Raw genomic sequence first — 72089 nt, forward strand, 5'->3', positions numbered from 1 at the left:
GGACTCGAACCTGGATCTCCCCAATCCCAAGGTAAATCTTAACTATTGTATCAGTGTGTGTGCAGATGTGCATGGTGCAATAGACTTGTTTGTTTCTGAAAACTTTATTCATTCAGTTGCTAAAAAGTTACTGAGACATTTTTAAACACCATTCAAAATTGCATTGCACAACGGGATTTGTTCTGTAGCAGAAAACTTCATTATCATGTAATACTTTTTATTTCAGTCCTCAAATTAGAAGTGGGTAGCTGTCCTTCCAACCAGTTGTTGCTTTTGAAGACTGTGCAAGACCAGAACTGAAGAGGTTCAGGGCTAAGAGATGTAATTAAACCACCCTAACTTTTTCCTTATAATTTAATCCCTGTTTCATATCTTAGTGGATACCTTTTAAATTGCAATCACTCAATATTTTTAACATGAACTTATGTCCTGCTTTGGAATCAATTCACAGTGTAGTGTAAGAACAGAAGCACTTCTGTATGCCATATGAATATTGGCTATCTAATTCAGTATTGTCTATGAATGTTTTCCCTGACCTGAAGCCCAACAGATGTGCTCACCCATGCTTATTGGGAATTATGGGAATCCCACAAAGTACATCAGATTGGAGAAGCCTAGTCTATGATAACTAGTTGTGGATCTCCAGAATTTAAGGAAGATTCATTCCTAGTGCTACCTGGAGATATTTGGGGAGGGAGGGAGATACTAAAAGCCTCCTTCTCCCCTTTCCTGTGCAGTGATTAAACATCTAAAGAAGTATTTTTAACAGAGATGTTTAAAAATGCCACTATCATCCAATTCCAACTTTGCTACCTATATCTCAAGATCACACTTTAGCTTACAGGAAGACACTGCTTTTTAGTTGAGTCAGATCATAGGATGATAAAAATACTATCTATTTCAGGAGGGAGAAATTCTTATAAGCCCCTGCAGTCCATCAACTGCATTGAATAGATATGTAGTCTATCGGTATTTGAAGGGCCACGTGTTTCCTGATGTTGGCTTTACTGAACTGGCAGTGATTACCCAGGATCTCAGGAAGACTTTTCCTCATCCAACATTCCTGCAAAGAGGGATGCAAAGGACTGAACAAGTGAACTTTTTCATGAAGTTCATATGCTATGCCAATAAATAAATTTTATTCTTTGTGTGACCCATCAAGCAGCTAAACATCTGAAGATGTTACCTAGCTGGGTAACAAAACGTCTGCAAGAAAACAACCAAGCTCAGAGAACCCCAAGGACTCCATAGCTAAACATCTGCTCTGACATATCATGTAGCTTTCTATGTATCTAAAGTAATTTCTATCTATAAATTTCTTATTTTAAATCAGAGTTGCTGTCAGGTCAATTGATTAATACATGGCAAGTGCTTAAAGAGTCAGCACTGCACAAACTGTTACTATAGCAAATGAGCAGAAGAAACAATGGACAATTGGTCAAAGAGTGTGCCATGAACTATCTGTTATTTGACTGTGATCAAACAGTATCAAGAATTCCAAAAATCAAGGAATTCCATCATGGGCAAGATCTTTCTTTCTTTTGTATTATATCAATAAAAGCTTTTTTTTTTTAAAGAAATACAATAGTTCCATAGCCAGTGATTCAGTGATGTCACTGGAATGGTGGGCCTTGATAGATTTATGTGACTTCAAGAGAAAGTAGGCATGTTAAGCCTTTGTGTTTTAACCTTCAAAAAAAAGCTAATAAAAGGAAATAACCACACCACTGAAAATTGGTGTCAAACTACTGAATTTCACTATATGCATCTCATGGGCCATAGATTGCCTCCTCCTCCATTAGATCATGGTATCATCTGATAATACTCCTCCTGGTGATTGAAGTCTATACTGATGTACTTTAGGTGCAGATATCACCTTCTCAGAATTCTCCCTAAGTGTTTTTTCTCCCTCAGCTCTCTCCTTCTCACATTATGCAAAGTGAGCTTGACTCCCCAGTTATGCAAAGTGTTTATGAAGATTCCCAGTCATCCAGGTGGAATTGTCTGGAGGTTGAGTCCAGTTCTCCAATGTAGAGCTCTGAACACTCCTCACTGCACTGGATTGCATATATTACATTGCTCTTCTCATGTTTTGGTGTTCAGTCTTTGGGGTGTACAAGCCTCTATCTCAGTGTGTTAGTGGGTTTGAAAAACACAGCCACCCTGGAAGACTTTTAATGGGGTCCCCTCTAACCAACTTTTCAGACTGAAGAAGCTGCTTGGACAAGTAGCGAAATGTCTCTAACCAAAAAGAAAAGAAGTCCAGTTGCCATGGCTCAACCTCCAGCCAGTTATGCAAAGTGATTTTGTTTATGCTTCTTAAAACAATAAGGAGAATTCAGTTGGTGAGTTTCCAATCATAATCTCCCTGAGTTTTTCTACTGCTGCTTCTGGAAATAGCAGCGTAACAATTAGCAGCAGAGGAGCCATCCACGAGAAAGCAGCCCATGAGCACGTTGCACTGATCCAGGTGTATCGATCACCTCGGTGCTGTTTATATGCATAGATAAGGGCATGTTCTATTTCAACTATTATCTTCCAACCCAGAGGAGAGCTAGATGCATTATGAGAGAATATGCATTATGTATGCTGTAAAATCAACTTCTGACAAAAGTGACAACTGTTTCTTCCACAGTATAGGATTGATTCAATAGTAAGAAGGGAGCAGAGATGATTAGATGGCGGCATTTAAGTGGCCTTGGTTGATTTCAATAAGTTAAGTGGGATGGCCCTGGTTAGTACTTGGATAAGAGACCACCAGGAAATTCCAAAGCTGTAAAGCAAACAAATATTCTTGAAGTCAGCAATGGCAAACCATGTCTGTATCATTGCCAAGTAAAAAGACTTTACCATTACATTTGTGGTGCAGCTAAATCCTGGCCTTCTTCTACATGCCCCACTTAAGATGACCGTTTTATGTGACTTCAGTAGTAACTGTAAAGCCCACAACAAAGATTTCCTTGTCCCTTCTGCTACACTGATGCCATCCCATGCTTTCCAAACCTTCCAGTTTCTTGATAAATTATCTTTGTTTTGGAAACTGACGCGCACGCACACAAAGCGTGCTAACACCATCTCATTTTAAGTTCATTTAAACAGTAATACCAGCCTCATGACTATAAGGATGAAATGGAATTTGCTTCTGCTAACTGTATGCTTGGGCATACTGTATGTATCTTTTTGTAGAAGGAGAGGATGAACACAGAGTAAACACCATTAAATGGATGTACTCAAAATCCTACCCTTTCTATAAATAAACTTTTAAAATAAACAGTAGGAAAGTAAATATGTCAATCCCCACAGGTTCCTGGCATTGTTAGGTACTAATGTCCGATTTGTCTGCCAGCTCCTTCATTTGCCCCTTTTCCAAGGGTAGGATCCTCCAGGGGCCAAGATCCTGCGATTTAACCCACAGGCTCAACTCAAGAAGGGTCCAAAGCAAGCCTCCAAGGGGCATCTGCCCTAGAGAGTGGCTGGGAGGGCTGTTCCTAACTGGGAGGCAGTGGCTCTTCAGCCCCTTCAGGCTGGGCAGGCGGGTTTCAACTTTTGCTGTTTACTGCTCTGCTGTTACGAATTTAGTTGGCTCTCCTAACTGAGCAGGTCTTTTCAAAAAGGAATAATTAAACGTTTCCTTAAGGTTTACTGTGTGAGATAACGGAACATTATTTATTTACTTTGGGGATTATTGGGTTTCCTTTTGGAGGGGAAAGGTCACCATACAATATCACGCTATTCTCTGTATAAAGTTCTCTTAACGTGGAGAGTAGAAAGGATGGCCTTGACAGAGAGAGGGAGGATCCGTTACCACGGCAACAAGATGATCAACGCCGCTTAAGCCCAAAGGAGGAGGGAGGGTTACAAAAACATCTCAGAAGGCACCCCCCTAATTCACACGAATATAAATGAGGGAGGAGGGAAAGCACATTCCGATTTGCAAGATTCTGTTACCACAGCCAGTCTTAATAAAAATAGTTTGAGGCCTACATGGAGTCTGTTTTTTCTGTCTGGTCCAGCTCGTAGGGCTGATGCTTAAACAATGTCCATGCAAATCCACCTGTGAGATAAAAGCTGAGGGTCAAATTAGACTATGACAACCAAAGACTATGCTGGATCACAAAAATCCAGTGACTGAGTTGGGAGAATGCCATTCCCAGGCAAAGGCAAAAGTGAGTTACACGTTCACCTCCATCTGTAATGTCAATCCCCTTGTGTTCTTCTGACATCTCCTCATTGCACATGATCTTCTGTAAGGAAATCCAACTTGTAAGCATCTGTTCAGGGCATGCAGTCATGTTTTCTGGTCGGCTAGAGGTCTTTATAATTCCTTGCCCATTGCAGATGCCAAAGGAAGGAGATCTGAACCCTGGCCTCCTGCGTTTCCACAGCGGTGTCCTGTGAAAATGGGCTTTTAAACAACCTTAGAATTCCACCCAGGCACCCACCCACCCAGTACCATCCTACATGTGATATGGAACGTAAGAGTTTTATTTGCTCCAACTGCTGGGAGAAGAGAGTGAGCAACAGGAAGAGAGGATGAGTTGTCAGAGGGAAGGGACGGGTGCCAGAACATTGGAGGCAGGCCAGTTTGCCAGGCTGTGACTTGAGTAGCCTAAGCGGGATTCAAAATGGAAAGCAAACACTTTGCCAGAGCCTGTATTTTGCTGAATTATTAGAGTGCTGCAATTCTTTTTTAAATAACCTGTAGACTGGCTCTTGTACAGACTCAGTTCCCTGAGGACTATAACTGAGGACTGGTAGCGCCTTTGCCAACTAACACATTTTATTAAAAGGAGAAAGATTTTGTGAACTGCAGCTCACTTCATCATCAGACAAAAGCTTTTGCCTTTTAATAAAAAAGCATTCATTGGAAAAAGTATGACCAGACCCCTTCTGATTTTTTACCACTGTAGACTAACACAGATCTCCTACCATGTTGTGAAGACAGAGAATTTAGTACTTCTAAAAAAAGAAAAGAAACAACTCTCATATATTGTAGCACAAGTGGAAGTGGTAAAATAGAGATAGATTCCCTGTCCCTACCTGCAGTATAAATAATATTTAGCATTTGAATAGCACTTCCAAACCGGTTCAAAGGGCATTGGAGGCATTCTTCTTACAACAAACCTGTAAATCAAGTCATTGTTATAGTTCCCCAAGTAACAGATTGCTGGGTACGGGGCTGAGCCTGTCAGTTGCCTAGTGAGTTTATTGGCAGAGGCAAATGGGGAACCGGGGACTTCCTGATTCATAGTTCAGTTTATTCATCACCATATCACTGTGCATCAGGACTCAAATCAAAATTCAGTGGTCTTCCCCAATACCACCAATATGGCTTTCAGGTTGCTCTGGGAAAAGACAGCAGGAAGTTGGGGATTTTTTTTTTTTCATTGCAGCTCTACCTCAGCCTCTGCGGAAGAAAGCTTCTCCAGCACTTTCATTCACACCAGGCTTTCACTGTTGCAGGAGGAGGAGGCAGAGGGAAGCCTTTTTTTTTTTTAAAAAAAACCTTTTCATTAGGGCTTGTCCTTGCTGGAGGCAATGGAGTGTTGGTGGTGTGAGACACTCCTCTAACGTCAGTGAGTCATCTCCCTCCCGACTGATGTCAGAGAGGCCTCTGTGCTTCACCAGGATTGGCTGTGCCTGGCTCATAGGGATTGGCTCAGTGAAAAGGTGAATGTGCAAAGAAGCAGCTGTGGAGGGGTGTGTGTGTGTGCATGTATGTGTGCAGTTAGAGTGTCTGCAGCAGGCACAGACAGTTGGGCTTGGCTGGAGCAGAGGTGTTTTGCTTTGTTCAGAAATCAATGAAAAGAAGATAGCAACGGGGCTGGCTGTTTCTGAGAGGTCCCCCGGACTGCTTATCCCAGAAGAATCAGAGCGGAAGGGAGGAGGAGGAAGAGGAGGAGGAGGAGGAGAAAAGGAGGCTTTGAAATTTGCTTTCTTGTTCCTGGAGTGCAAATAAGCTTGGGACACCGGAGCCTGCTATGCCAACTGAACTCTCCCACATGGTGAGAATGCATGCCATCTCTGACTGCTCCTCCTCGTTGACAGCACGGCTTCTCCACAAGGGTCCAGAGTACCTTCGCAAGCAGATGGAGGCAGGCAACCCTAGTAGGAAGAGTGCGGTGGAAAGGTTGGCAGCAGATAAGGCCAAGTACGTGAAAAGCCAGCAAGTCATTGGCAGGAAGCAGGTACCGGCCATCACCCTCAGCTCAACTTCTGAGAGCAGCAGTGAGAGTTGCTCGGTGGAAAGCAAGCACCTGGAGCACTTGGGTGAGGAGAAAGACACCACAGCCAAAGTTCCCAGGGCCACAGAGCTCAGCCTGGCAGCCCTGCCAGGTGGTCCTCCCATTGTGAGGCGCAACAGTGCTAAAAGGCAGATCAGGCCAGATTCTTTGGTGATCTATCGTCAGAAATGTGAATTTGTCAGAGGTCAAAGCCAGGAGAATACTCGTGGGAATTTGGTCCGGAGGTTGTTCCAGGGGTCCTTCAAGGAAAAGCAACTAGTTTCTGAGGTGTCCAAAGTTGTTCTCAAGGCAGAAACAATTCCTGAAGTGGAAGGGACTGTCTTGAGCAAAGACACAAGCCGTGGCTATGTTCTAGAAGGACAGAATCCATCCACAAAGGCAAACCCAGTGCCCATTCTAGCCAGCAGATGCAAAAATGCCCTAAATGTGACTTCTGCACCTTATGATGTAAAGGAGATGAGACGGAAAGGTCTTCAAAGATCCCAATCAGATATCAGTTCCCGATATTCAAAATCTTTCTCTGAATTTGACTCTTTTTTTAAGAACTGTGGCCTTGAACCTGAAGTAATAGAAGATCTAGGCCAAGAGAATTTTTCTGTGGCTTCAGACAACTTCTCATTCCATATCCACAGCATCAGCGGGGCGACATCTGAAAGTGATTTCACGAGGCACAGTGGTGAAGATGGACTCCTGGAAGAAGAGCTCACAGAACAGGCGCCTAGTGGCACCTCTGTGATTGAACGCAATGCTCGGATTATCAAGTGGCTGTACATGTGCAAGAAAGCCAGAGAGGCAAATATGATGATGCAGGACTTTGCATAAAGACTGCTCACTTCATAGAGACACCCAGGTCAGTGTAACACTAATGCATGTGCAAAGTGTAACCGCACACGTTTGATGTTATCATGCATAGCTATGAATATATAGAATAAGGTTCTCTCCTCTTTACCTCTCCAGCACCCTAGGATAAGGGTTGGGGAAACATGCAATTTGTCTTTAATATGTAAAGAATGGTGGGCATAACATATGGTGCCAGTTCTTCTAATTGTTGCATTTGGGCCTTCCATAATTTTATAATGCTAAAGGTCTCCAGAAAGTTACATCTGGTTGTTGTTTCTTATTATGAAGGATCCCACTGTTTGAGCTGACCTTTAGAAAGTCATGGACTTTGCTAAGGAGAAGTGAGAACCACCAAAGAAAGTTAAAGCCAATATTTACACATCACGTCTGCCCTCTGATTGGCAAATAGCTTATTTACAGCAGGTTGGGCTATGTTAACAAAAAGCCTAGCTATTTGCTCAAGCCTTAATGTTATCTAATTAAGCTCAACTGGCACAAACTTTGATCCTTTGTAGCATGGGAGCTGTCAGCTTTGTCATCCCTCTACTTTCCTTTTTCTAATCTGTCCCCCTTTAAGCTATGGTGAAGGAATTTGTGGGCCTCTCTTTTTTCTTCCCCACTTCATTTCATTCAATATAATGAGTGATAAGCCTTCCTCTCGCGTCACAACATAACAGGCTGTGCAGCTATTTCCTGGCATTTCTCATTTTCCAATCTGTTGAGGAGTGGGATATCTCTTGCTGCTTCACTGCATTTATCGTTTTACACCTCAATGGGCTGGTTGGACAACACAGCTGAACCTGCGCGGAAAAGAGGTCTTGAACATTGGGGCAGCAAACGTGCTTCAGGGTTGTTGCTTCAGCTTGTGCCCCAATAAATCTGGAAGGAATGGTTCCCAATCAGATAGGGAATGGATGGCACGATACAGTGCAGTCCTGGGCACCCTTTTCTGGGAAATAGGATACAGCCATTCAGTGGGATTTACTTCTAAGCAAATTTAGTTAGCATTGGGACTTTGCAATGGCTTTGTAACTGGACATTTTAACAAGAACACTTTCTGAAAAGTTGGGTAGGATTTAGAAGGTCCATTCACAAACTTGGATCTTTGCTTATACTGATTACATAAGACAAGTTAGGGAAAGCTGGTTTCTTCCAGATAAACTTCACCAACAAGCCAACAGTTGGGGATTATGGGAGTTGGAGTCCAAAACTTCTAGAAAATATTAGGTTGCCTACCTGTGACAAGGAGGTTAAATCACAGAATCCTCTTCTACAACTGAGCACTATGGATTTTTGTTTGTTCGTTTGTCAGCTGCTTGTATAGCCCTGATTTCTGTAGGGAAACATTGCTGTCACCCAAACTATCTATCTATCTATCTATCTATCTATCTATCTATCTATCTATCTATCTATCTATCTATGAATGATTCCAATGATCACAGTATTTTGAAAATTATGGAGAATTACAGAAATTACTTGACAACTTTATGCATACTTGGCAGTTTTCCTATCATTCACTACTCAGAATTTAACAGTTGGTACATCAAGGCAAAGAATCAAGCTGTTTCAGTCAGTTGCTACAAGTCAATGATTACACATAAGTATTGGATAGAATTCATTGTACAGTTGAAATAAATGGAAATTAAGAATTCATAGTGGCAGGTTTACACCCTTTGGCTCCATGGAGGAATTCTGGTGTGCTATTGTACATGAGACAATTTTCATGGGCTGTGACTGTCCTACTCTTCAACAACTAGGGATGTGCTGGTGTTTGCATAACTGGTATTTACTGGAAACACAGAGCGCTGACTGGCTGCCCCAAATGGCAGTCACCAAAAGTTGATACTCCCCACTTCAGCAGCTATGTTTCAGGTTAAGCATACTGAGATTAAATAAATTAGTTTACCAAATAAACTTGCAAAGTAAGAGACATCAGTAAGCACCATTTGGCTGAGAGAGACCAAACAGTTGATGCACCCTTCAGCAAAAGCTAATCTAGCCAGAATAATCTGTTCAAATGCTGGGCATATCATAAAATACAATAAAAGCAAAAATAATAGATTTGTGTAAAATAGGTGAGATAAGTGTACTGTACATTGTAAGCAACCAAATCCTACATAAATCTTTGGAAGGGCAACTGTCTTTATCAGGGTCACTGCAAGATATCATGCTACCCAAAGCAAATCTCAGATGGTGTTTCCACTGAAAATTGACCAGGTGATGTTGGCATGAGACAGAAATGCCTGGTAGAAAAAACACAGCAATAAGTAAATAAATAATGAATAGTGTGCTGCCCTGTTTGAGGAGGTTACCTCACTCTGCCTAATGATAGGATAGGCACTGTCTAGAGCCATCTTAGCTTGAGATTTGAGCACTAAGGAATTTACATTTGGCTAAGATATGACAGTGTTTGTTCATGAAGAAATGACTCCATAGCTTAAGAGAGGAGTCCTGGCTGTGTCACCTGAAGGGGTAATTGTTTAAAAAAGAGAGAGAGAGAGAGAGAGAAATTTGATAACATCTAAATAGAAAACTGAGCTCTTAACTATTCATTAGGACTTTTTTCTTAAGTTGGTAGAAGGAAAATGACTGAGATTTGATTTCCTTGATTTTTTAAAAGCCTGACAACATAAATCTCTTTATCTTTCATCACAGGAAATTAATGACTCACAGTTGTTACTACCACTTACGTTTCCATTTTTCTCTCAGAAAAGAATAAGCCCACACTAACTCAACTTACATGTATATGGTGATTGTCTCAAGGAGACAGCCAAAAAAAGACCAAAACTGCTCGCTAGTACCATCTACACTAGGTTGTAGGCAATGCAGAGCCTCCAGATGTTCATCCCCCTTCCCATTATTCTTACCAGCATGACCAGTGCTAAGAGATTATGGAAATTCCTTCAATCCAATAATATCAGAAGTTAATATATTGCCCTCTCTTGTCCAAAACAGTTCTGATGTCCTCTGATTGCTAATATCACAAAGATGATTATTTCCCTGGGCTTCTTTCTTTCTATCTTAAAATTCTAATTAAAGTGAAGGGGATCCAAGATAGACTGGGAGTTTAGCTGCAGTGAAGTAGAGCACTCTGGCTGTTACAAGTTCTCATCTAATTCAACCACATTATTCATATATCTGCAGTTCATGCTGCCAAAATGTGACCCTTTGGCAATGTAAGCTGAAGGCCCAAGGTGCTCAGTCCACATTGGAATGGTGGTGGGGGGGGGAAGATTCCCTTACATGTCTTCCAACATGAGGGTTCCCATTTGGATCAAACCCTTGCTTTTGAGTCAACCAAGGATGTAGCTGTTAGTGATATCTTCAGAACAATATGCAATTTGGCCCATTTCTGATACAGAGGATATGAACATTTGCAAAGTTTACATGCAGTAGTAGGCTAAGATTTGGAGGACTCATGCTCAAATCCTCATTCAGCCATGAAGTTCATTGGTGACCAGTTACCATCTAACAAGGCTGTTGTGGATTTAAAAAGGAGGAAGGAGTAACCCCATATATACCATCTTACACCCCTAGCAGGAAAGATGCGGTATAAATCTACTAAATAAATTCCTCAAATAGGTTGGCTAATTGCAAAACACTAATAAAGTTGGTGAGAATTATCTGATGTAATCACTTATTATTGACAAAGAACAAACCAGGATGAGGAATGAGATCATGTTTAAATCCAAAATTCTAGCACAGGGACAGGAGGTGTTTTTAGCCTGTGGCTAGCCTTCTGCTAGAACAGGTGTATCCACCACGAACAGAAATTAAAGTCAAAACTAAAAGAATGGGCTCATCCCACATCTCTCATATAAATACACAAATATTCCTACGCACACTATACACATTGGAAAGCTTTTTTGGGGAACAACTTTGGAAAGAGTTCATGGCATATGGGGAGAAAAAGGTCTAGAACAGTGTTTTTCAAACTTGGCAACTTTAAGAAGTATGGATTTCAACTCCCAAAATTCCCAGCCAGTATGGAGTTGAAGTCCACATATCTTAAAGTTGTCAAGTTTGAAAAACACTGGTCTAGAAGAAATAATACAGATAAACTGTAATGCGTTTATTTGTAAGAAAACACTATTGAACTCAAAAAGATTGGCTTCCAAGTTCTTTTTACTCATCTTTCCATTCAAACACACAGTTTCAGGAATGGTGCTACCAAGCAAAAGGATATTAAAAACTAATATAATCTGAGAAAGTATATCCCTCAACAGGGGACTCTTGAGTGTCCTATATGTTTCAGAAATGGCATAACCTTTTGTTATGAGTTTTTAAACTCTGTCCTGCCATACCTAGGTTCAGACCTCATGTTAAACTGTGGTTTGTTTAAAAAGCCAGTCATCTGGTATATTTATAAGCAACTACGGGTAGTCCTCAGGTTACAATGGCAATTGGGACTGGAATTTCTGTCGCTAAGCGACATAGTCATAAAGTACGACATCACATGACTGCGTTGCTTAGTGACAGCAATTCCAGCAGTCCTAGTTGCCACCATTAAGTGAGGACCACATGGGTCGTTAAGCAAGGACCTCACATGACCGTGACTTCCAACTTCCTGCCTTTTCCCCATTGACTTTGCTCATGGAAAGCTGGCCGGGAATGTTGGAAATCGCCATCACGTGACCACAGTTCACTGCAATGTCATAATTGCAAGCTGGGCACCAAGCCCCTGGATCGCAATCACATGACTGCAGGGACACTGCAACAGCTGGACCCATCATAAATACCATTTGTTCAGCACTGTTGTAACTTTGAAGAGTCACTGAATGAATGGTCGTAGCCTGAGGACTACCTGTAGTCATAAACCATGACTTCCACATAACCATTTATTTATTAAATGTACAGACTGCTGCATTTCAGCAAAACACAATGACATCAACTAAAACATCCACAGTACAAATGAATAAATATCACAATAATAGCAACATTTGGTGACATCTCAGCTTACTGCAAAAGCCTTCCAGAATTAATCTATTTTAACTAAATTCTGGAAGACTAATGCTGTTGAAGCCAGCCTTGCTTCCAAAGAGAAGCTGTCACCATACCTGAGAAACAGTGCTTCCCAGCCTTAGCTGCCGTCATTTCCTGAACACGAGGGACTACAAGCAGTTTCTCTCATGATAGGAATTGTGGATGAGTCAACTCTTGGTGAAGAAGGCAGGCCTGAGGGTACCTAGATTCCAAGCCATAAAGAATTGTATAGCTTTAAATCTGCACTTTCAATTGTGCCCAGAAGTCTATTGACAGCCAATTCAAAGCCTGCAAGATCCAACACATTGTGAACCAACTTCAATCTTAGGGCAGAAGTGGTCCCATGTACAGAGCATAGAGTAGTCCATGGCTGAGTTTATACAGCATGCATACACAAAATAAGGAATTCCTCTTATGATTTAATCCAATGTATAAATGAATCAGAGAATTAAAACATCCTAGGCAAACATTATTTTTTGGAAAGTGTTAAATGCAACTCTCAAGAATTCATAGCCAGCATTGGAGTTGTAACCCAACTAACCTGAATCTACCAAGTGGGGCTTTAAAAAGTGAAAGAGACATTGGAGAAACTAACATGCTTCTCTAGGATGAGATTATTGGATGTCACAGTAAGGTCTCAATAAATTACAGTGAGGGTTTTTTTTTTAAATTCAGCTGGTGTAGCTAGACTTGTTTAAATGAAGGTGGGCTCCAGTTTGACAGCAACATGTCTCCAAATGACCCTGAAGAGAAGAGTGTTCCTTACTTGGAAATCTGCAGGGCAGAATTTAGAATTTACTAGGAAAAAACATGATGAAAGAAATCCATCCATAACAAAGGCCTGACTGATGGCTGCTTCTTTAACTTATGCTTGGAAATATATAAATGAGTTAGGAGGCAAAGCTGTGTGAGTAGCAACCTTTGCAAAACCCAGATCTGATACATTGGGGAAAGACCACCAACAGATGAGAGAAAGGATCACAAGATAAGTGGGCCTGTTCAGATCCTAGTTTCGGAAAGAAACCCCCATCCCATCCTTTAAATTGACGCTAGCAGTGAAGGAAGCCTAGCTGCAGCAAGATGGATCCCAAGACAGAAAGCAACAAAGGAGTTCAGTCTGTGGGACCAGGATAATAGGATTAGGAGGAGAGCTGGTTTCACAGGCTTGACCTTGAAAACTTGCTAAACCCTTTAGTGGAAGGCAGGTGCTCTGGTGCCTGGGGTGTTTACTGCTTAATCCAGAACAACATCAAAAGCCATCTAGGGAGTGTGGCAAAGGAGTGCTGAAGACTGAGGCATCATTCACATGACTTTTCTCCTCAGGGAACTTTTTATTTGTCCCCATCTCCCTTTGCAGAGATCTATCTACCTACCTACCTACCTACCAAAAGCGGCCTTCTCCAATGTGAAATTTTCCTCATCTACTGATACTGTAACTCTCAGAATTTTCAGCCAGCATGAACACATTGCGAAGGGTGCCAGGTTAAAGAAATTGAGTAAAACTTTGCTTGGTTTTGGCAAAAAAGTTGAGGCTTCTGCATCTATCTGATTCTGAGCTTTTCTGAAATATTTGAAATGGCAAAGCATTTGTCACCAACCCATGCCTTGACCTCTCATAGGTCTCTGGTTGAGGGTAGCAGCTTGGGAAAGATGTAGAGAGAGTAAAATGGTGGTGATGGGAGGGAATGTTAAGAATCTGTCCTCTACAGTTGGTATAAGCTGCAGTAACAGATTTGAGGCTGGAAATACCATTTTTGCTAATAAATATTAGCAAAATATCTCAGAAGCCTCCTGCAGGTTACGGAATTCTGCTTAGCTTGCAAGCACTTAAAAGACTCTGAAGGCAGACCACAGTGAAAAGATTTATGCATTGCAGTAATCCATTGTTGACTTAACCATGGTTTGTTAATTAAGGTGCAATTGGCTGAGCTCCCATAATATGCTAAGATGTTCACCACATTTTTCAATCCATAATGGTTAAGTCACACCGCACACTCTGCCAAAACCAAACAAACCACATTTTGGCTGAGCATAATGTGTGAATCCAGTCTGTAAAGAAATGAGAGCCAGCACTAGCAGCAGAACAGCTCAAAATAGCAATGTCTTGAAAATGTTGGTAGCTAATTTCGCTTTGTCCTTGAAACTATGTTAAGAGATATTTCTGATCTTTGTTAATTCAGAGCACCTCTTGTTAAGGCTAACGCACACGATTTTTGCAGTGAAGAACTCCAATGCAGTGCAGATACAAATCCTTGACTACAAATTTCCCAGTTATAATATAATTCATCAGTATGGTATTTACACAGTTCATTAGTCAGAGGATGAGCTGTAAGAAGGCAATTGAATTGTACATCTGCAATTCTGTAATCCAGGCCTAGTTCTGTAATGCTAGGAGCTTCCTGCTACGAAACAATCATCCTTGATTTCCTCCAAACATTGGCTCCTTTCCAAAGAGTAAACAGAGTTGCCTATACCTGTTAACAGTTTTCTCAGTCACTTCAGTTTTAAAGAAACATAACCAACAGATCAGGTTATCACTGTAGTTAGAGAATGAATGCAGATTAAAGCATCATACTGGAGAGTAGACTACTTTTAACCTAGTTAGCGAGGTCTTTGTATAAATGGCCTCCTTCTAGATAGATGAGATGCACGTGCCTGAGTTATTCCAAGAGGGTTTCTGTACATGCTTAAGGTTTTGACATGCTCATTCCCTGTGAGTTTTTGCAAATTTTATTTCTCTCTGTGTGGCTTGCATAATCCTGTATCATTAATTTAAACTTTCCACAGTAATTGTTTAAACTAACAAAGTATTTTTTCATGCTGTTAAATGCTATGATAAATCATGCTTGCAATTTTTAGGTAGGACAGTGGTGGAGATGTGGTTCCCTCTACATATGGTTAGAGCCCATCTTCCCCCTGAGCCAGTAAATCATCAAGTGTGATTTGGGGGGGGGGGTAGAAACCAACAAAATCTGGGGGATGACAAGTTCCCACCCCAAGATAATGGTAGTAAGAAAAAGTTCCTATAGAGTCATGCTGAGCCAAAATGCAGTTAAACCTATCATGCCCACAGATAAAGCATAGTTCCAATAGAAGCGAATATGCGTAGCTCAGGGTTGAACTGTGGAGTCCTTGGGGTTCTCTGAGCTTGGTTGTTTTCTTGCAAATGTTTCATTACCTGGCTAGGTAACAAAGCCTGGCACTGAAGATGTTACGTAGCCGGGTAATGAAATGTTTGCAAGAAAACAACCAAGCTCAGAGAACCCCAAGGGCTCCAAAGCATAGTTTGTACAGATAATCTACTGTATATGCCCACTTGCCCCTAATTTTGGTCCAAAAAATTCTGCTAACATCTTTTTTCTGCCTTGGTCCCCTAATGAAATTTCATCTCATTCCAGCCCACAAGCTTGGGGAGGAGAAACTCAGCCAGTCACTTTGTTCATCATGAGTGGCACACTCATAATCAGGATATTCATGTCAGCCCTACAAGGTAGACCAGATCAGGAAACTGACTCCACAGGAAGTGGAGAAGTATCATCTGCATGCTTTTTCCCATACGATATCCCTCAGAGCGGTGTTTCTCAACCTTGGCCATTTTAAGATGTGTGGACCAATTCCTAGAATTCCCCAGCCAGCATGCTGGCTGGGAAATTCTGTGAGTTGAAGTTCACACATCTGAAAACGGCCAAGGTTGAGAAACATTGCCTCAGAGAATCAGAGGGGAGCCAGAATTTTTTTCTAGTACTTTCCTGCCTCCCTGGGTTCAACGCCTGCTTTAGTACTTGTTGCTGTCCTGTTGGATTCTGGATGCCTTCTCCAAGGTCACCCCCATGGCTCTCTACAATTCCTCAAAGCATTGGAACACAGGCCATAGAAGGAGTGGGACTGGCAATAGGAGAAAAATTCACACCAGTATGTTTTTTTGCCAGATCAAGAATGGGAGGATAACCCTTTAACTCAGCAATGAGGAAAGGCCCAGAAGATGACTATAGTGAGCCACGGCTCAGTCCCAATCTCTTATTTACACAATCTCTCATTAACATCACAACAGTGTTATACTTCCATCAACCAACTGACTTTTGAGTTGCACCACAAATACTGTTTATCAAATAGTGAGTTACATTTTGAAAGCCAATGGTTTCTATTGATTTGTCAAGCAATGAGGAAAATACTATCATTGTCCTGTTTCCCTTGTTTTTTGATACGTTCTTGATATGTAAATACATATATATCCATCACACTCTTCTCTTTGGGGTAAAATAAAACACAGAAAGGAAGTAAGAAATAGGGTTAAAAACATGAGATAGGAAAAAAGAAAGCATCACAAAACTTTGAGTGAACAGGCCAATGGGGGGGGGGTTGTCCATTATTCCCAATAGTCCATTAAGTTAGAGTCTACATCATCCACAGATGATATTCTGTAATGACATACCTATAACAGGACTTTCAAATTTTGAAAAATCCAAAATCTACCAAATCAAGTTTCTGCTCTATAGCTAAATCACTATACAGCATTCACTAGACATCTTTATACCTTCCTATTCTTGCAGACCATCCTTCTTTTCACCACATTCGTATGTTGCCTGTTGTTCTTGAAACTTCTGACCTTCCTTTTTTCAGGTTCTCATCAATGCCGTCTAACCATGACCTTTTGGGGCCTCCTCTTCCTCTCAGCCCATTCTTCCTTCATATATTTGCTTTATAAGTTGATTCTCGTTCACTGACTCTATATGACCAAGCCATTTCAATGAACTGCTTTCATATTGATCACTTACTTGTATTCAATTAACATTCATTCACACCTATTCATTACTGTATCTATCTTTTATTTAACCACACACATTTCATATATATCCCCATGCCCCTGAATTCGACTTGCTTTATATTTATCTTGACATACCCAATTCCTATGCAGCAAAGCATATCCTTATATCGAGCCATCTTTACTTCTTTGAACAAATATTCCTCACAACAGACCACTGATTACTACTACCTTTTAGCGACATTTGCGTATCTTGAAATTTCTCCATTTCCTCATAGTAATCATTTTATTAAAGTACACAAATTCATGTATTTGGCCTAGGTTTTTTTTTTCTATTCAAGTATAGCATGCAACCATTCATTCTATTTTCCCTATGAAATATAACCACGTTGGTCTCTGCTACATTAATTTTCAGATCCATAATCCTTGTTGCATCATACAATCTCTTTAACATTTGCTGTAAATTATTTTAGGTCTCCACCAATGATCTGGAATCATCCGCATACAAAAATGCGTGGACATTCACATCCCCAACCAACACACCTCCCTGGTGCACTTGTCCTTAAATGCGTTAACAGGCTAAGACATATCACAAATCCCGCTAAGCATTTCATTTATTCTCACACATGCTTTACTTCCAACTGCTCTTACTGCATTCAGCATCCCACCTTCAATTCCACATGCAAGCAAAATGTTCCGTAATTGAAGCCTATGCACTTCATCATAGGCTCTCTCTAAATCAACAAACAATACCAAAAAACCCCCAAAACATTCTCACATTCAGACATTTCTCATTGATATACTAAACAGCAAATATCACACTCACTAGATTTTGCTCACTGTTACTTCTTGTTCCCTTTCAATCAGGATTCTGTCAAACATCTTCCCAGAAACACTTACAAAACTAATCAATACCTCTGCAGTTTTGACATTCACTCCTGATAGATAAGAATGGCATTCTTCCAGTCCTTAGGCATGGATGCATTCTTCAGACACACATCAAACAACCATGCCATAAGCAAACCACTTTCATATATTAACATTTCTCCACGATCACCATTAACGCTGGCAGCCTTATCACTTTTTGAACTTTCTTACATTTATAACTTTTTTCATTGTTTTTTCCTATTAGATACTAACATCATTCCCATACACATTTCTAAGTCATTCCTTCAACATTCCTTCACTCTAGTTTCATCTCAAACCATTTCATCCCGTTTACTTTTAATTCCATTCCCTTTGCTGGAGGCTCCTTGTTTAGCCATTTTAGTTCTTCTTTAGCCCTTCCAAAGCATTTTTTAAAATTTCCGTCAAAATGCATTTTCCCTGCCTCTTTTAACCTCAATTGTTTCTTACTCTCTTTGATCACATTCTTTACAACTATCTTTTTTCTCTATTGATACATCCTCATTTTTTGCAGCAGTAATTCTCTCTTTCGCTCTGTTTTTTTCTCTCTCTCATCCACACCACAGCTGTTTCACCTTATCATTTCACCAAGCATCTTTATCTACCTTTCCTGTTAGCATAACTCCATGTACCTCTATGGCACTTATTCTTTTCACTCTGCTCCAAACAGCTTCTGCATCCTTTTGCTTTTCCATTAATTTTGTGCTGAAATTAATCTATGTTGTTATACCTTTTCATACTCCTGTAGTTGTTTGATTTATATGCTCATATTTTTCCTTTTCTTCCATGTCTATTTTTTCCCAAGATCCACTCTGATACTGTCCAAAAATGGCCTATCCCACATTGAGAACCTCACAATGTCCTTATTATCATTAATTCTCTCAATCTTTCATCGTAAATCATCAAATCAAACAAGTTTTTAATTTCATTCTTTTTCTATATACTTGAATAATCTTACACTTGAACCAAGTATTTGAGACAAATATTTTTCTGAGCAGATACTCACAAATCACAATTCTCATTCATTCCTGGGTTTCTGAATGGACCAATTGCTTTTTCTTTCCTCTCTTATCTCCGTTCCACCAATCCATTCATATAAACTAGCAGTGCAAACCATCACAACACAAGCTTCATTTCTTTCATACAGTACATACATGTGATGTTGCAACCCACATTCAAAAGGGACAGAGTTGCATCATTTTCTCATTTCCTCCCCTTGGCCCTCCCCTGCAGACACCTCTGAATAGCATTCATTCATAATGTTGCATAGTTTTCCCAAAACCGCTCCCTGTTTCTTCCAGTGTCCCCATTCTCTGCAGGATAATATATGATTGTCGCCAACCTATGGATTCCTATTTTCATAAACATTCACAGCGCTCTAGAAGATATCAATTCATACTACTTTTTGTCCACTTTATTCATGATTAAATCTATACCTTTACTTCCCTATATGTATTTATCAACTCCAATTACATCAGACCACCTTCATTTAGAACTATTACATTTTTCCCATTTCATAGACACACAGTGTAAAAATATATTTTTCTTTATTTCATTTCACCTGTTAATTCATGCTTTTTCCCATTGATGCTCTTATTTTTCCAATTGCAAATCTGCCATATGCTGTGGTTGTCACCTAAATCGTCCGGTAGATATTGACCTCCGTTGCCAGACTTGGCTTGGGTTGACTGAGGCATTCATACAACTAGATAGAGGAGGAGGTTACCAGCTTTAGCCATACCCAAGGAACATGCAGTACCTAATGGTAAGGACAGCTCTGGTCAGTTTTGGCACATTTTGGCCAATATACCATAAGCACAACCAAAGCCTAGCTTTATCTCAAGCATGCTTACTAATGCTTCTCAGGTTACGTTTATCCTGCACTAAGCCATAATGCGCTGTTTGCTTTTGACTTAGTTTGATATATAGGGCTACCAAATTTGGCCTGCAGAAATCCAGACAACAGAAGACTATTTTGTAGCCCACATCTGTAGCCTTAGCAAAGTATGTACCCACCAATAATGGTTTAATATTATTTACAAGCCTATACTATATGTCTTGCCCAATAAATGTGCTAAATTAAATCATCACTTAGCATAGAATGTGACCACCCATTATGATTTAGTGTTATGTGGAAGCTATTTTGGCTTGTTCAACAAACTATGGTAAAATAATCCGTGACATAGTATATGCATCCACTGATTAGTAGCATAACAAACCTTCCTTTCTTCCTTCCAGGTCCATCCAATGCCAAGATTGTGGACATTGGCTGAATCTGTGCTCAGAAAGCAGTGTTTCTCAACCATGGCAACTTGAAAATGTGTGGACTTTGACTCTCAGAATTCCACAGCCAGCTGGCTGGAGAATTCTGAGAGTCAAAGTCCATACATCTTCAGGTTACCAAGATTAAAAACACTGTCATAGAAGAACAAGGGACTTATTAGGAAGGCAAATAAGGATCAGTGCTGCAATAATTTTGCATGAACACTTCTGAAATTAGAATTATTCATGAAGCTATAAACATAGCACTGTTTAAAGTTTGTAATCAGTATAAGTATTCAGCTGGTATAGATTGTCTTCATGTGGAATACTGATAATTTAAGCCAGGAGAAGTTCCCTTGTTATACCTGCTGGAAATGGAATCTATAAATGCTGAAATCAGGCACATCTCACCCAGTAGACGCTAAGCTCCTATTTGCAAGGGAGCTATTAACTAGTAGTTAGAGCAGCTTTCTTGCCAATACCTGCTAAATTCTGTCTGGCAGCAATTACCTGCAAAGGATTAGTGAGTGCTGGCCCCTCCTACTCCAGCCTCACTTCATTCTGCTTTTTCGGCACTCCACTTCAGCTGGTTCTTGCATTGTGGCCTAAACATTTTCCTTCAAAAACTGAAGGGACAAAGGAGACAATCACACTGAGAACAAAAGGCAAACTGTTCTATATATTCTTCTGGCTTTGATGTGTAAAAGTTTGTAGGTTTATGATGTGGAAGGCAGTGGTTTGTATAGTTACCTAGCATTGCCTGAAGATGAGCCAAGTTGAGTGCTCCCCCTTTGAAGAACAAAAGTGGGAAGCTCTTCGGCATGATTTTGTCTCTGGGCAGATATTCTCCTAGATGCTAAAGTTCCCTGGGAGGACAGCTTCTTCTCGAATGTTGCACCTTTAATGGATCAGAGCTTGCTTAGTCATGAACCTTTTATATTTACTGCTTAATTTTTTTCTGGGGCTCTCTTATGAGTTGGAGCATGAATAAATCAAAAGATCCTGGCAAAACTGTAAATCTGTGTAGTTCAAGGAATCTTAATTAAAGAGGTTCACATCAATTAAGCATTTAGGTTTTGTTTCAATTTTAAAGAAAGAAGTTACATTTTATAAGAAAAGGTTGGCCATAAAGATAAATGAAAGGCTTTCTCCCACATTTTCTATTCTATTGGTTTCCATAGCATTATCTTATGTGTTTGTTTGTGTATTTATTTACTTGTTAGATTTATTGCCTTCAGGAGCTCTAGGCAGCCTGAATAGCATTTCTTCCTTCCCTTCTTCCTCAGGGCCACAACTCTGTGAGGCAGACTGGGCTGAGCGTCTGCCTAAAGTTATTCAGTGAACTTCCATGACTGAGGGTGGACCAGAACCTGGGTCTTTCTGGTGCCAGTCCACCACCTTCACACTGGATCTTGGGTTATGCTAATGAAGAGAGCAACTGGGGGGTATTTGGCAAATCTGGGAAATGTTTATTTTTCCAGCAACTCAAAAGTGTGAATTTGGTTGCTGTGATAAAAATGTAATGAAAATAGGACTTTCCTGATAGTACTTGGTACATGTGATTCTGACAGTAAGTTGGGTGGATCTTGAGCTCTTCTAACCTGATTTGCACAATGCCCAAGAACAATGTCTTTATAGGGTTTATTTGCTCCTTATTAGTTTTCAAGGCAAAAATATTTATAGACTTTTCATAAAAGTGCATTCCTTGCATGTACATGACATTGGAGTTGCAGTTATATGTCCTTTTTTTGATCATGTCATTGACTGAAATAAAGTGAATTGATCTGATTATTATTAGGGCAGAAAGTATAAGCAGTATAACAAATGTATACTGTTCAAAGTAAGAACTGTGTGAATAGTATAAAATACAATTGTTTTGATACAGTACAAACCTCAGCTGTTACCATTTTATGGCAGCGATCAATAGGTAGGAAGAGAGTGGTGTGGGTGGAAGAATTGGGTGTGGATTTCTTCCTGCTTTCATTTCAAAAGCATAATCGTGTGCCCCTTGCCTGATGAAGTGAGGAGCAGTGGAGATAACGGAGTGGCTTTTTTTGTGGCTGCTGCTATGTTCAAAGGCCAGAAGAAAAAGTTTAGCATTGACTAATCCTTCTATTCAGGTGTGATGACACATGGAGCATGGATGAAATAAGTCAATCATCACCGTGGATTCAAATTGCGTCTAAAGCACTTCTCTTTAGCTATAATTTAACTCATGGTCCAAGTTCTCCCAATGTTATGCTCACCAAGCCATAGCTTAGGGTGTTGTGAAAATCAGGTTAAAGAAACAACTTGGCTGTAATGTGCAGTAGGGAAAGAAGACCAGTTTGTATTGGATCTGAAGGCTCTTGAGATGTGAACACAGCATGGACTAGTGAAGTGGGAAAAGCTTACCTCCTAAAGTAACATTCTCCACACTTCTTCTGGTTTGCAGTCAAATTAATGAGACCCCTAAATTACCTTGGTTTGTTATAAATGCAATGATCATGTGGAAATGAACATAAAAATGTTTCCCAGCATCCATCTGAATAAAGCACCTTAACACAATAGCAGTGTGAAGCATGCAGGCGTTTCAATAAAACTTCTTTCTTTTTTCTTAGAATGGAAGCATTTGATGAAGACTGAACTCAATAGAGAATGGATTTACAGCAACCATTTCTGTCTCACTTCTTCACCCAAGGAGCAGGAGAATCCTTGTTGCTTCTTTAAATGCTGAATTGAAACCTGAAGCTCAGTCTCAAGAAATAGAAGTCGATGCTCCTTATTGTCGTTATGAACAAGCAGAAAGCAAGAGTCACCTTGATTCATACACAGACCTCTTCTAATGTACATTTTAATAGCAAAGCAGAAACCTATAGTTAATTGTCTCTGAGAGATAATTTCATTGTTTGCAACAATTCCTGAAAAAAGCATAATTTCTGCATAAGAAAACTACGTGCACAGTGTGAAGGGAGAGAAAGGTACATGTCCACTTTCTGGCTTGTACTTATAACAGGATACTACATCTGATGGATATGTGGGACAAGTTAAATGTTTGGAAATAATTCTCTCCAAGATTCTGGTCTAAACTGCTCAGTTGATGTTTACAGTGGAATAGATAGGGTTTTCTCTAAATATAGAAAGCTGCCTTTCAATGAGGCAGACGATCGATTGATCAATCCATCTCAGTAGCAACTGAGATGACACATCACAGGAAGCCATAATATAGTGGTTTTGTCTGGGTTGAAGATGTTGTGCAAACTCAGACCTCTGGGTTTATGGAGCTTAGTGCAATGTGTGAACTGCAAGGGCTTATTTAAGAAACCGTGATTTAAGCATGAGGCATGAACCCTGCCAGTACTGCCTTCGGCAACTTACACCCACTCTAGGATTTCAGAGAAGAGACTTTGTGGCACTGTCATGGGCCTACAACCCAATTGTTTGACCCACAGCTCTTCCTTCCTTCCACTACTTCTTCATAGTCCTAAAAAGCCATCCCTGAAAGCTGCAGGATTATCTCAGATTAGAAAAAATGTCACCCTGGAGCTGCATCCAAATAAACCAACTGGCAATCCAACCCCAGTTCTCATGCTTGCAAAGTAAGACTTTTCTCTTGCATACTAGACTCAGCTTTAATGTGCCATGGTACTAAACGGCCACTCCCAAATAATGGAATAATGCTCATTATGACAAAATGGCATTGCTTTTTTTTAATGGTACAACTAAGTTGCATGGGCAAATGCCTGGTTTAGATAAGCCTGTGGGCCTATAGCTGTCTGGGGTAGTTACAGTGTCTGTGAGAAGATGGTTTCTGACTGTGGTTTTCCAAGTCTGTTCCTTTGCCACCTGGGAACCGCTGGCTGTCATTTCTGTAAAAGCAAGCGAGTGCAAACATGTCTTTCTCTGGTATTTCAGAAAGACAGAGAATAAGGGTTCTTTTCCCCTGCATTGGCATTCATATATAGCAAAACGGGCCATGTCTGCCTGCCCGTCTATCTGTCTGTCTATCTAGGTAGATAGATAGATAGCAGAGTTTATGCTGAATAACCAAACTTCCTGCAGTCAAAATCAAAATGATTTTTTTGCCTTGGAAAATGTGGGCCCACTCTTATGATCAAAATAGAGGCTTGCCTGAACATTCCTCATTCCTCAAATGGTAGCAGTCCTTTTATCTAAGGCTGGCATGCACAGACTAGAAGTCAAACCATTTCGTGTTAATGCGAACCCATCATTCCACTGTAGTGGGAAAAGGGTTGATCTTGGTTTTTTCATTCTACAGTATGCCTGAGACTGTTTTGGGTTAGCAGTGGCCAAATACAAAAAGGGATCTCTTTTAACAGATAGTTCCCATTGCCACTCAATACATCTCGGTTTTTTCCCCCTCTGAAACCTACTAGTTGTGATAGTTTTGCACGATGGGAAACATTCTGTCCCTGGATCCCGGCTGCTGGGGACCATGGGTTGTGCTAAGCCATATTTGATTGCTTTGGATGTGCCTTCATGCCATGTGTGAATCCAGCCAATATGCTTTATAAACCATAGTTTATGGCATAGTTGCACAATGTCCACCCATCTGAGGGCTGCATTGCACTTTGGGCAGCATGTTGAGCGTAGGGCTTGGGGAGGGTGGGGTTTCAGGGTTTTTAAAGCTGAAATTGGAGAGCTGAGCATCTGCAAGGATTAGGCACTCCTTTTCTCCCTAAAACCCCCCAGACTGTAAGAGACTTCTCCATTCTGAGGGGCAGCTCTAGGTGCCATAAAGGCAATCTTGGCATACGTAGCTTATTGCTTAATGTTACAAATAAATACAGCCACTGTGGCTTATTCAAGAAACCATGGTTAAAACAAATCACAGCTTAGTGTGTGAGAAAATTAAGCCATCATGTCCTGCCTATGAGTTTCCAGAAGTGATTAGTTGATCATAGAGGAAACTGGATGCTAGCTTAGATAGGCGTTTGTTCTGATCCTACAGATGTTATTTTTAAAATGGATTATATATATTAAAAATTACTCCAAATTCCATCTGCTGCAATCCATTGCTATTTGTCCTGCTCCTTCTCTTTCTCCTTCTCCTGCCCTCCATTGCCCCAATCTGTTGGCTTGTTCTTAATGTATGTCCTTTAGGTACATATACAGATCAGCCTCCACCCCTGAATGATTGCTGATCCCAATGTGTAAGAGAGCTCTGTTTATGTAGATCGACATGCAGGGAGCAAGAATGAAATATTTCTTATTTTAATTTATTCTGGTCTTGGGAAGCTAAGCCAGCACTTGAAGTGCTAATTCATAGAGTATATTGGTATGAAAAAATATGCTTGGTAAACAATAAGTGGCTATTTTGCCTTTTAGTAAATGCGGCCTGGTTTTGCTTTGGATGTTTTGATAATATTAATGCCTCATTAAAAGAGGTGAGTGTGTGCTGTAATAGATGTATCATGAACATAACATGTCCATCGCGTCCAATCCTCTCAGATCTGCTCTTATCTACAAAATATGCCATGTAATTGTACTTTAACCTTAGTGCTGAAAAGTCGTTGTGAAACCTGTATTTTTTTTCACTGTAATGAGATTTGTTACACACAAAATGCTGCTAACTTGGAAGAAAGTTTATTACTGGTGTATATATATATATATATGTGTGTGTGTGTATGTGTGTGTATGTATATATTTAATGTAATGTGTCAAAGATGCTGATCCAAAAGGAAATCCACTGTCGTTCTTGCACTCTTTTCAGAGTAAGATAAGTTATTTATTTAATTATTGTGAAAAGCAAAGAACAGAATAATTTCCCCTTTAAACTCCACAGCCAAGGTGATACACAGTCCTCTAAAATGATGAATTAATTTGGGTGGAAACATTCTGCCCCCATGAATAAAACTAATTATTTCATTGAGGCTAGGGTTGGTCAAGAAACAAATATACCACTTACTTTTATGAATTAAAATTTATCAAATAAAATTGATATAACTGTTAACTTTATAAAATAAATCTGTTTCATTGGAAACAAACAAGCAAAAAACCCAAATCATATTTAAAACCATATTTTTTTAAAGGAAAGGACTTTTACTGTACATAATTCCTGAAATCTGGGATTCATTTTGAGACAAGAAGTCTTGTTGGTTGTTCCATATTTATTTTTCATCAGTATTTGCCTATTATATCAGCAATTCCAAGACTTGAAGGGCCAGGTTGGGGACAGATTCTCCTGGAGAAAATCTATCTATGTAGCTGCTAAGAGTAGACACCAACTTGATGGAACATTATTATCATCAATCATAGAAAATCCTGACTCAAATGAGATGCTATAGGAAAAATGCTCATAGCCTTCTTGCTTAGTTCTTTGTGCTAATGTTGTACACTGATTCCAAAATTCAAGGAGAGACATCAGGATTTTTTTTTTCAAAGAAGCATCAGAAGATATATCAATGAATTGCTCCTCCTTGGTAGTATGGAATGTATCAACTGTAATTTAGCACTGAATGGATTCACTAACTTCGTTATCATTGTACTACTACAGACAGTAAAAAACTAAGGAAATGCTACTATATGTTTCACTGCCAGAAATGCTGACACACACAGATATTTTTAAGAGAATCCAGACCTAGCTAATGGTGATCCATGTATATGGATAAGCAATAATAGTTTGTCACATGAACAAACAGGTATCAGTGGTTATACTATGCAGAAATCAGTTTGTCCATTTTGTGTTAAAAACCCCAAAGCACAAATCTATTACACTTAAAAGCAAATTATACACCTTTATAGACATTTTTGACATAACAGTGCGTCTTTATAGACAACTTTTAAAAGTTTTATAAAATAGATATGCCAGTATTAAAATAGTTAATTTCAAAATAATGTTCTACAACAATAATTTAAAGAATACAATACTTTTGAATGTTCATAGCACTCTTGTGCCTCTGCTAACCAAAGCTTAATAATATTCAATTTGTAAACTTAGCAACATTCCAAAGTTTAAGCCTGACTACCATGCCTGAGCAAAATTTTTAAAATTCTTGTGATCCTCCTCTAGTTTATTCATGGCTGCTGGAGATCATGACCCACAGTTTAAGAACCCCTGTTTTATGGAATAAAGGTAGCTTCCCATTTGGTTTTATTTCCCTGCGTAGGAAAGATATTTTGGGGTTTGTATGTTGGTATATATGTAAACATGCAAATAGAAATGATGATAAATTTTATATATATCATTTGTGAGAGGTGATTGAATTAGTTGCATTTCACTGAAGGTTTATCACATGCATCACAGCATCCATCATGAATGGAGAACCACATGTCTTTCACTCTTGACCACACTACAGTAGCTTGGGCTGCTGGAAGGTGTTGTTCAGCAATATCTGGAGAGCCACAGCCTTCCTATCTCTGATCCACCATCTTTACATAAAATGATATGTAAAGTGAACACATGGAATGGGGGTCAGGATTACACCCACTAACCATGCCCTCAGTGAGGTGCACCTGAGTATAAACATATAGTATGCACATGAAAATTCAATGCTTCCTGTGCCTTTGGGGATATTTGGAATATATTAAGAGCAGAGCCACTCTGATCTCAAACTCCAGCCCAATGGATTCCATGACATCTTTCCCCTAATGAGAAAGGTTAGGGAGGAAACAGACTTAGCAATTCTCTTGAACTCTTAGAGAAAAGGCAGAATAAAAATGCAAAATAAATGCATGCATGAATTTCCTGCAGCACATTGGCTAATATGACAACATCTCCAGACTGTTCTCTTTTTTTGAAAGTTAAACTCGGATAACCCCCAATTTACAGCAAACAGGAAAAAAAAAATCTAAGAAGGGGACCCAAGGAACTGATAGTAATAGTGATTTTGATGGAAAACTCTGGAGGAGCTCAGAGAGGATGCTGATGACAAGATGTTCAGATGTGATCCCTGGGGATGACTTAGGGAAGAGTAGAGCTAAATCAGTACTGTGATTTTTATAGTTCCTCCACAAAGACATTTATTGTTAATTGCAGGCTTCTACTGTCATTGATCTGCTTCCTCTGGCATTATCATTTGCAATAAAAGTAATCCCTCTTTGGTCAGGTAATATAGAGATGACAAATTACAGTGCAGGCTTTTTGCAAATCATTTTTCATTCATCCTGTAAAAAACTGAACAGCTCAGAGAGATGAGAAGAGCACCAAGCAGGAAGTGCTCATTTAAATATAAAAAGGGAATTCTTGGCTGGGTTTACCAAGGTTTTCTTTAATGCAGTTTTTGCTGCAGACCCAGTCCTTGATTCAGGCCAGGGTTACACATTGTTAGTTCACTCTAGGATTTTTCCTAGCTCACCAAGATAAGGGCCAGCCCTGTGGCTGCACGGAACCAAAGGACAGAGCTCCAAAATAAAATCCACATCTTCTTCATTTGATTTGAATCCAAATTTTTCTACAAGTCCTAGGCCTCTGAACTCAACCCTTAGGATGTAAGTCTTTATAAATGCTATGCAATTCAAAAATTAAAGTATCAGATTTATCCCAAACTTTGCTTGAATGGAATAGAGGTGTTTAGAGTAGATCAACTATTGTTATATGGAGATATTTTCATCATTGTGAAAAAGTAAAATTGTATACAAGAGTAGGTGCCAAACCCTGTTCTTTTCTAGACATGGATGTTTGCAATAGTGGTATGGTGTACAGATGATGACTTATACAGTATAATGTAAACATTAATTATACAAATGGCATTTATAAGCCCTATATGAAGATGGATACATTTTTTCTCACCAAATTCACCCACCAAAAAGAGGAATAAATTATATTTTGTGGGCAATTATTAAGCTGGGATTTTTTTGTACAAATTTCTCTGGGAAGAAAAATGGATCATATCCTGGTTAGAAGTATGTTCATATGGTTCTTTATTAATGTTTTTAAAAACCTGCATATTTAATTTGTGTGGGTATGAGTATCTATGTACATAAAATTAAAATATACATGCCGTGAAGAATGTGCTCTTTCCTATAACCTTTGTGCCTTTTGAACTGCTATTTATTCATCTACACATGTGTAAAACACATGTCCACAGATGAGATTTTCTTGGACAGAGTGGATAGACTCCTCATTCTTGAAGCATGTTTCTAGTTGGTTGATGGGTGGATAGTTTTGAGTATGTAATATCCCACTCTTTGGTCCAAGAAGAAGGCTTTTTACCTGCTAGGTAAATGAATAAGTGTATTAATTGTCAGAATAATCATATATTATCTGCTCAGGTGGGTACAGTCAAGATGACCATTTTGGATGCTGATACCCAACAGAGTGCTAAAGTCAGGGTTTCCTCAAAGTTCTTATATATGTGTGATTTTGTGTGATTTTGCTTTTGCATTCCCTGTCCCAGAATAAAATCCCAAATTCTGGTTTCTCTAGCTGTTCTAAATAATTTCTCTGATTTCATTTATTAGGCAGAGGCCTTCTGCCTAATAAAGATTCAGTCCTATACCCATTTACCTGGGCACACAAACTGGCTTCATTGTGGAGGCAGAATAGGGATCAGCAATAATGGCAGCACAGTTTATGCAAGCGTGCTTTTCTGCGGGCTTGCGGATGGGTTGACAGCAGTTTAATGTGGCTGTCTGGCTGTGTCCTTCGTTCTTTGCCATGTTTTCCAATTGCACTTGCTGCTTCCTGAAGATCAGCCTCCGAGCGTCACATGGAATCAAGTCAAATGACCACAGTACTGCACCTTGAGCTAAAAATACAGGATGCTCACTGTGAATGGAAGAGCACTGAATGGTCTGTTAGTGCTGTAGTGTAATATGGGCTTCTGGCTGTTACTGCAGATAGAGCGTTGAACTGGACTAATCGTTAATCCACGCCTGGACCTTTGTTTTTAGATTCTTACCTGGCATTGCTAATCTGGGCATAAACCTCAGGGAGTGGCAAATATCTTGAACTGCGAGTACATAAATTATAGAAGAGAATATACGTAGCTCAGGGTTGAAGTGTGGAGTCCTTGGGGTTCTCTGAGCTTGGTGATTTTCTTGCAAATGTTTCATTACCCGGCTAGGTAACATCTTCAGTGCTAGAATGCGATGGGGTTTGCTCTTTGTTTATATACAGTGGCATGCCCTGCCAGTGTTGGTAGGGTGTGTGTGTGTGTGTGTATGTGTTGTTTTTTCTCTGGTAGTTCCTTAAGTATTGTTTACTGCTTGATTGTATGTCTGGTGATAATCTTGGTGTTAATCTCTGCTTATCTGGGTGATGATTGCTGGTGAGGAGGTATTCTGGTCTTTTGTTTCCTTTTTATTGTCTCTTCTGAGTAGTGTGTAGATGTTGTTTATCTCTATGTGCCTGTTGGTGGCTGCCTTGTCTGGATACCAAGCTTCCAAGAATTCCCTCGCATTTTTGGATTTAGCTTGGTCTGAGTTGAAACTATGGTTAAGTCTGTCCATGTGGAACTTAGCTGAACAAAGAAAATATTACCTAATTCAGTTAATTCAGCCTCATTTTTATGTGATTACCAGTTGCTTAACTGCTAGGTGATTTGCACTTTACCTTCAGTCATTTCAGAGTTAGTCATATGGTTGCTCAATAGGGCTGTGTGTGCTTGAAAAATGATTCAGAAGTGCTTTAGACTTTGTACTTCATTAAAGCAGACCACCTTTATCCACAGAAGTCTAAAACAAAAATGCAATGCCACTACTTTAAATGTTCCACTTATTAAAATGAATGTGACTGTTCCAAATCATTTTTGGAAGCTTGCACACACCTATCACTCAACAGATAAAGCAATTGCAGAAGTCATATCTCTCCCAGGACAGAACAACAAGAGTCTTGTGACACTTTAAAAACTTACATACTGTATCTATTCTCTCATAAGCTTTTGTGATTTACTGTAGAGTTCTATTCTCTTGGCTGCAAAAAATGCCAACTATTGGTCTTCTGGACTCTGCAGCCCAGATAAAGTGAATAGTGCAACCCTGCCCAGATAATATTAGCCCTAGTTTATAGCACCAAAATATTTCCTGTTGTTTTTACTGCAATATCTTACCATGGCTATCTCTTGGGAAACTGTTCTATGATAGGGGGCTGAAATTGTAAATGCTGTTAATTCAACTGAAAAACAATTTGTGATACCTAAGAAGCCTCACAAATTAACATTATTATGATGTAAGCATGCAAAAATATTGAACTCTCACAGACAACCAGCTGAATTTGCACCTTGCCTGTTATTTTCCACATTGACAACTTCTACTTTCCTCTAAAATCAACTTTACAGAGACATACAAGAGGAGGAAGTAATCGGCCATTCAGTACGACTGTGATGGATGGGCTGAGAACTACCAATAACCTGGCAAGCCCTGTTGATGACACCAAGTCAGGCATATTTATTTATTTGTTTGTTTGTTTGTTTGAAAACTAAATCAGGATTCAGACAAGAAACGTTGCTTTAAAAAAAATGAAAGTCCACGCTGCTTAGTTAACATCTACATAACAAAAATTCCCAGCCTATATTAATTTGCATAATGGGGCATGTTTCACGGCAGCATTTTCCAACATGGTGTGCTCCATTGAGATAAAAGTCTCAGGATTCCAGACTGTGTGGTTGAGTTGCAACACATCTGGAAGGTATCTGGCTCAGAATGTCTTCTTCACAGGGTTCCTGTGTGAAAAAAAAAGTGTCTGGATTCACAGATCAGGCTAATCTGTAATGCAGTTTGTCTGGCTTTGTCTAAGTGTTCTGTTAACCCAGGCATTATGCTTTGTTAATGATGGGTTGTGACTTAGGGCAGTATGAACCCACTTATAGAGAGGGCAGAGAACACAGATGCAGATCATTTCCAGATCAAATTATTTACACAGGGAGTTCCAAAACAGAGTTAAGATACTGTATGTGTGTGGAGGTGTGGGGAAATGAAGATACAGTCAGATAATCATAAAACATTCTGACTGTACGTGGATTCTTATGGGCACCTTTATTACTCACCGAGTAAGTGAGATGGGTGGTGACTAAATTTGAAATATAAATAAATATTACAATACGTAACACATTGCTGGAATAATACAAATGGGATGGAGAAGAAAGAAGCAAAGTGGAGGAACTTCTCCTCAGCTAGCCTTTCCTGAAACTATTTTCACTCCCAAGGACTCTTCCTCATAACTATATTAATCTGTTACTCCCTGGTCCTTGAGTCAGAAGAAAAGTATGCTGGCAGCGGCAGAGCCTTCTTCTGCTTCAGAAATGAGGCTGCTGAGAGATGCCGTCCTGAAAATGCAGGACAGGATAATGGAAGCAATTGGTGGAGCCCCCAGGTTTCATTCCCCTCTCACCAAGTGGCAACTGCCATCAGGAAAAACAGTCACCAATCACTCTTCTTAACATGTGGTTGGGCAAACATAGACTGATGACTGGGACACAGGGTTTAGCCCAAGTGACAGGTCACAAGGACAGAGATACCCTGGGTCTGCGCTCTGTCAATCTGGCTAGTGCTACATTCAGGTCCCAAAATACAAGTTGCAGGTACAGAGGAAGAGTGTGAGGAGAAGCAGGAAGAACCTCTCGCAGCACATTAGGGTGCTCCCTCCTGCTTCACCCTCTTCTGTGCTTGCAACCTCTCAGCCTCCAGGGCCCTGGAACTCCTGTTAAGAGTTCCTGTTAACAGTAAATCTCTATAGTGGGGACATTGTAGGAGGAGAGCCGTGTTAATCTATGGTGGCAAAAGATTTGAAGGAATTGGAGTTAGTCTGAGTTTTCAAACTAAGAAGGCAGGAGCTTTTGTGAACTGCAGCTCACTTCATCAGATGCACTGAGTAGCTAGGCTGATGTAGGATTTGGGATGAGGTGGGGAAAAGAGGGAAAGACAGGCTGGTTATACAGATACAGGGTGCATGTGAAGCTGATTGCAAGTACCTTCTTAGTTAACAATTAACAGTATGTTAAAAATCCATTGTGTTTGAAAACCCAACAAAGCCCATTGTGTTTAAAAACCCAACAGACACCAAAGTGATTGAGGGCCTGGGCAAGCATGTACCCTGCTGCTACTGCCTGCTTCAGGCTGTTGTTGTTCAGATGGGGAATGGTTGCTTCCTTAGCACCTGGGCCCAGCGGGAAGCCCCATCCAAGAATAGGTTAAAAGAATAAAAACAGGGATGTTTATTAAATATTAAGAGATCAAAATCTCAAGGAGGCAAAGTTGTAGAACCTGTTTCTCAAAAGAGAACCCATTATTTTGATTTAAACCAGCCTGTAGTCTGGGGAGATGCAGATTTTGCTCCATCTCACCCCTTTCATGCCAACATATTCCCTTTTCTGTCACCCAAGAGCTGCCAAGAGCTGATGGGAGCCAGTTTTGACAGATGACTAAACCCCCTCACAACAACAGTGTGGATGGCTAAAGCGGCTCCTTTCTTTGCCTGCACAAGCCCACTCATCATCTCTTGCAGAACTGGTTGGGGAGTTTTCAAGCTTTCCTGAAAACAAAAAGCAAAACAATGGTGAACAAAAGTGCCCAGGCACCAGAGGGAAGGGGGCATGCCTGAAGCAGCCTATGGCAGCCAACTGAAGCTGAGCAGATCCCAGTGTCTGACTATATCATCAGCTGCGTTGTCAATGAAGTGTTCCAGACCATGTCCATGGGCAAACTTGTATTAAGGAAGAGGGAAAACTGGAGCTAAATTGAACCTTAGTTGTGGGCTACACAGTCCCAACTTTGAAGTGAAGTGAAGAAGAGGTTCCTCATCACCTTCAATTTAACTCATATTACTGGAGAAAAGAGAAAAAAGATAAAGAAAAGCTGGTAGAGATGCTTCATGCCCCTTTCTTTCTTTCTTTCTTTCTTTCTTTCTTTCTTTCTTTCTTTCTTTCTTTCTTTCTTTCTTTCCTCTCTCTCTCTGTGTCTCTGTGTCTCTGTGTCTCTGTGTCTCTGTGTCTCTGTGTCTCTCTTTCTTTCTTTCTTTCTTTCTTTCTTTCTTTCTTTCTTTCTTTCTTTCTTTCCTCTCTCTCTCTGTGTCTCTGTGTCTCTGTGTCTCTGTGTCTCTGTGTCTCTCTGTCTGTCTCTCTTTCTTTCTTTCTTTCTTTCTTTCTTTCTTTCTTTCTTTCTTTCTTTCTTTCTTTCTTTCTTTCTTTCCTCTCTCTCTCTGTGTCTCTGTGTCTCTGTGTCTCTCTGTCTCTTTCTTTCTTTTTTTCTTTCTTTCTTTCTTTCTTTCTTTCTTTCTTTCTTTCTTTCCTCTGTCTCTCTTTCTTTCTTTCTTTCTTTCTTTCTTTCTTTCTTTCTTTCTTTCTTTCTTTCTTTCTTTCTTTCTTTCTTTTTCTCCCTCCTTTGTAGGGCTGCAGTCCATAATAGATGCCAATACTTCCCTGAAGTTTTTGTTTTGTGTCTTTCTGTGTTGAATTTCTTTGTATATGTGTGCACTTGTCTGTTTTCCTACCTTACTTGTTTTCATCCCCAGAATGATTCAGAACATTCCTTCCCCCACATTCACCCTTTAACAATCAACCTTCTATTTAGTACATATGGGAACACATTTTTCCCCATCCTGCTCATGATACCTATTGAGGCCTACATGTTTACAAAACAAAGCTAAGTGAAGGTGTACTGTAATCTAAGAGATGTCTCTCATTGGGAGGTCTGAAGTCTTACAGCAACCCCCCCCCCCAATGCAAATACAATCTTTCATTTCTTTCCCAAATACGTCTGGAGACGTGAATGAATACAGGGCAGGAAGATAAACAAGCAGGTCACCACGCTGGCAGTCTAGCTTAAGAATTTTGAAAATGAACAATCAGCACTACAGTTCACCCTAAGGAAAACTAAAAGCACATAGAAATGAAATAGGTCTCTGTGTATACAATGCATTTTAGATCTGTATCATTTCTTTTAAGAGATACTTTATATTTTATCAGCAAAGGTTTCAGTCTGGCTAAGAATCCTAGATATGAAGTATGTATTTTATATAATTTCCAATTTATTACTCTGAGGACTTTGTGTCATTTTGGTTAGGATATATAGAAAATTTTTGTCATGATCCCAGCAGTACCGCCTAAAGCATCTGGTAAAAGAGGTGTGAATAAATGAAATCCAGATTCCCCCCCTCCCCAAAATCCCCTCTCCTGTGTAATCCCATTTATATGATTGCACAACTGGTGAAAAGGAGACTGCACCTTTATCATTCAACCAAAGTTCATAGGGATGTGAGTTTAGTCACTAGATCATTTCTGATTTGCTGGCTAGATTCAAAATATCAGAGATGATGCATTTACCTTGATTGGACATCAAAAACAATAGCTAGTTTCCCCAAAGATTTTGACTTTCATTTATACTTGACATTTTATAAAATTGAAGATAATACTCAGGAAAAACAAGGGAGGTAGGACACAGATACCACAAAACATATTACAACTCTTACTTTATTGATACAAGCCATTCTGATAGAATCTTGAAAGCCTGGCAGAATTTCTCTTTCTCTCTCTCTTATATTGAAGAGAGTCAAGGTGGGGCAATCTTGATTTCTTTCTTACGCTTTCCTATTTCCCAGGCTAAGCTCATGTACTCCTCTGCAGAGAGCCTACCTTAAACATCACACAAGAAATTCAGGCAATCACTCTCCAGCTCTACTCTCTGCAATGAACTCTGAACATGTGGTGCAAGCCAAGATCTCATTATTCAAGAAGGTAACAAAGCAAAGTCATTTGCTTGAGATGGGTGGCCATATAAATCAATCAAACAAACAAGCAACTGGATCTTGCAGCACCTTAGCTAGAGTGATTATATTGTTTTGATTTGGAAGACTTTACATGTGATTGCTACTTCCCTTGCTTTTTTCCTGTATTTCACATTCATTTGTTCATTCATTTCAGTGATTTAGATGGACCCAATTTGTAAATCGCAACTCTAGGCAGATAACCATAGAAGTAAAACCAAGAAAAAAAATATAACCAGCAAAAATAAACAGCAGCAAAAACGTAACACAGCCAACCCACAGTCATATTCACATTCCCAACCATTACAAGATGGGCTCATCCAATACCCTGGATCAATGCCCCAGGGAAAGTCAGGACAAGGGGAGGTTAGGATCTCAAGACATAATATTCTCAGCACCCATCGTCTACTATAAGTCCAAGATTTTTTGCCGTTAGCTGCAAAAAATAAAAGTAAATAAAATCTGTAGTGCAGACACGCTACTAGGCGGGAGATATACAACTGTGTAGGCCCAGTCTGATCTAGCTGGGCTCTTCTCATTGTCTTTTGGAAAGATTGAACCTATACCATGAATTATGACTGTTTCATAAACACATCGCAGGAAAGGCAATTCATCTGCCTTCCCTTCCTTAACCAGCAGCTGAGGATTTAAATCAAATAGTCAAGAAAAAGCTGTGGTAGGCTACATGAGCCTCTTAGGAGAAATAGTGAAAATTGATGATAAATGAGGCTTACAACCAAAAATACAATTTTATCTCAGCACTTCCATGATGAGCTTAACTGTTGTAATTCACTCAAATGCAAGGGATTCATAACCAAGATTTCCCTTTAGTTCCACATGCAGTGTTTCTTCTGCTGAAATTTATTTGGAAGAGTAAATCTGCAATCCTTTGTGTATTATGTGTGTGTGTGTGTGTGTGTGTGTGTGTGTGTGTGTGTGTGTTGGAATTCAGTGCTGTTTACTTTTAAGCAAGCACAAACAGGGTGGTTATTTGGCTGGAAATGTTCATTAGTCTATCCTTACTGGACCAGAGAGAACATTTATTGTGCTTTCAAGTCAGTTTTGACTCCTGGCAACTACATGGACAAATCCATGCAGTTTTCTTGGCAGCATTTTGTGAAGTGGCTTCTCAGTGCCTTCTTCCTAGGGCTGAGAAGAGTGACTGGCCCAAAGTCACCCAGCTGGCTTCATGCCTAAGGCAGGACTAGAACACATGATGGTCTCCCGGTTTCTAGCACGGTGCCTTTAACCACTACACCAAATTGGTTCTTGGAGACAACGTGCATGGCACTAATAGACATATACACACACACCATTCATCTGTGAATAGCGGACTTCCCTGATACAAGCAACCATGCTGCTTTTTGGAGAAACTGGAATCCCTCCTTGAGCAATTGCTGGTTGGATACAGGGAGGATTCTCTGGACTACCTCTGAACATTGGCAGGTGGAATTCTCATTCATCGGGGAACCGTTTGAGAAAATATATCTCTGTCTTTCTGAGTGTAAAAATGAAGAATGTGTCTAGCGTAATCTGTACCTCAGCCAAAGCCTGGGAAACACTTAGGATATTTGGAGGAAAGTAGGAAAGGCTGAGCTAAAATTATCTCCAGCTTTGTCCAGCTGCCTACTTGCGCTCTCCTCTGTTTTTCCTCTATCCAGAGATCTGAGTATCTTCCAAGGAATTGGAAACAGTTTTGACTGTAATAGATGAATGTCAAAAATGTTAGGAATTAATTTGATGAACAATTATTTATTGGGATTTTTTCCCCAGCAAACTTTCGGAGAATCTTTATTACAGTCTAATGCTACCTATATCTGATAGGACCCAAGTGCAAATTCTCCAGGTAAGCCTGTAGCCAGACATAAGTTTACTATCAGATTCATTTTTCCCTCCCTTTGTCTTTTCTTTACTGGATTTTTAAACTAGATTAAGAGTTATTGGAAATTCACCTTTTCACCTATTTTGTAAATTTTCAGTTGACTACCAATGGATTCCTCTTTCCCTCATGATTATCATCATGATGTTTTTGTATTTAGCTGATTAATTTTGTGAACTAGACTATATTTCATCAGATGTGACTGATATCATCCTTAATATGCTAGTATTTTAAGGTACTGCAAGATCCTTTGTTGATTTTGTTTCAACTGCCTAATGTGGCTCACTTTCAGGAAACTGCTTCAGATCCTTGGTGTCACAGTTGATAACTAATGGGTTTTTTGATACGTTCCTAGCACTATCTCATTTTTAAATCCTTTTGTTTGCTTTGAATAGCACAAAGGACATAGATAATATGGGAGGACTTCTGAGCAACAAGCACGTTTTATTGAGTCACATTTACTAACAGTGAGATCATAAAGAGATGAATAAAGGCCCCTACATTTCATCAGGGAAGGAAGTCAAAAACAGCCTGGAATATAATCCTCTCAGACAATATTGCACGGCGTGTGATGAATGGAAATGCAACGTCTTCAAAGAGAAACACGCGGCTCCCAAGGCTAAGGTGTTTCCACACACCAACACATCTTCAAGAAGCCAGAAAGAAGGAGTGAATGTGGGAAACCCTAATCAAATCAGAACACATTTTTTAAAAAGAAGGAACCCAAAAGAATGAGAACAAGATTGTCTGGTTTTTTGCTTTTTGTTTTTTCAACCTGTGAGAGCAATAAAATAAATTCTATTATGGCTAAGATGTTATAAGCAACTAGCAATGGCATAAATATATTGAATGCAAAATACATGGTGCCTTAAAGCAGAAAATGACAGTTTGGAGAAACTCTCAGTACAACCTGGCTTGTACTTTCTCAAGGTCATAAGATGAAACCTGTTAGTGTAACTATAATCCAGTGTCTTCTTATCAGAAAAGAATTCAGCAGGATTTGTCAACTGCTAGAAAGGCAGTAAGGTGCTCAGAAGATCCCATTGTTTGAGATAGCCCCGTATTCATCATCCAGTATTAGTATTCAGATATACAGCTGCCCTGAATATGGAGGCTCCATTAGTTGATTGCATCTTATAGCTGTCCTAACCTCTATGAATTTTAAAGCCATGTCATCTAGCGATTGTAAATTATGTATTTTTAATTATTGCTAAATTCATAGGACCTTGTTAAGACATCATCTTTTCTCTCACTCTGCCTGGAAACAACTGACTCTCACATTTAAGTTTCAAGACAATTGAGATAAATCTCTTTCATATGTACCTTGCCCTTGCCCTCAAGTTTAAGTTTCAAGACCATGGGAGATAAATCTCCTTCATATATTCCTTGCCCTTGCTTTCAAGTTTAAGTTTTAAGACCATGGCAGATAAATCTCCTTCATATATTCCTTGCCCTTGCCCTCAAGTTTAAATTTCAAGATCATGGGAGATAAATCTCCTTCATATATTCCTTAACCTTGCCCTCAGGTTTAAGTTTCAAGACCATGGGAGATAAATCTCCTTCATATATTCCTTAACCTTGCCCTCAAGTTTAAGGTTCAAGACCATGGAAGATAAATCTCCTTCATATGTACCTTGATCTTGCCCTCAGGTTTAAGGTTCAAGACAATGGGAGATAAATCTCCTTCATATATTCCTTGCCCTTGCCCTCAGGTTTAAGTTTCAAGACCATGGAAGATAAATCTCCTTCATATGTACCTGATCTTGACCTCAAGTTTAAGTCTCAAGACCATGGAAGATAAATCTCCTTCATATATTCCTTGCCCTTGCCCTCAGGTTTAAGTTTCAAGACCATGGAAGATAAATCTCCTTCATATGTACCTTGATCTTGCCCTCAGGTTTAAGGTTCAAGACCATGGAAGATAAATCTCCTTCATATATTCCTTGATCTTGCCCTCAGATTTAAGTTTCAAGACCATGGAAGATAAATCTCCTTCATATGTACCTTGATCTTGCCCTCAAGTTTAAGGTTCAAGACCATGGAAGATAAATCTCCTTCATATGTACCTTGCCCTTGCCCTCAGGTTTAAGTTTCAAGACCATGGAAGATAAATCTCCTTCATATGTACCTTGATCTTGCCCTCAGGTTTAAGTTTCAAGACCATGGGAGATAAATCTCCTTCATATATTCCTTGATCTTGCCCTCAGGTTTAAGTTTCAAGACCATGGGAGATAAATCTCCTTCATATATTCCTTGATCTTGCCCTCAGGTTTAAGGTTCAAGACCCTGGAAGATAAATCTCCTTCATATATTCCTTGATCTTGCCCTCAGGTTTAAGGTTCAAGACCATGGGAGATAAATCTCCTTCATATGTACCTTGATCTTGCCCTCAAGTTTAAGTTTCAAGACCATGGGAGATAAATCTCCTTCATATATATACCTTGAATATGTCCTCGAGTTTAAGGTTCAAGACCATGGGAGATAAATCTCCTTCATATATATCTTGAACTTGCCCTTTTTGCTAAATTCATAGGCAGAAAGCATTACCAACAGTGCCAATTAATATTTGATTTCTATAAAAATGCAGTATTACATGAAGGACATTTCCAGTAACTAAGAGGGTTGAAGAAATTTTAATGATTTCCTTTTTCTTTCTTTATATTTGTTTTGCCTCCAAGTGCTCTGGAGGCATAGCAATTACATGAGGACAGCACTGGGAGGGCAGAACTGGAGTTTCTGTTTTGCTCTCTCTTATCCTGAGTGTCGTTATGTTGCATGTACATCCTGCCTGAGGGATTGCAAACAATAGTATGTCAACTTGCAAGTTAGTCTCTAGATTAGAGATCCAAATTTGCATAGAATAGCATAAGCATGCATAGTGTAAAACTGGGGTTTTGGTTGCACTTGTGGCATTCTGGCCAAAATGTGCCAGAAACAACTGGTACTGTTGTTAATGTTAGCAAGAAATGTTGCATGTGGCATGAGTATGACTAATCTTCTCTATGTTATAAAAAGTGAAAGCCTTGATTGATCAAAGCCATGATGGGGGATGAAGAACTGTAACTGTGGGCCCGTCTGGTGATGACCTTGCCAGAGGGAAGATTGCAACTTGGAATGTAAGAAGAATCAATAAATAAAGTGAACAAAATGCCAGGGAAACTAGAAAGGGGCAGGATATTATAGATCTGAATGAAAGAGATATGATCTTGTGAAGTGGAATAGATGAATACATGCAGTGACGTGAAGATATTGGCTTAATTATGAATAAAGGGGCTAAAGGGCATGTCAGAAAGTATGAATTGGTGTCATCTAAGTTGTTGTAGGTGAATATGAAAATAGGACTCATCTGTTGATGACAGTTTCATGTTATGCTTCAGTGTATGATAATAATAGAAGAATCAGAGTTGATGGGGGATACGGGAATTGGGCAACATTCTGAATGAATGTGATGCAGTGGGGAAAAATAATTCTGTTAGGTAACATAAAAGGATAGGTGGGAACAAGACAAAAGAGAAATGACTTGGCCATATAGAGATCCAAGAATGAATGAAAATGGTGACTGCTTACAAAAGGATCTGTTTAAACATATAGTACAACTATTCATATGTACACAAAATAAAAAAGCCTGACTGATTTGATTGTTTATGATGAAAGACTGGGAGAATTAGAGAAGAATACAAAGGTGAGAGCACGCTTCAGCCCATTTTGCTATACTGAAGTGAGTGTGGAGTGTGGAGTAGGTCAAAGAAACATAAAAGTAAATGGGATGCAATGGGAATGGGGTATTTAAGAAGTGGGGGTGGCACAATAAGAAGAGAGAGTTCAAGTTGAATCCAACCCTCCTTGAATCAGCAGAAAACTATGGTGGCATGATATTTGCTGCCCCATTGTTGATCATTTTTCTCACTACTGCCTCTGTTTCCATCAGCCACCTGCTTTCCCTCCAAGGTAACGGGTGATAAAGGTTAACAGATTTTATAAACCCATGTGGTTGGACTTTTCAAAATGAGGGAGAAAATGCTACTTGAACATGGGTACAGCTGAGGACAAACAAAGCCTGTCTCACTCATGGATGAGATGGAGGCAAGATCATGATATCAGAAGAGACGTTGTCAGGGCACATTTGTGTCATGTATAGTTTTCTGGTGTAATCCATTCTCTGTTTCTGGTCAGGTTTTAAAGGATCCCTGTTTAGAGAAGCGAGCCAGTTCAGATTTTGGAACTCACCAGAGAGGGCTAAAGAAGAAATGGAGGCCAGGAGGCAGCAGTAATAATGTTTGATTGCAGTACTTCCCTGAGTCCGGCACCTCCTTGAGTGATTTTCAACTGACACCACATCACAGTTAGAACCAAGTGGGGAGAGGACACTTGAAAGGAGGAGCTAAATAGGAACAGCCAAACGGTACTGGCTGAGAAGTTTTAGTCTCCAGTGTAGATTCAAGAAGCAACTTACTCTGGGCCCTTTCCTGAGGCAAATATCATTCTGTTAATAGGAAGCAGCAATAAGCGAGGAGATTCAGGACCAACAGAAAGAAATACTTTTGTGTACAGCATAGCATCTCAGAGCTCAGCCAGAGGACCACACTGAAGTGCAGTCTACCTTTCTGAAGTCCTTGAAATGGCAGAAAAGGATGCAGGCCTAACATTTGCTGCACAACAGACGAGTCCTATTTTGCCTCAGTAATAAGATTGGTGAGTGGTGTTGCCCTTATAGATTGAATGTGCTCCATGTTAAGGAAAGCTTTTGGCGGATTTCCCTGGCTTTGTTCCCCTCACACTGCTCAGGACAAACAACCACCAGTTGCAATCCTGAACTTTGGTGGGGTTGGGCTGGGCAAGTTAAGTCATGCTTTGATTGTGGGTTTAGTCACTTCTTCTAGCTAACAGGTTGCAGACGCTGAGGCCTCTGTGCCTGGGACTATCAGTCAGCCTATTTCTGAATGCGGGTCTTTTGAAAGAGCATGAAGCACGTGCCCCAAACAGCCTCCCTTACAGATTGCAGCCACAGAAGAGGGGTGTGGGAGGAAGTGGGAAGGAGTGATTGCTAACAAGTGCGCTGCGTCCTTGACTAGCACCACAAGGGAAGGGCAGGACTGACGGAATCGCCAGGGCCAGCAATATCTGGAAGTAACCCATGGAGGAGAGAGAATGGCACCTTTCAACCAAAATAATAAAAGCAGAAAATCATGGCCATACACAGCCTCTTGTTGACAGAAGCCATGGAAAACTTATAATGCACTCATTGGTGAATGAACCAGCAACCCACAGCTGGCAAAACCATGGTCCTTCTTTCCTGGTTTAGACTGACCTTCTGGGCAGCAGAGGACTGCACTAAAGGAGTGTTAGTCCTATTTTGAAATGCAGGTCTAATGATCAACGTGTTTTTTTAAAAACCGGCCTACCACTCTTTCAAAAGAATACTAAAGCTGTGCCTGTAAGGAGCCCACATAAAACCTTGAAAGTAGTTCAGAAAGCTGGAAGGCCTTATGCAGGCAGATACTAGAAGCCTAAGATCTCCTGCAACCCAAATCGGATGGCTTTTCTGCCAACAGAAGGACTCGTTTTATCCAAAGTTCCCATGGGAGGAAAGTAGGAAGCCGTTTTTGGCAATTCTCACCTTCCTCTTTCCAGGTTCTACACCCCATTCCGATACTGTCCAAGAGGATCCCCTCACCCTCTTTTTCCCTTTACAGCAGGGAAAACATTTTGTAATAGAAATGAAGCTATTTGTTAGTCTGGATATGGTATCTTAGGTAGGCATAACCAATACAATATGTGATGTGACCATCAAACCCATCCAATTAATCCATAAAATCAGGCCACCCCCAGCAAACATAGAGCTGTTTACGTAGTCAAGCTTACTCTGTGTTTGTGGGATTCCTTCTCATCTCCAAATAGAGTAATCAACCTTATCATTCACCAAGCAACCCCATGGAAAAATGCTCATGACCCTCTAATTTTTTTTTAATCAAGAGAAAATAAATAGTATAGTACACACATACAGGGCACATATTCACAGGTACATATACACATATAAAAATTCTGCATAAACATTTCAATAAATAATAGCCATCTGTCAATCAATCAATCAATCAATTTTATTACAGTCATAGACCAGTACAACTGAAAATGCACAAAACATGCCTAATTAAAAATTCTTAGATATAACAATAACAAATAAAATCTATATCATAATTATAATTTGGCCACCTAAATATCATTTATACATGAAGTCAAGCAGCCTATACTGTAGTGTATTATTACTCCTTAAATTATGACATCCTACAATTATTGTTTGTTAACTATAACAAAGGTGATGATAAAATGATAATATCTAAAATTGAAGTGTGTTGATTATATAAAACTATTTACAATAAGATATTCACCAGATTCCGACAAATCTTCAATGCTGCTGCACAGAATCTAGCTACCTGTGCTGTGACTATAGTCGGTTCCTGTTTGAGCAGGAACTGTAGATAGTCGGTATCAGAGCGGCCTGGATACCTATTAATCATCGGATGAATAAATTTTGTTTGAATGTCTCTATAGAATGAGGATTGAAAAAGGACATGGCCAGTGGTTTCTACCTCTCTGGAATCACAGGGACAGAGCCTTTCAGCCCTGGTATGGTATCCATACCCATTCCAGCAATGGTATCTTTTTATATTTGCCATCCAGAACAGCTGAGGGGAGTGCATGGCATCATGCAAGCGAGAAGGCTTTCTGATGGTTTGCTGTTCTTTGCTAACTGGCTAAGATATCTGGCAGGATTGACAGTGTATCTGGTATGGTCTGGAGACAGGAATGATGGAACTTTCTTTAAGTCCATTTGTCTCTCTATGTCCTCTACCCTTTGTCTCAAATTTTGTTTTGCCTGTTCATAGTCCAATTCAAGTATTGAGGAAGGAGAAAAGCCTAGATTTGCAAGGTTAGACTCAACAGCCTTGATCCAAGAAGAGGAGAATTTGTCTTGGAGGATTAATGGTGCAAGGCCTTGAGGAAAAAAATTAAGCTTTAGCCAGAGTATACAGAAGCTACGCAGATTCTTGATTCTACTTTTATCAGCTCAGTCTCCAAACATAGGTGTGCATTTGAAACACAACGGGGCATCTGGAGAATTGCTCTAATAAATTTTGATTGTACCCTTCCAGAGGTGTAAAACAGGAAGCTGGGGGTCCGAGCTGGTTCCCGTAAAGAAGCTGTGCTAGCGACTTGGCCTGAAAAAGCTTAATTGAGGCAGGAACATAATATCCTCCCTGTGAGTGAAAGAATTTCAGAATGGTGTTGGCTGATCTTTGGCCAGTAGCAGCTGCATATTCACAATGCACTTTCCTTGAACTGATTGCATGCATGACCACACCTAAATACTTAAAGGTGGTCACTTGTTCTATATTATGACCATTAAGATACCATGAGCGAAGTCTTGACCTTTTAGCAAAGGCCATAACCTTGGTTTTCTGATGGTTTATTCCCAATTTATCTTTATTATAATATTGAGCCAGAGCTCTCAAGGCTCTTTTTAGGCCAACTGGTGTCCTAGAGAGTATTACTGCGTCATCTGCATAAAGCAGCACGGCGGCGCTGCAATCTCCTATTTTTTGGGGGTGATGATTTGGTTTATGTACCCATTTTACCATAGCATTGATGTAAAAATTAAAAAGCAGGGGGGCCATAGCCATCTGTCATTAAAAATCATCCATAACTAATCTACTTCGAGAAGTAATTTGTTCATATATTGCTAATAACATCAGCTGTGCAGGCCACTGAGTAGTTGTTTCACCAAACAGAACTGTCCATTTAATTTTTTCAGCTAAGGGGATTATAGGTTATCTGTAAGCAAGTAAAGCAAATTATGCTCTTAGAGAAAGATTATAATGAAACCAATGCTCTTTTGTTGACATTTCCAAAATCGCATCAGCATTAGAGTGACCAAAAAAAAAAAAAACTCTAAATGTTTATGGTCCCTAAATAAGGATTTTGTTATATTCTTTAACATAAAACTATCTGCAACAGCCGTCCCCAAACTCAGTGCCTTTCATATGTGTGAGACCGCAGCTCCTGCGATTCTGAACTGAGTTGTTTGGGAATCATGGGACTATAATCTAATATATCTGGAAAACAGTCAGGGAAAAGTGATTTACTGAAACAGTCAAACTGTCAAACTATCAGACGCATAAAACGTTTTGTGAGACACTGTATGAGATGTGCACCAAATTTTGCCAAGAAATTTGCACAGCTCATGACCATATGTCTGTATGTCATGTAAAAGAACATGAAATGCATATACAGACTTTATAGACAGTTGCAATTCTTTTCTCAAATCCATGTTTGATTTTTTTTCTTGTACAGCTGAAGAAATCTACCATTTTCTAAACCAATTCAGGCATATATTCCGTGTGACTTTCAGAAGCAAATCTGGCACAAACTGTCGTTTTGAACTGGGAGCAAAATGGGGATCAAAACTCAAAATGTACTGCTTTTCCCTAAACAGAAAGAAGCTAATGTAAGCATACTTTTTAAAACAGCTTGTTTAAAATAACTGTTATGAAACAGAGCTTTTCAGTGATGGCAGCTTGGCTAAGCTACACATGCCCTGCTTTGTAGGGTTAGGGTAGGGTAGGGTAGGGTAGGGCAGGGGGACCATACCCCAAAAAGAACAAACAGCTTCATAAACATTAACTTCCCCATAATAAAGAATGGAAAAACAGCAATAAACCTCTGTAAATGCCAAGCAACATTTTCTTATGGCCAGAAGAGCTGTGAACATGTGCTTAATTGAATCTCCTTCCCCCACTTCCAGCCAATGGCAGCAAGGATGACATATGTGCCTATTCCTTTAACTGGCTAACGCACATTTCAAATCTTCTGGGCTGAAGAAATTTTTAAAGACAAAGTGAACAAAGGGATGCTGGATATGCAGTGCTATCTGCCATGGAGTGACCTCATTTGTTCCAAGCTCAGAGCGCTAGAAACCACATTCTACTTACAGAACGTTTCCAGTTTGGTGTGATTTGCACACCTGACAATTGTACAAACAGTTTTATTCTATTTGTAGGGCTTCCATGTTTAATCCTTGCTCTTTAGCTCTTTGCATTCTTGTTAGTTTCACGCTGGATTTATTCTGCCTTTGGTAAGCTGTTACGTTTAGTACATTTTTACATTTTACAGTTATAAACTCTGTGAACTGCTCAGAAAGCTTCGGTTCTCAAGCAGAATAAGAAGACAACAAAGAAGCTGTTTGGCTTTTGAGGTTTAGATTGTATATACCCTTGCAAGGGACTAAATTCTCATGATACAACTGCACAAGTGGTTCTGGATCAACATTTCTTTAGTGTCTGTACAAAGGAATGGCCTGTCAGTCCTAGGGTTACGTGTCCTTTTTGTCCTTATGTCCTCCATCCAAGCAGGCATAGCCTTAACATTAAATAATGTCTAGTTTTTTAATGTCTTGGAGTTTTTTGGGGTGGGGGATTCTTTTCACAACAATAGTCATTCAAACAAACTTTCGTGCTTTGTGGCCTTGTAAATTGCCTGCTTCTTTCTTTCCCTCATCCATTGACAGAATCGACAGCTTAGATTCACGTTATTTATCTCCTGATTCCAGCAGTCAGCTTCAATCCAGCCCCTTCAAATCTATGATCCCTGTAGACTGTAGATCACATGACCAGCCATACGTTTCTATGGTGAAATTTGAAAAATGTGTTGTCATCAACTCTATATTATTGCTAGCATATGTTCTTGAAGATAAAGATATGTTGGAAAAATATTGTGATTGAAAAACCAGTCTTTCTGATGCTGGAAAAAGTAATTTCGTATACTTATAGGCCTAAGTACATATTTTACACTTTTTCACTGTAATTTTTGTAGCAGATGCAAGAAAATTAAACAGTTAGTGTGGCCTCCTTTTCCCCCATTTGTCCTCCTTTCCAATTGTCTATGTCCTCCTTCGCCTGTTCAGATATCTGGTAACCCTAATCAGTCCTCAAACCAATACAATAGAAGCCTCTATTGGTACTCTATTCCAGAGTGTGCATCACCCCTATTGTGTAAAAATTCATAATCAGAGCCTGACAAAAAAAAAATCCAGCATGTCTATAATTAGCTTGGCTTTGTGAAATGTCAAAAGGTTTATTCTGTGTGAAAGGGATTAGATCGAGTCACCTATTCAAAGAGGCAATTCAAGGTCCCAGATTGAATCAAGTCCCTGTGCATTGTTTCACATTCATTCAACAGCGATTCAGAGATTTGATGGACTTTCTGATACTTTGATTTGCAAAGGCTCAAAATTGTTGCACTTTTCTTTTCATATACAGACAAATCTGAAAAGAGGATGAGTTGAGTGTATGATAGGATATTGACTTGAATAATCAACTCTTCAATGACTTTATCACTTCTGCAGACCTTGCCTATCAGAATGGGGACACAGAATATATCACTGCAGCTCTGCTGTTTGTACCAGAATTTGTCTAGGGAGTTTTACTTAGAAGGAAATAGAAATTAAGATTTATTCTGCTGCATCTATCTATCTCCCTATTCATTTATTTAATAGATTGATATTATATTTAATATAATATATAATATTCATGTTATACTTTTGAGACCATCTCTCCAGTAGCGTCTACCCGTCCCATTAGATCCGGCAGGAGAGGCATGCTCCAGGTGCCGTCTGCTAGAGAGGTCCATCTGGGGAGACCCAGGAAGAGAACCTTTTCTGCCACGGCACCCGCTCTCTGGAATACCATCCCCTCATGAGATTAAATTTGCCCTGACCCTCCTGGCCTTTCGTAAGGCATGAAAAACCTGGCTTTGCCATCTAGCCTGGTCCTGACAGTATGGGTGAGCCCGTTTCAAGGCTTATCTGAATGTGAGTCGTTGTGAATGTTCTCAGTAGCTATTTTATGCTATTGATCTTGTTTTTTTAAAAAAAAATATTGGTTGTTTTATCCAGTTTTTACTTTGTTTTTAATTGTTAGCTGCCCAGAGTCATGTATATGTTTGTGGTCTGAACTTCTGGTCAAGATGGCGGGGAGAAGGAGAGCTGCGGAGCCCCCGTCCTTTTAATTTTATGCTTTTTGTATGTGTCTGCTGTGTAGAGAGTTGCTCTGGACTGGCACTCACCCAAATGGAAGCTGGACTGCTCAGATCTGTTTGGCCTTCTCTGGCTGGACGAGTGTGAGTGACGGCAGTGCTCATCGTCTTGCAGTGCATGCCATGCCCACCGCCCCGACTGCGTTTGCCGTGTTTGTAAACTTGGCGGCTCTTTGAACTCAGTGGCGGTGGTTTTGGGTCTGGCTTGGCTGCTGCTGTGCTGCTGTGGTTGCTGCTGGTATTTGCTATGTTTGCAGTGTTTGTGACCTTGGCGGCTTTTTAAAATTTGGGAGCAGCGTTCTTGGACTGGCTTAGCTGGCTTGGCTGGAGGAGTCTGCTGCTGCTGGAGGGACTTCTTCACGCTGCTTTGGAGGACCACCTGAGCTGTTTCTTTGGGGAGTGGACTGAGGAGCTGCTCCAACTGTGTCTTGGAGCTTTGGGGTGTTGTAGCCTTTTACCATCTTTCTATCATCGGCTTGTCATCTGGACGCTGGGGCTCTGGAGGTGTGGGTGGGGCTAGGTGGGTTGGGGGGGTTGCAGTGGAGTGCCAGACTGCTCTCGACCCCTCTCCCCTGCAGAGGCCTTTCTGCTTCCTTCTGGTAGCCTCGAGATGAAGAAGAAGAAAACACCACTACTCCCATTTAATGGTGAAGTGCCTGGGAGTTGGACTGTGGGCTTCCCACTGGGAATTGAATGTTAGTCCTCTTTGCCTTTCTCTAGGTGAGAGCCAGAGGTGGGCTTGATGGTGGGGGTGTGTGTGAATGGTTGGGAGCCTCTGCCAGCTGGTGGAAGCAGCAGGATAGGGGGACCTGGAAGTTGAGTGGGGTGTGTATGAGTGTGAGTATGTTGATCCTCTCTCTGGGTGAGAGTCAGAGGACATTGATGAAGGGTGAATGGGTAAGGTGCCCACTGCTCGCTGTTGGGAGCAGCAAGGGAGGGATCCCTCCCTATGTTTGTGTGTGAGGCTGTGGGAATGAAGTGGGGGAGGTGGTTGCTGGCTTCTGATGGCTTTGAGAGCTAGTAAGTTAAGGTATGGCTGGTAAGGACAACAGGTATAGCTGGTAAGGACAGCAGATGTTCCCCAGTCTTGGGAATTGAGGGGCTTGGCTATAGGGATGGGGCTGCTGTTGGGGGGATGGGGGCAGACCAAAATATTATGGTGGTGATGGGCATGAGGAGATATGGTGGGAGACGGGGAGCACGCCAATCCCAGGGACCGCGGGACCATTATTTGTTAGTGGTCTCACATTCTAGCTCCTCAATCTCAGCCCCGGTACCCTGTCAGCAGAACTTCAGAGGCTCTGGTCTCCAGCTGCTGCTTCTAAATGCCAAGTCAGTCTGTAATAAGGCCTCCCTCATCAGTGATTCAGTGATTTAATCACTGATGAGAGGCCTGACCTACCCAGCCGAGTTTCGAGTGTGGCATCAGCCGAGAGTCCAGGACAGGGATGGAGGTGTGGCAATTGTCATCCAGGAATCTCTTACAGCCTTCAGGAATGCTGTACCACAGGATACCACATGCAAGACCCTGTTCATTAAGTTGGGCTCTAGGGATCAGTTGGGACTGCTGCTGTTGTACCAGCCTCCCTGCTGCACAGCAACTTCCCTGCCTGAGCTCCTTGATGCCATTTCTGGGTTGGCAGTGGAGTTCCCCAGGCTTATGGTCTTGGGGGACTTCAATTTGCCTTCTCTAAGGGTTGGGTCTGAGGTGTCTCGGGAGATAATCATGGGCCTATCTCAATCATCCAGGGCCTGACACGGAACAGTGGTCATACACCAGATCTGGTGTTCCTGTTGGAGCAGTGGCTATGTGATCTGAAATTGAAGGAGCTTTTGGTGTCCCCCTTGTCATGGTCAGATCACAACCTGATTACAATGGAATTCCCTAGTGCCACTATCCACTGCAGGGAGGCTGGCCCATTAGATTGGTCCAGATGGATTCCAGAAGGAGCTGGGGGTTGTTCCTGCTGGTTTGCTGCACGGTCCATCTGAAGCCTTGGTTGCCGCTTGGAATAAAGAGCAGCTAAGGCTTTGGATCAGATTGAGCCCATGCAACCTCTCTCCTCTTGGGGATCCTGGCACTCTCCATAGTTTATGGAAGAGCTAAGGGAAAAGAAACGAGAGAAGAGATGTCTAGAGCATTGCTGGCACTCAGCAAGGGATGAACTTGACTGAACACAGGTTAGAGCTGCTGTTTATTATTTTTCTGTTACTATCCAAACGCACTGTTGATCTTGCTGTTCGTCACCGAAGACAAATTCCTTGTATATATTTTATACTTGATCATTAAAGTATTTTGTATCTTTGTATCTTTGTATTCATGCCTACTTAGTGGCGATAAGGGCGGCAAAGCATCATTACTCCTCTGCTCTTATTGCATCTGCAGGTAGCTGCCCTGCAGCCCTGTTTCAAGTGACATGAGCCCTCCTGGGTAAGGATGGCTCAGAGAATCTTCGGCAGGGATGTGTGGAGGAATTTTCCCAACATCTGTTGGACAAACTCACTCAGATCCGTTCTCAGTTGGACATTTGCTTTACTGCAGGTCCAGTGGAGATTCCTAGGGAGGAGTCTTGCCCTGTTATCTGGGAATGGTTTGAAACTGTTGGCCCTGAGGAAGTGGACAGGGTCCTTGGGGCTGTGAGCTCAGCCACCTGCTCTTTAGATCCATGCCCCTCCTGGCTTAGGAAAACAGCCCTGGGGCTGCTGTGTAAGTGGGTTCTAGCAATGGTTAATGTATCTTTGAGTGAGGGGGTTGTTCCCTCACCTCTTAAGGAGGCCTTGGTTTACCCCCTCCTCAAGAGACCATCACTAGACCCCCTATACTGGACAATTTTTGTCCAGTGTCAACCTCCCCATTTTGGGGAAGGTGATTGAAAAGGTGATTGTGCAAGAGCTTCAGAGGATCTTGGATGAAGCAGATTATCTGGATCCCTTTCAGTCAGGATTCAGGCCTGGGTATGGGATGAAACAGTGTTGGTTGCACTTCTGGATGATCTCTAGTGAGGGCAGGATGGGGGTTGTGCATCCATCCTTGCTCTACTTGACCTCTCTGGCTTTCAGTACCATCGACCATGGTATCCTTCTGAATCGGCTCAGAGGATTGGGGGCGGGCAGCACTGCATTGTGCTGGTTCACCTCCTTCCTCCGGGGCTGATTCTAGTCAGTGGTAGTTGGGGAGGAGAGATCCCACCCTTGGCCTCTGTTATATGGGGTGCCTCAGGGCTTGGTGCTCTCCTCCCTCCTATTTAACATCTGTATGAGGCCGCTAGGTGAGCTCATCCATCAACATGGATGTGAGGTATCAGTATGCTGATGATACCCAATTAAACATCTCTGCCCCAGCAAATTAAGCGATACTGTGGATGTTTTATCCCAGTGCCTGGAGGCTGTGAGGGTCTGGATGGGGAACAACAGGCTTCAGCTGAACCCTGGCAAGACTGAGTGGCTTTGGGTTTGGGGGCCTTCTGGTGATAGGGCTATGCCATCTTTGGTATTGAACGGAGTTGCAATGCCCCAGACAGACCCTGTGTGCAATCTGGGGGTCCTCCTGGACTCATGACTCCTGCTCGAAGAGTAGGTGGCAGTCGTGGCTAGGAGGGCCTTTGCACAGCTTCGTGTTGTATGCCAGTTGCACCCATTCCTAGATCAGAGGGACCTAATCACTGTTACTCATGCCCTAGTCACCTCCCGTTTGGATTTCTGTAATGCACTGTACATGGGGCTGCCCTTGAAGAGTATCCAGAAGCTTCATCTGGTGCAAAATGCAGCAGCACAGGCAGTTATATGTGCCTCTAAGGTGGTACATATTACACCTATGCTCTGCAAGCTGCATTGGTTGCCAGTTTGCTTCTGGATCCAATTTAAGGTGCTGATTTTGACCTTTAAAGCCCTTCATGGCATGGAGCCGGGTTACCTGAGGGACTGCCTGTCCCCAATAACATCTGCCCGTCCCATCTGGTCTAGCAGAGAAGGCATGCTGCAGGTCCCGTCTGCCAGAGAATTACATTTGGTGGGTCCCAGGCGGCAGGTCTTCTCTGTCATGGGACCTGCCTTGTGGAATATTCTCCCCCTAGAAGTGAGATTAGCTCCATCCCTCTTAATATTCCACAAGTCCCTCAAGATCTGGCTATGTGTTCAGGCCTGGGGCTCCCAGGAGATGGGAGATTTTGCGATGGCTCCCCTCCTTTTATCCCCTCCTGTTTTGTGTGTTTTTATAGTTTTTTATTTGTAATTGTTGTTATGTTGTTATGTATTTATTCTTTTTAACTGTTGTAGGCCACTCAGAGTCACTTTGTGTGAGATGGGTGGCTATATAAATATGATAAATAAATAAATGAATGAATGAATGAATGAATGAATGAATGAATGAATGAATGAATGAATGAATGAGATGGGAGGCCATATAAATTTACTAAATAAATAAATATGGGTGTCCATTTCACAAATGTGACTCTGGGTGGCTACTAACACATAAAAACAATTAAAAACAATAGTTAGTCCTCAGTTAATGAACATTCATTCAGTGACTGTTCGAAGTTACGACAGCGCTAAACGAGGAGACTTACGACAGATCCTTGAAGTTGCCGCTATTGCAGCATCCCCACAAGTCATGTGATCGTGATATGGGCCCTGGGCAACCAGCTCACATTTACAACAGTCACAATGTCCTGTGGTCATGTGATTGCCATTTGTGACCTTCACTGCTGGCTTCCGACAAGCAAAGTCAATGGGAAAGCTGGCAGAGGTTGCAAATGATGATCCTGTGATGCCATGCTTAACGACCACATGGGATTTGCTTAACAACCACAACCAGAAGTGCCAGAACTACTGTTATAAATTGGCACAGTCATGTGATGTCATGCTTTATGACCGTGTTGCTTAGCAATAAAGTTGCCAGTCCCAAATACCATTGTTAACTGAGGACTACCTGCATTAGTGGAATAAAAAAACAATAATGGTCACCAAGGATGAACCTAGCAAAACAATTGACCTCTCAGCTGGCCATCTAACTTCCTGACCTCAGGCTCTGGAGCACATCCATGTCTTCAATGCTTTAAAAAAGGCCAGCAGGGTCAGGGCCAATCTGATCTCAGTGGGTATGGTGTTCCAGAGCACAGGCATTGTGAAAGAAAGGCACACTTCCAAGGTCCCATAAGATGAAATTCTTTAATTGAAGCATCTGTCTCCTGTTGGACCTAGTGGTATAGGTAGAAATAATCAGGGGAAGGTGATCTCACAAATAACCACATACCATGGAGGGCTTTATAAGTGACAACCAGCAAGTTGAATTCTACCCAGAAGCACACTGGGAGCCAGTGCAGCTTGTGGAGAAGAGATGTAACATGCATTCTAGACCAACGGCAGCTTCTGGATGGTCTAGGGCAACCCCTTGTACAGTGTATTGCAGTAATCCGCTTAGGAGGTGACTAAGACATGAGTTTCCACAAGCAATGCCTCTCAGTCCAGGAAAGGGTGCAACTGGCAGATAAAACGAACACATGCAAAAGCCCTCCTGCCCATGGCTTCCACCTGGTCTTCAAGCAGGAGTTGTGAGACCAGGAGGACACCCAAATTGTCCACTCGTTCTATTTGGGGTAGTGCAATCCCATCTAGAACCAAAGATGGAAAAACCCTGGATCCAGTGGGCCCTAAAATGCACAAGCACTTGGACATGCTATGGTTGAGTTGAAGCCTGTTCTTCCTCATCCAGACCCTCACAGACTCCAGACACTAAGACAGAACCTCCACAGCATCATTTGGTAAATCTGGAGTGGAGATGTAAAGCTGTGTATCATCAACATACTGATGATACCTCATACCATGTTGTTGGATGACCTCACCGAGCAGCTTCATGTAAATGTTAAATAGGAGTGGAGAAACATCAAGCCCTGAGGGACCCCACAGAGAAGGGGCTTGTAAGTTAGATCTCTCCACTCACCATCAACACTGTCTGAAACGAGCCACGAAGAAAGGAGAACCAGTGCAACTTATGTACCTCCTACTCCCAGTCCCAAGAGCCAGACCAGAAGGATGCCATGACTGATGATATCAAAGGCTGCTGAGAGATCAAAAAGACCCAGATTGGAGACACTACTCCCATCCTGCTCCTACCAGAGGTCATCCACAAAAGTGGTCAGTGCTGTTTTGGTCTTATGCCCAGGTCTGAAACCCGACTGAAAAGGGTTCAGATAATGTGTTTCCTCCATGATTCTTTGAAGCTGCTTTGCAACCAGCTTTTTAACAACCTTCCCTAAAAAAGGAAAGTTGGAGATGGGATGAAAGTTATCCAAAGTAGATGGATCCAGCAATGGCTTCTTGAAGAGGAGGTAAACCACTGCCTCTTTAAGCAGCAGTGGGACCACTCCATCATTTAAGGATTCACCACCATCAGGATCCAACCACATGTTGTCTCACAGGAAACCTTGGCTAACCATGAGGGACATGGGTCCAACACACAATGGCCAAACTAAGAGTTCCAGGAACCCTCAGGACCAACAGTATCAAACTCTTCCCAGATAACCAGGCCAGACCAAGTCTCAATCACCTCCACAGAATCTGTGAATGAATCCAAGCAACTTTATCCAGCAGATGACTAGAATATTCCTTATAAGTTCCCTGAAAAAGAATCTCTGGCTCGACCCTCTCTCCCAAGAGGAGTTATCTGTAAATGCAAGAAGGACAAAGAAGTACTGATGTTTCACCACCCTATCACCATGAGGTAGGCCTTAACAGCAGTTCTAACTTGATAAAAATCTTGTTGGCACTTTCTTGTGTGGGATCCTCTACCTTTACCCAAAACACAAACTTTTATCCTTCTTAGTTTATGGATCTAACCTGTAATAGAGTAGGCAGTATCAATCTTGCCAAAAGCAAGTGGTAAAAGGATGGGAAAATTAACTTATGTAACTCTTGATATTGGAAACCATGGATTTTGATCCCATCAGTTTAAATCAGTTGTGGCAGCATCCCCAATCTAGAATCAGCTAAAAATACATTTTAAGTGGTCTTTTAAACCTTATTTTGGTGATAAAATCATTTAATTCACCATGAGAAACTCAAAATGTACAAAACATACCCCATGTAAAAAAGAGTCTATATGAATTCGGCAAGAATCACTCCTATTACTCCTGATCTACCACAGATCTAAAAAATGCTACTTGTCAAGAGTAATAACAATGTGAGCCACAATGTAGGTCACATTGGATAATTTATCTGATCTCAGATTATTGTAGTAGCAGGCAGTCATACCAGTGTAAATTCTATGGGTTTTTTTACCGTCTAGACTTTGCCAGTTAATAAGTGTTTGTCTTAAAAATACCAAATACTTGGCAGAGCATTTTTATGAGGGTGATTGGATGCCTTGGGCTGCATGGCAATGCCCAGTAGCAAAATGCTGATCTCTCTTAGACCACATGAAAAGTGCTAATGCATTTCAGACATGTGAAATGTGCCAGTCTGTCAGGGGATGCAGAGGCATTAAAAAGTAGGCTTATATCTGTAACTCAGCCTCTAGCAAGTAGGTGAACAGAAGCCAGTATAATTCAGGCTTCCAAGGTCAATTGGGATATAATGCTCTGTATGGTCTCACCCTCAAGAAATATGAAGCAGAGTTAGAGGAACTGCCAAGAATGCTTCTTTCTCCTTCAGATGCAATTTTTTGTATGCTTATTTGGACAGAAGATTAACTGAATTTATGGAGCTTATCTGGAAGAAAGCAAGTGCTGAAGGATTAAGGATTAATGAATGGTGTGGATAATACACAATGAAGAATCCAGCTGCATGCATGTTGAATCTCACTGAGCACACTCACTGAAATGTGTATTAAAACATAGCCTTAGCAACGGCCGTATCATTTTAACACTGTAACATATTTAGCACTTTTGTGAAAGGTTTTGTGAGATTAAAGCAGCACTGAAATTCTTTGAAACATTTCCTCCATTGAATAAAATATGTAATTTTGTGTTAGCATATGTGTGTGCATGTATACACACATATACATTCTCTCTCTTTCTCTCCCTTCTCCCTGGCAAGAAAGAAATACTGGATTGGATTGGATTGGATTGGATTGGATTGGATTGGATTGGATTAAAGAAATTAGGCTTTCAAAAATTCTTAAAAGAGCTGATGTGGTGCAGTGGTTAGGACGCTTGAAGCAGGATTACAGAGACTCAGGAACAAGTTTACACTCAGTAAAGAAACCTGTTGGATTACTCTGGGCGAATTACTTAGGCCAAGCTATCCAGGGATACAATTGAATTAGACAATACTAGGTGCATCACTTGGAATCCCTAGAAGAAAGTTCGGAATGGGCATGCCTCTAACAAGCCTCCAAACAAGCAGCAAAACTCAAATGCAAATATCCTAGAACTGGGGGTTGTCATTTTTCCTTGAAAGAAAGAAAGAAAATCCAAACATGAAAAACTTTGGGGAGGAAAAAAAAAGGCTTGCAAGCTTCTTAAAGATGCCATTTTTATAGGTCATTGCAACACCTGAGGCAGCCCAAGAGGTTCTGTGGAGCGAGGAGATTAGTACACAGATGTATTGTCACCCTGACGTATAGTCACATACAGTTACAAGCCTATCCATCTTACTAAGAGACAAGATTCCATCTGGTTCACATTATGCATCCTGCCTGAATTAATCAAAGTCATAATTAGGGATTTCTAATCAGGAATTTACCACTGCTTTTCCCACAACCCAAAAGATCTTAGAAGAAGAGATGGGGTAGGCGTGGTAAATGCAAGATCCATTAATGGAAAATCCACACTGGAGAATCGCTGATGGAAAACCCATTAACCTGTACATTTGGGCAGACAGCTTGTTTTGAAACCAGATAGGCCCAGCAGTGATTTCCAAATTCTCCTTAAGGTTGTTGTTTTTTTGTTTTTTGTTGGTGCCTTTGAGTCAGTTTTCACTCCTGGTGACTGTTTTTACAAGTCCCTGCAGTTTTCTTCATTCAAAGTTTTCTCCATCACCTTTGTAGCTAGAAAAGAAGATGGCAAATAATATCCGTATCCTAGAATGCATCAATGAGGGAGGTGTGGCTTGGGGAAACAATGAACAAGCTTAGAGGAGCAGATTGAAAGGCCTCAGAAGCAAAAAGGTTTCGATGTTCACAGGAATTTTTCATCTTCACTGTTCCTGTTACACCTCTAAAAGGGTATTTTCTTGACCAATATCCAAATAACTTAGAGACATACAGTAGAAAAATTTAGGCCTTTATAGGGAAGAATTTGTGCCTAAAGAGCTCAACTGGAATCCAGTGCAGTTTGTTGACCATCTTTTGCACAAAACACACCAGTCCACTGCCCGCCCCGATTTTAAGCTAGCTGCACTTTCTGAACATTTCTCAGGGCCAACCTCCACCCCGTGTGCTCCAGGAACCTGTTAGTAAACAACACAACATTTCTGCCAGTGCAAATTCTGCTACCAGTATAAGGCAAGAATCAGCACACTTTGACCCCATAATAACATTTGAACTGAGCCACAGGGCTCAGAGGTGCAGCTACAGTCATACCTTGATCAGTTTCCCATATTCTTGTGTTTTTTAAATGCGAGCCTGGACATAGGAATAAAACCGGACCTGTCTTGCATGTAAAAGGATCAAAGCAACTGAGGCCACATCTCCAAGAGAGGGGGAAGTTCCCACTCAGATGGGTCATTAACTGGGCAGACATCCTGATGTCACTGGAAGTTTTGTCACTGACTTCAGCTCAATGAGAACTTCACTGCTGCCTCTAGAATGTACTTTATATGCATAAGTTGTGCTGTAAGATGACCAAAGATGATTAAAAGGAAAATCTTTGGCTTCCTTTTTTATTGGTAAGTATTTAAAAGTTTTTTTTAAATCCTTTGATTTCAAATCCCTATTTCAAGAGATTCCAAATGCAATTTTCCTTTGCATCTCTGTAATCTATCTATGGAGTTTCCTCTTTTTTAGGTAAACATTTATTGGCATGAAGAATACATTGGATATAATTTTCTCCATTGCTGTTCACTATATTGTATGTGGGGTTTTGTTTTTTTTTTTCCTTTGTGTGAGTTTATTTAAGAGATTTTTTTGTAATGCCTGTTTGCAGTTTAAATCGATAAATCCCAAGTGGTTTTTTTTTTTTCAAGAATTGAAAAAATATAAAAGAAAAAGAAAACATGGCATGTCATTAAGATCCAAACTGCTGTCTATAATGCAAAAGTCAACAGTAATTACTTGTTTAGTTACTGGGTGGTAATGAGCGGCTTATGATAAAGGGAACACAATGTACAGTAACTGAAAACACCCCACAGATATACACTGTGTAAAAATAGAGAATTCCCCCATCCCAGAAGGGAGGGGTGGAAATCATTAAAGCATTCTACATGGGGACATGACATACTGTAACATCTACATCACTCTGCTCTGAGGATTTAAGAGAAGATAGACTACAACATATCTGCCATTCAGACAGCTTACTAATTAAGGAATGAGATGGGTACCCTGAGATCCCCAGAACATACATGACACTTCCTCCTCTGCTTACAAATCAGCAAACCCAAGAGCAATAATTGAGGCACAAACCTGATTTATATTCCAACAGTGAGATTATGCGCCATACATATTAATTCAGGAGGAAGTCCCTTATGATTATTAGAGTTTCTTCCCAAGCAAATGTGAATACAATTGTAGCCACCCTTGCTGAACTCAGCTGTGTTTACATCATGGGATCACTGCACTACAAAGTAGGTACAATTACATTTTAGCCTGACATCTTGTATGAACTCAGCCAGTGGGGTTATGCGCAATTTGGTATGACGTGAAGCCAGAAAACTGGGCTAATTCAGTAAACCATGGTTGGCTGGCATGCTGCATGAACAGAGCAAGGCTAAAGAGATGCCCACCAGAAGATCAGAAAAAGCTGAGGCAGCAAGGATTTCTAACAAGTTCCAAATGACAAATTTCTTTCTTTGCACCTCTTTTGAATCTGAAGCCATACACTCCATGATGTGTGAGAAGACAGATTGGGTTGTGCTGTCCTTTAATTTCAGATAATCACAAAGTTATGGATGACTGATTTTGAGCAGTTGACTCAATTGCTGCTCTGTCACTAAATACTTAGTTTTCACCAGGAAAAAAACACCCAGATGCTGTACTGCTAAATAAAAAATAGAAATTTGGGCAGGCATGAGCCACTGAAATCAATTGGGTTCTGTTAGCACAGGAGGGCTAAGAACTGAAACAAATGCCAAGAGAGGGAAGTGGGCAGGGTGGAAGGTAGAGGGGACGTTTCAGACCATCAGAGGGAGAAAAAACGTAGGACACATATACCAGACATGGCTTGGAAACACTATATCAGAAAAGCATTTGACTGCAGTTTGAAAAGAAGCTGAACACAGGTCAGCCATGTGAGACAGCTGCCAGAAGGTCTGATGCAGTTCTGGGCTGCATTAGAAGCACCACCACATCAAAGCCTGTTGGAGGAAAATTTCTGAGTTCCCTCAACATTCTTCTCCCTTCTCAGTCACCTGAGTGACGAGATTTTAAGTCCATCCCTCTATTCAATCAGGACACAATTTGTGAAGTCTTTATTAAGAGCCTGGTGAAGTACACAAAGAACACATTTGACATTTCTTTTGGCAAGACTCTGAGCACATGGTCAAGCAAGCTTATACAGATCTTTCAGATACAGAAAAATAATTTGTATTGGCTATTGCAAGCATTTAGTCAGTTTCACCATTCCTGTGCTACTGAGAAAATGCACTACTTCTATTTGCCATTATGGCAGTTAGCACTTAGCTTTCAAGAGATTATTCTAATTGCAGTAGCAGCAGCTAACACTAGGTCTTAATGTTAGCTACATCCTGGCACCTGCCTAAGAGTAAGTGACTTCCTTGTTTAAAGAAAAAATGGAGCTTTATAGTTGTATAGCTAAGCAGAATTCTGTCCCACATGCAACCCCATGTATCTATCTTCCACAAAACATATAAAGTCCTTATTCCTCTCTATTCCACTGGGGAGACCACATCTACAGTACTGGGTACAAATCTGGGCACTAAAAGTTAGAGTTCAGAGAAGGGCAACAAACATAATACAAGTACTATATCTAAGACATGCCCTGTAAGGATAGGCTGAAGGAAAATGAGATGTTCAGTCTGAAGAAAACAAGATTTAGGGGAGACATGATAGCCATGTACAAGTAGATAAAGGGAAGCTACAGGAAAGATAGTCATAAACTATTTCCCATGGCCAGAGAAGTTATCAGAAACAATAGATGTAAGTTGCAGCTACCAAGACTTCATTTAAATATAAGAAAAATATTTCTGATGGTAAGATCTCTACTGCAGTGGAACAGTCTACCTATGGAGGTTGTGGATTCCCCATCTCTGGAAGTTTTTAAGAAGAGAAGGTTTTTAGGATCAGTCACCTCTCATGGACCATTTAAATGTTTTTTTCTGCACATTGCAGAGGGTTAGACAAGATGATCCTTTGGTCCCTTCTTACTCTACAATTCTATGACTCTATGACAAATAGAAAGTTAAAAACTGGAGGTCAATTTTCCACAAAATTCATCCTATCATTATAAATAACCCAGATGAAAATACAACTGTTCTTAAGTTTTATTAATTTGTTAGTTTTTTGCATTATTCTTTACATTCTCAGCCCATAATTTTCACCCCTCTTTATGCCAAAAGTAGCAAGTTTGGATCCAGAAGACTTCAACAGACTTCAAAAGCAAAACAAAACAAAACAAAAAATGTACCAAAATGTGTGTGTGTGTGTGTGTGTGTTTTAGCATGAAAGTGTTTCAGTAGCAGATTTGTTTATGTTGGTCTAGCTGAGCAATGGGGAAAAGTTCCAGGATGTAGAAGCCAAGAGCGGGAAACTTTCAGGCTACATCTGGCCTTATCTAACCTGGGGCTGTCCCATGAGCACACTGCCAAAAAATGAAAATTGTTGGTGCAATCAGTAATGCAGTTCTAAGACTTTAAGAAGATATCAGAGGTGAATCTTCTTCACTACCTGGTGATAAAAGCCGGAACTTTGAGTTCCACCTCTCATGACATCACAATTGAGCCTGCTCCTTTCCTGTGCCCCTGGGTTGGCAAAGGAGGTTACTCCCCTTGCCATAGAGATTCAAGCAGTCTGTGAACCATGGGGTTGTCACCATTTACTGACTAGCAATAGCTACCAATTTTCTCAGAGATACTGAGTTTCTTCATGTCAGTCCAGTGCTACTCAGCATGGAAGTTTCAAATTAATCATCATTAACCATGTTTGTTTACCATAAGTGAAATGTGTGAATAAATAGGAGCAATTTTGCAGATGACAAGACAGGATATATTCGCCAAGCAATAACAGGCAAGAGTGGGAGCTGTGGGCACCAAAGAGTGGGGGGCTGTGCTTGCAGGCTTCAAGCCATCAACCCAATTAATTGAATAGATGCTTCTGGAGGGTTTTCCCCCCGTCTTCAAGGCTTAAAGGACTTAGCCAGATGAAATAAGATGTTAAGTTAAAAGGACAGCTTTTCAGTTGAGTCAGCACTTCTTGTCAGTCTTTTTTTTTTTTAGCTGCTTTTTCACCACTTTTCTTGTGGTCTGGATATTCACTTACCAAGATCACTTGGCTTCCAGGTGAACAGTTTGAGCTCTTCATGATCCCTGAATTTTAAAAGTGGGCAAGTTAAAGGAGCAGATTGCTTGGATGAACAAATGTTATCTAGTTGAGAAGTATGCCTACAGTTTGTCAGCGGCTTACTGGCTGTTTTGAACATACTATCAACACAGTCAATCAACTAAATTTTGCTGCCAGGAAAGGCCTCCCTTTCTGTATGGAGTATAGTATGTAACTTTGGATCATTTTCCTCAATGAATAAATGAACAAGTATATGCCCATGTTGAGATGGGCAGCTATAGAAATCAAATCAATCAATCAATCAATCAAGTTTTTGACTCATTAGTTTAATTGGGTGCTCTTTATCTAGTTTCAGGATTTGTGTGGAGAACAGATCACGTTTTAGGTGATATTTATGTAGAAATATTGAACATTCACATGGGTTCACAAACTTTTAAGCACTGCTGTACAAACCATTATAAAACAATTGTTGTTTTCTGCTTTTGCTACAGCTTTTCTTGCACGGCTCCATTATTATTAGTAGTAGTATTAGTATTTTATTAAACTGTCTGCTACCTGACTCTCAATGACTCTGGGCAGAATGACAGATCAGGACTGGAGCTTCACAGAGTGTGAATAAAAATTGTTCCAAATTGCCCGCCTCTAGTCATCTCAAGATTCAGGCTTTGTCATAAGTCAGAGAATAGCTCTAATAAATATATGCAATATATTGAAGACTCAAGCAGACATAGTAAAAGACACCAATTAACATTTACAAATACCTTATTCATTGATTTTGCAATCAAAATCTTCTTCCTCTCAACAATTTAAAGTATGATGTGCTTTTTTAAACATTTTACAGTGTTATAGGATCATATACATTTCATACAGATACTTATACTCTGTGTGTCTGTATGTATATTCTGCTGTTAGTGTTATAGATCCAAATTGGCCCAAAATTAATTGTTGTAATTCAGAACTACAACTCCATTGTTGTGCAATGTCTGTCATTATAATATTACTTCTAGGATTGGCTTGATCTTATTCAAAGGACCAGCTGTTTTTGTACATTTCAGCAGGTGTGGCAGTTGTTCAGCTTCCTTCATTTTCTGCAGCATCACCTTTCTTTTGTGCCATTGAAACTTTAGCCTCCCTTAACCTGGATGGTCTTAAGCCTGGCTTTAATGCCTTTTTTCCTCTTGTCCCATTTTATAAGGCTTTTAGGGGATATTATCACACTTTCCAGCTGCAGCTGTCATCACAGTTCAGCAAATGTATTATGAGGCTTAATTGATTGTGGCTAAACAGGTTTCCTTATGTGTCATTACTTAGCCATTGGAGGCCTTTCTTTTTAAACACCTGTAAATACAGAAAAGGGAAATGGGAGGAAGGGACCTGTCTCCTTCAAGTTAATGATGCTACAGGGGACCCTGGTATCTTATTTGTGTTCCAGAAGCCCCATGGTACTTCTGGACTTCTGGATAATTACACAGGAGCCTGGGAGCAGAAGAATTGCTTTGCTGCAGCAAGCAGTTCACTTATATGCCGAAACAGTGGTTTCTCCAGAATGGCTGCAGAATGGGATTCTTCTTGGGTGGGCCTGAAACCTCCTGAAGGGCTGTCTGTCCTGGGTGGAGAGGTCAATCCACTTCCCCGAGTTATGCCTCAGACCAGGAAGGAAGATGGTTACCCAGTTATGCAATGTCCTCCATCTTAGGTGATCTAACTGGCATTGCAGACTGCCCTGATGGTACCACTTCCAGACTCAAGAGACTTAGATGTCTCCTGGATTTCTTTCTGAGCCAGATATAGTATTTAACCCCCATATTTCTGATTTCTATCGCTTTGTGCATAACTCATTAAGGAACAGCGGCCAAGCACTGAGTCCCCATTGTGCACTTTTTGGTTTTTTGCCCTTTTTCTTTTTGGGTGGGGTGGGGGCTAAAATTGGAAACTTGTTTTTTAACATTTCAAGCCATTCATGACTGGGGGATGTGGGGACCATTTCTGCCTCACCTTTAAAACCAAGGCCACAACTGGATACAGATGTACATGCATTTCACATCACGAGATATGCAAAAAGTTTTGAAAAAAAATTACTATAAGCTAAATTGGAATGCTGTGGAGTGAAGATTTTGACTGGAGAACCTGTGTGCTTGCTCACTCTATTGCCTAGAATTTATTTAGTTATTTATTTGATATATATGTAATGATCTGCTGGTGGGCAATTTTAAAGCCTTTCCTCACATTTATTATGCTTCTTCTTCATTAAACCGAGTGTTGAGATAAAGGATGTCCTTGTTCTCTCCGAAGTAGGCCTCTAAGTCATATCTCAGACACCATTTTGTCTCTCTGGACAGCAGTACACTTCCTGAGCTGCGGCTTTATGTTCAGGAGCCTCTCTCAGCAGTGTGGCAGGGAAAACAAACCTCCATCATGCTTAGATCTGCATCAGATGGGAGATAGGCATCTCTCAGTGGCTTCCGTCCATGCTGGCATACTGGGGTGAGAAGAGCTTGGTGCTGGGTATGGGAAATGGGCTTCTCACCCGCAGCACATGAGAAGTTGCCCTCTTTCGATACTGAGGTAGGATAAGGAGCGGGGACGGGACAAGTGGGCTGTACTGGGAACCCTGGATCAGTAGCTCCGGCTGCAGAAATGATTTGCCTGCTCAGCTGTCGTGAGTCCTGATTATATCTTTGCAAGGATCGGAACCATCACATTGCCCTAACCTTCAAAAGAGTTCAGAGCTAACTATTCCCTTTCCCACTTCTTTGCCTTGATCAAGAACAAAAGCCACAGATATCCCCAGCAGTAATCTGCTGTGACAAGATTTATTATAGCTTTGATGTCCCAGCAATTCAGCTAGATCTGGGAACATTCAAATTGCTGCTCCTGAGAAGTATGTATTGCTTTAGATGATTTCCCCCTCATCTGGTACTCTCCAAAAGCATTGGAAGTATGATGCGCTTTATTTCCAGACCAGTTCATGGTAGCATGCATGCTGCCTGGGGATGATTGGAGTTGTAGTTCAAAGCATTCAGAGAGCACCAGATTGTTTAGAGGTTTATAACAAGGTAGTTCAGAATCTCAAACCATCACCACCACAAAAGCTTTTAAAGACAGAAAGAAATATTTTCCAGAACAAAGCCAGTGTGCTTTCTAAAATAAGATGTGGTTGAATTATCTTAAAACTGTCTTTAAATAGAAGGAGGAGGAGGAGGCATTTAGTTAGAACATAGCCAGACATTGCTTAAAAAGAATAATACAGCTCCAGGCTTTATTTTGACTAACTTGATGTTTAATTAAACATCTTCTTTCAGCAGTGAAACCAGGGTAAGAGATTCTACCACAAGGAGGTATGCTGAATCTGATCTGATGAATTTAAAATGCACAATAAGAGTAAAATATAGAAACAATGTGTTAGTGTTAGATAACACTTTGGAAAAATTCTACTTTGAATATTGGTGGTAAATCATTTTATTGGAAAGCTTGGGTCGCAGTGGAGATCATGACTTTAAATCAACTACTATGTAATGACTGTTTTAAGGAATTTTCCTGACTTCAAATTGAATTTGGTCTTTCCAATTCGCAACAGAGGAGGTATCTTCAGCTTAAGCATGTTCTAATGGATCAATAGGGACCAGATAGTTTGGCTGCCTCAAAGGCTCCTGAGTTGCTTTCTTATCTGAAGGAATCCATGACAGAAATAAAACCTATAACATATCTATAACATATCAAAAGCTCAAGAATATTTTTAAAGTGGACATTTCTGGGATATTTCAAACATGGACTAAAGAACTGGAATGTCTGGCTTCAGTTCATTAAAAATGTTAAAATGGTATCTACATTTGAAATTAAGGTTAATTCATCAAAAAATGTATTTAGGGTATATTGGACTCCCCAGAGAATGTATTTGAAAGGATGGACATCTGATCTTTTATGCTGGAGGTGTAAGAGATTTGAGGGCTCAGTGACCCACATGATATGGTCATGTGATCATTTAGTATCTCTTTGGGATAGTGTATTAAGGTATATTAGTAGATTTATGGGAAAATCTTTAAATGTTAAATATGTTAATATAATGTTGAATTATATACAAAAGTTTTGGAATCTGACTGTTTAATAGGAATTGCCATGGGGGGTGGCAAAAAAGAATTATATTAAAAAATTGGAAAAGTGATATTCCAGATGTCAAGGAATGGTTGTCAGAAATGTGTGATCTGTTTTGGAAAAAACAATATTTTCTACCAATCAAAGGATGCAGCAATATGTGTTACTGTGGCCGAGGTTCTGTGATAGCTTACAATAATATCTTGTATTGTTCATATTATAGCAGTGAATTCATTGGTAAATCAGCGACTATTTATTTATTTATTTATTAAATTTTTCAACCACCCATCTCCCCCCAATGGGGGAACTCTGGGCGATTCACAACAAACATTAAAAACATAAAATATATAAATACATAAAACCTTAATTAAAAACATTACTAAAAAGGAGAAGGAGAGTCCAAGAGGATGAAAAACCTGAGGCTGAAGGCAGAAGGCCTCTATGGGGCTAGCCATCCCCATGCTTGAGGTATTCCCTCCCCGCCCCAGGCCAAGTGGCAGAACCAGGTCTTCAAGGCCCTTCGGAAGGCCAGGAGTGAGGGGGCCAATCGCACCTCCGGAGGCAGAATGTTCCAAAGGGTGGGGCTGCAGCAGAGAAGGCCCGCCTTCTGGACCCCGGTAATCAAAGTTCTTTTACTGAGGGGGTCCGAAGTATGCCCTCTCTGTGTGATTGGGTGGGATGGGTTGAAGTCATAGGGGAGAGGCGGTCCCTTAGACTATATAAGATATTATAAAATATAAGATAAATGTTTTTCTTTTCCTTCTTAGTTTGTAATTTTAGTTTGTACTTTTACTTTTTTAAATTTCTTTTTGTTTTAAGATAAAAATTGTTTTCTTACAAAAATAAAAATATTAAAAAATAGAAACACTGTTGGGGGGGAGGGGTATTAAAAAATCTGACCAAGAACAAGAATGGGTGAAGTAGAAGTAGCACACTAAAAAGCAATCTTGGCAGCAGTACTGAGGCTGACACTCAAATGGAGGGTATACATTAGGCCTGCACAACATATGGTCCGTGGGCCACGTGAGGCCTGACAAACAGCCTTGTGCAGCCCGCTGGCATTTTTTGAAAAATAACTAATCCACTGCTGCCAAAAGTTGCCTGCTGCCAGGATCTGGCAGAATCTACCACCAAGATGCCTAGTTTTCACAGCCACTTCCACCCCTAAAGAGATCCCACCAATCACCTGCAACACCTCCAGGCCTCACCAACACTGCCAGCTCCATCAGCACACAAGCGATTCCTTTGTCGCCCATGATTATTTTTAAAGTATTAATCTGGCCCTGGGCCTTTATGAGTTGGGCAGGCCTGGTATACCTCATATCAGTTAGACATCTACTGGTAAAAATCAGCATAGCCTTCCTACCTTTTAGTCTGGCCTTGTGATTTAAGTCTGGATAAACCGAAAAATAACCCTGGGTCTCCTTGCCAGCTAGTATGAGGAATGCCCCCAAATTTAGAGGAGGCCACGCCAAATGTCGCCATGGACTGATCCGCACATATTTCCTAACAGTGGTTCGAGATGGTCTTAGTAGCTCTTTTTTAAGGTCATGTCTTTATGATGCTACCTTCATCTCATCCCCAGCCCACAGCTGAGGACTCCTAATTTCTGTTTAACTGACCTGACATTAAAGTGTGACCATGACCATTTTGGTTTGTGCTGCTGAACTGATATACCATCTGGTTTCCACAGGTGCCACCTTTTTAATGCTTAGCAGGCACTTTCTGAAGTGCAAGTCAGGTCTTAGGTGGACTGCTTATTAACACATGTTCATCACTCTCATGAAACAGTAGTACTGTAGAATTCTTTTCAAGCACATGTTCATGTTCATGTGTCATGACATGATCTTGTCAAAGAGTTTTAGAAAGAATGCTAGACTTCTCTAGTTAAAAAAGTCTCTTTTAAAAGCAGGAATGGAAGACCAAGGATCATTCTCCGTCATTGCTTCTGTTGCATGCAGGAAGAGCAGTGATAGACACTGATATTCATAGCAATCTTAGCAATATGTCAAGAAAGGCCCTTTGGGACTGGGTGAAACAGAAGGGTCAACTGGTGCTCTCCCTGTGCTCTGTCCCACTGCATCCTGAGTCTTATTTCACACCATCAAACTTAACAGCTTTTTGACTTTTGAAATAGTTTAGCTACAGTTAGATGGTCTCACGGTTGGCTGAATGACTGCATGCAAAATAATATATCAGACTGATTGGATCCCATTGCGTTTGTATAGAAAAGGAATGAGTACATTCCTTTTCTCTACAATGCAATAAGAATAAGGTTTCATTAAAACATATACTTTTCCATTGTGCTAAAATTGTTATATTCTGGGAACAATTCATTAGGTTCGTTAATTTGACTTTGAGACAGGGTTTAATATTTTTAGATGCCCATATTCTTTTGAACTACATAACTCCTACATGGAAATCAACAATTGAACAAGGGAAGTGGATTTTCCGCACTCTTCTTAATGCTAAAGACTGTCTTTCAACATTGCAAAGATAAATTAATAGCCCAACTACTCCAGAGACATGCTTCTCCTTTTCCTTTCTAGCCTTGAGTGTGAGAGACAGGGAGAAACATATTGATCCATTTCCAGAGTCTGGGTGAACATGCAAGTTTGCTCACTTTAATTAGTTGAATCCAAAAAAGGAAGTACATATTATTAGTCTAGAAACCCAGCTGCTTTGTTAATTAGTAGATGTTCAGAGGAAGAAAAGGAAATTGTAAATTTAAACTTTTTGCCCCCTTCTTTTTACTTGAAAGACCAGCTGTGAAGGTCAGTTCCTCTGACTTTGTCCATTCAGCATTATTCTTTCATGGAACCTGTGAATGACCAAGCCAAACCGAAGGGGTTAATTCTTTGAAATGGCTTCACTACCTGGGCCCATTTTTCCTCCCTGTGAGTGACTAAAGCAAAAAGAAAATTAGTTTGTTATATATCAATGGGTTTGACAGCAATACCGCCAGTTTATTTTGGAAAGGCAAAACAATTCATTGTGGCATTTGTTGCAAAAGTAATTTATTGTCTCAAATCACCAGACTGCCTCCAAGGTGACACAGAGAGAATCTTAATAGGCCTGGGGGTGGGGAGATTTATTTGTCAGGTCTCTGGAGATATTGTACCAGGAATTTACTTTTGTGTATATTGACCATAAAGCTTCTTGAGTCTTTAGCAAGAAAATGAATCACTTGGAAGAAACTATATCTGAGTTCTAATATTAAAAGGAATACAACCCTTTTACAAGTATTCATGCTGTGGACAACATATGTTCTACTGAGTTTTTGCAGAAAAACTGTTGGGGAAAAAATAGGTCTCAGGTTGCCCAGATGTCAAAGCTATAGCTGAATGTATAGGCATCCAAAAGTTGTTGAAGTCTTCCAGCTTCAACCCAAAATGATATTTGCTCATTTTGGCTTAGGATGTAGTTTGTGGATACATAAAGTAGTCATCTTACTTAAAATAAGTAGGACATACAATAAACTACATGGGTTGAAAAAAAAAAATCTAGAAACTTCATGTACCCACCTTGATTTCCATAGTGGATGAAAGGTGAAACATATTTAAATATTAGCTAAATGCAACTAAACATTCCATGTCTATAATCTGATTTATTCAAAGACTGATTAAATATTCTTTCTCACAGCATTCATTGATCCCATCAGTAATGAAAATGGAAGGGCAATGCAGGGGGCAGCTCTCAGCAGTACCCATAACAAACTATTATGGCATCAAAATGATTTGAACAATGATGTCATCACACAAACACCACATTTATTTACTTGTGTCACAACATCTGATGCAAGTGTGTAAGCTGTACCATTTGCATGATGACATCATCATGCACGTCCGCATTTATCACCTTTGTGCTACCCATGTATGCCCATCGCACAACCGTGGAGGTTTTTCAGGGAAGGAGCAACAAGGACTTATCCTCAGGAGCTCAGACTAACCGATGGAGCCTCCTTGCTCCGATAAGTATATGACACGAAATTCAGGTCAGTAGCTCTAGAACAGGAGTGTTCAACTGCTGTTGGCTCAAGAGATGTACCAGCTATGCTTTCGGTTAATGCGGTTTCTTCTTTTATGGACTCTGTGCCTCAAAACAGTTTGCTGTGCTCTGTGACAGGCATTCAACCCCTCTTCTTGGCCTGATGCAGAAGGTGATGTTGAAAGTGCATGTAGTGTTTTCAGCTTGTGACGGAGAGATCAATAGATCAGACTTTGTTTTTTTTTTTAAACTTTTTAAAGTAATATCGAAATACCTCATTTATGTTTGATTATGAAATGACATGCTTTTTTATGCTGACGTCAAGTTCTTTCTTGATTTCCCAGCCTTCTCCTCTGCAATTCCTGTTTACAGATTATCCGGTGAGCTCCAAGAATTCCTTAACTGCTCATAATCTGCTTTAGTCCTGCTGCCTGTTTTGGCAGGATAACCATTAAGCACAGTTAGTTATAAAATTCACAATATGGTGTGTTGATAACAATTCTTGTTTAACAACTCATATGCCTTGTTTTCACAAGCTGTTCTGCTTGAAAAGCTGCTCTTTTGCTAAGTACATTTTATTTTTAATTTAAATATTTATCTGCCACTCTAGAACCATATCTCCGAGCCCTGTCTGTTGGAGCTACCAGAGAAAAGTGCCAGTCTTTTAAGCTAGGAGGAAAGTTTAGAGGGGCTGGGGGGGCACACACAAAGGCAATAGCATTAATAATTAAATACCGCCCATGAATAATTCAGCACCACCACATGAATAATTCAATTCTGAAAAGGAATATTCATCAGAAGGTCTGGGAGGGTTTTTTATGGTTGTTCCCCAAGCTTATCTGAGGATAAAAAGGTACAAGACCAGTTTATTCATCCCATTGCATCAGATTTGAATACATCTATGTATTCAATGTTGTATTCAGCATTGTTTATAATGGAGTATTTGACTGGACCACATACCCTGAAAACTAGAATATTAGAATTGTCATTAAACAACTGACAAGATAGACTGGTATTTGTACTGCCTGGCTCAGTTGGTGTCATTGATTCTGCCACACTCTACTACGCAGGTGTAACACATAAATGCAAAGTCAGCTCAAGATCACATTTGTCACTTGGTCTGTTTACTGAGTTAGCACTGGGTGTCTGAGAGCTAGGAAGGAACAGCTGATTGATAGGACCTGAGGTTGTATAAGGAGGAGGTGCCTTAGCTGGTGTCAGGACTTGGCGGGACTTGGCTGACCTTGTCTGACTTAAGAGAAGCAGGAACAGGCCTGACTACTACTTGGACGAGAAATCTCCAGTGTAGCCATAGACTACACTGGGAAGCTGACAAATATCTCAGAAGAAGGCAACAGCAAACAATTTCTGTTGCCAAGAAAATGATATGAATATGTCCATGAAGTTACTAAGGAGTCAAGCTCAACTCGATAAACATCCTTCCAACAACATTGCTCCACACTTATACTGCAAATACAACTTTTACAGTCACTGAAGAGTGTGCAAAACTGATTTCCAACAGCCGTCCTGTGGTAGGGAGACCCTTTGTAAGAACCCAAGCACTGCTTTGCGCAGAGATGAGTACCTTCTCAGAGAACAGTAACAATGCAAACTGTGGAATTCATTCCTCTCAGATGTGATTATGGCCACCAATCCAGATTCAGGTAGTTCTCACTTAACAACCACAATAGGGACCAGAAAATTGGTTGTTAAGCAGGTTAGGGTTGTTAAGTGAGTCAACAGGTGACTGAACCCGATTTTACAACCAATTTTACAATGGTCATAAAGTGAATCACCAT

At 40.5% G+C, this 72089-nt stretch overlaps 1 protein-coding gene across 1 annotated transcript; it reads left to right on the forward strand.

Annotated features, from left to right (window-relative positions):
* Positions 1 to 5707: 5707 nt before the first annotated feature.
* Positions 5708 to 29094, forward strand: FAM110C (family with sequence similarity 110 member C). Its single transcript, XM_007436687.4, has 2 exons — positions 5708 to 7095; positions 22599 to 29094. Exon 1 carries the CDS (start codon positions 5982 to 5984, stop codon positions 7065 to 7067), a length of 1086 nt encoding a protein of 361 aa, XP_007436749.2. The 5' UTR covers positions 5708 to 5981; the 3' UTR covers positions 7068 to 7095; positions 22599 to 29094.
* Positions 29095 to 72089: the final 42995 nt, after the last annotated feature.

This window comes from Python bivittatus, unplaced genomic scaffold (assembly GCF_059951505.1).
Source record: "Python bivittatus isolate LINGU-HERP-01145 unplaced genomic scaffold, Pbiv_v1 ctg000020_np1212, whole genome shotgun sequence".
Taxonomy (NCBI): Eukaryota; Metazoa; Chordata; class Lepidosauria; order Squamata; family Pythonidae; genus Python; species Python bivittatus.

Coding starts and splice junctions, on each gene's coding strand:
- FAM110C (XM_007436687.4), top strand. CDS start 5,982: ATGCCAACTGAACTCTCCCACATGGTGAGAATGCATGCCATCTCTGAC.